Source organism: Hylobates moloch, unplaced genomic scaffold (genome assembly GCF_009828535.3).
Source record: "Hylobates moloch isolate HMO894 unplaced genomic scaffold, HMol_V3 SCAFFOLD_11, whole genome shotgun sequence".
Taxonomy (NCBI): Eukaryota; Metazoa; Chordata; class Mammalia; order Primates; family Hylobatidae; genus Hylobates; species Hylobates moloch.
Window position 1 is genome coordinate 75400750 of NW_026652286.1, and position 72089 is coordinate 75472838.

The following is a 72089-nucleotide window of genomic DNA, read 5'->3' on the forward strand; positions in this document are numbered from 1 at the left end:
GGATAGGAGAGGGCTGGTGTAGGTCATTCAAGACCGTCTTTCCTACCCTTTTCAGTGCCTCTTTCCTTAATATGATGTTAAAACCAGATAGTGTGATTGCTCACCCGATTTTGGGATCTTATGGAGGTGCTTTTTTGTGTTAATAGTTGTTCAATTTGGTGTTCTTGTGGGGGTGGGAGGACAGCTATTGGAAGCTTCTGTTCAACTATCTTGCTCTGCTTCCCCTGAAAGCACTATTTTTAATAGCCCCAAATTGGAAACTACTTATATGTCCTTCAACATAGACCGTAGAGATAAATTGTGGGAAATCATTCACTCAATGGAAACTCTACAGCAAAGAGAATAAATGATCAAAAATTACATAAAAATATATTGATGAGTCTCATAAATATAATGTTGAGTGACAGAAGTCAGATACAAAGGTATATAATGTATAATTCCATTTATTTTAAGTACTGAAAGAGATAAAGCTAATCTATGGTATTAGAAGTTAGGATAGTGGTTACTCTCAGAAAGCTTAGTACCTGGAGAAGGGATTTGGGGATACTGGCAATTTTCTTTTGTGTGCTGGTTACTTGGTTGTGTTGTGAAGAGTCATCAGCTATATGCTTATGATACATGGCTTTTCTGTATTCATATTATATGTTGATAAAAGTTACCTTTTTAAAATATATGTACTAAATCTCACTCTACTGCCCAGGCTGGAGTGCAGTGGCACTATCTTGGTTCACTACAACCTCCACCTCCTGGGTTCAAGTGATTCTTGTGACTCAGCCTCCCAAGTAGCTGGGATTACAGGTGCCTGCCACCACACCCGGCTAATTTGTGTATTTTATGTTAGTAGAGATGGGGTTTCATCATGTTGGCCAGGCTGGTCTTGAACTCCTGACCTCAAGTGATCTACCTGCCTCAGCTTCCCAAAGTGCTGGGATTACAGGCGTGAGGTACTGTGCCCAGCCACTTTATTTTTTATACTAAGTTTAAGTATCTGTTTTCTTTAATATGTTGCCATGTACATGTAAGGACGATACTGTTTTATGCTGTTTTTTCTTTGTTGAAACTGAGGGCTGTTATTGTCTTGGGTGGATTGAGATATGCATCCCATATGTGCAGCTGCTCAGGTTAAAGTCAGAGTCTTGGACTCTAGTAAAAAGCTTTTTTCTGTGAAAACCTAAGGATGATCTTGATTGACAACCCTTAGTACTTGCTTAAAGCTAAATTGTATTAAGTTCATGAAGCAATACATTCTAGCTAACATAGAATATGTTCAGATTGAAGTTAAATAAGATTGTATTTCTATGTCTCTGCCTTGTGTTACCAAGAGACTAAAATAAAATACTGAAATACCTGGTTTCTTGGAAAAGAACATATTTTGGGCTCATTAAAAATACTTTTTCTTTTCTGTTTGGTGATAGTCAACCATCAGTTATTTTTGCACTTGAACCAGATGTTAGTTTTCAGGAGAGTCAAAATTCGCTTCCTTTTAGTATTACATTCATACTGCCTTCTTCTACAAAAGAAATAGAAAAAACCTAGAAATAAAAGAAACTAGATAATGATTTTTCACAAGAACTCTTGAAAATATCATATTTTTGTGTACACAGTTTACTGTCTTATCTATATAACACTAAATATGTAATTTTATGATAGTGAAATGGGGAAATTGAATGGTCTTTACCTTTATTTTTCAAAACAGGTCAATTTTTTTACTAATTCCGGGGAGGTCATCAATGATTTTGGGATAACCTGCATCCATGGACTGCATATTTTCATCATACCTGGTAACAAAAAATAACTAAAAATATCACATTGTGGTTAATATAAAAACAATAAAAAACACTTAACTTTCATGTAGAACTTTCCATGTACTAATCACTGTCCTAAGTGCTTTTTATATGAAGATTCATTTAATTCTCACAACAAATCTGAGAGGTAGGTACTATCTGTGCCTCAATTTTGCAAAACCCCAATGGCTGCTTTTAAAAATTATGGATGGGTACATTGTTTGCATGAAACTATTAAGAAATTTCAACTGGAAGGGAGAGTGGGGCAAACTAGACAAACTCTAAGATATTTTCAACCATAAAAATCTGATTCAAATTTTCCCTTGGGCTCCATGTTCTGTCCTATCAAGGAGAAATGCTTCATTTTCTCCTTTTTGGATGCCTCTAGTTCCCTTTGTGTGTTCTGCTCTTTATCTGCTTTTCAAATGCAAGCCAACAAGTTCCTTGCCTTGCTAGGCAGCAGTGTGATAACAGGTAGGGGACTGAATGGCTCTGGGCCTGGCTGCATTCATTCCCAGAAAAAAGGAAAGTTTCAGTGAAATTTGAGAAAAATTTTAAAAGGCAACTCTCCTTCCACCAGAGTGATCTGATTTCCCAAGATTTCTGAGGGTAGGTCTTTACCTCCAATACTCATTGGCAACAAAGAACTGTGTCTTTCCAGTGTCCTCCTCATAAATGGCAGCATCAATTTTCTTCACCCTTTCAGGGAAGACAAAGGAGCTGTAGATGTACCTGGGGTAGCCACTCAGCAGTTGATCCTCCTGAACGACCCAGTACTTACTGCCTGTCAACAAAATATCGGCCACGAAAAGATTTGCCTGGAGTCTAGTAGATATTAGACAGAATTTCCTCCAGACATTTACTTCACAAGAAGTGGATGGAGAGTTTTTTCCAATGTAAGGTGCACTCGAGAAGACCTTTCTTCTTAGTATAATTGGGTCACTTCTCAAGCTGCACAGGTGTGTGTGTGTGTGTGGTGGGCACCCTGCAGGACTGCAGGGGTGGGAGGCAGATGGACACCTTCTACAGAAGACACATCTGAGCTTTTGACTAGGCTGACTCCAGATAAAGGATTCTGTATTTGTTCATTTGGTTATTCCAGAATGTCAGTTCATCTTACATCATGAAGCCAGAGTATCTCTGCACAAATAAAAGTTACTACCTCATAGAAAGGCAGTTTGAAACTTCATATATTTAAAAATCCTCCTTATTGGCAAGATATACACTTTATGCTAGTATGTTTCAAGATTCTTTGCTTATTTAAACTGGTTTTTAATTTTTTTTTTTAATTTTCTTGAGACAGAGTCTCACTCTATCCCCTAGGCTGGAGTGCAGTGGTGCGATCTTGGCGCACTGCAACCTCTGCCTCCTGGTTCAAGTGATTTTCGTGCCTCAGCCTCCCAAGTTGAGTAGCTGGGACCACAGGCACATGCCACCATGCCCAGCTAATTTTGTATTTTTAGTAGAGACAGGGTTTCACCATGTTGGCCAGGCTGGTCTTGAACTCCTGGCCTAAAAGTGCTCCACCCACCTCGGCCTCTCAAATAAACTCCTTTAAATTACTCATTTTGCATTGTGATAGGGTCAAGTGTCCTTACATTTTATGCATACAAAATCCAAAAACCTGAATATTTTCAAAGCACTGAATATTTGACAAACGTACATAATGATATGATATTAAACATCCTAGTAAAAATTTTAGAGTAATATATTTTTGTCAGTAAAATTACACAGCTTGAAGAAATAATATCTCTTACATTTTTATGAAATGAGACAAAATAGTTACCTTTATAAAGTGATTTATAGTATCAACAGTTTATATTTATTAAAGTATTTATACTAATAAAGGTAAAATTGGTTTATTTTACTGAAAGCATTCTTTTAGATAAAACAAAAAAAATTCTATAAGCTATGGGAAGGAACAATAAAAGAGGCAGTGAAGGAATTAGCTGACTCACTTCTGAAATCCTTGGTCCTTGTTTCATCATTATCAAAATGAACATCTCCTCCGATACCTGGTCCAGGTGGGAATGCATGAGCAAGACAACCATCATGTCCATAAAAGGGAGAATTGTCATGGAGATCTGCAAGAAAAAGAATTCAACAAAGACATATCCTTGTTTTATTCAGCCTTACCCAGGAGAGATAAAAGAGCTATAGCAAGGAGCCAAAAGACACTCTTCATCTGTGAGCCTTTCCTGCATCAGCAATTCTGATGAAGCAGATCCCAGGGTAGCAGGAGGGAATGTTCAGAATGGTTTTGGGAGGAAGAGCTTACCTCCTCACACAAAGGATAACATTATGTCCCCTTCACTCTCAAAGTCCGTGGTGAAGGTCAGGGCTGAGGCATTACTCTGGAGTTCAAAGGCTTTCCCAGTGGCACGGTCCACATCCTCTTGAGGCAGATTTGGCGTGTACTTTTGATCCTTAAAATGATAAAGGAGAGAACAGAGACACAGGGAACCTCATTTCTTCCCACTGTGGTGGGAAACAGCTCTCTCACTCTGGTGCACAGTCTGGTTACCTATAGGTCAGATGTGTTTGCTCCCAACAAGGGCTCTCTTAATTGAGGACGAGGGGGGCCACATCAGGCACCCCACATCTGGGCTGCTTCATCAAATTCGTATCTGGCTTCCCAGTTACCTTCAGCCCGAAGAAATTCTGCATTTGCTTCAGCTTCTCAAGCACTGGGCTACTGTCCCTCTGCCTTCCAAATTGATTGATTTCACTCTTCAAGTTGTAGCAGCAGTTTTCTAGGTATTTCTGATAAAGAAAAGAATACTAAAAGAGTAGAAGTAAAGTCTTTCTCAGTTTTCTGAAAAATTGCAGCATTTCACTATTGTAACAATATAGCCCTTTTCCTTACTAATTGAATGAGAAGAGGGAAAAAATCTGTCTGCTTCTGTAATGATCTCATAGTCCTTATTATGTTTAGCAGTGGTGCAGAAATGTTATTGTGGTAGAAGAACCCATGCCATTGTTAAGTCTAGCTTTACTCTTGGGGTCAGAATCACAATTAGTACAGCCAGTCTATGTGTTGCTCCTTTGGTTCCCTCTAGCTTTACCTTCTTTTTTTCTATTTTCTTTTCTTTTCTTTTTTCTTTTCTTTCTTTCTTTCTTTCTTTCTTTCTTTCTTTCTTTCTTTCTTTCTTTCTTTCCTTTTTTTTTTTTGATACAGTGTCTTGCTCAGTTGCCCAGGCTGGTGTGCAGGGGTGCAATCATAGCTCACTGCAACCTCAAACCCTGAACTCAAGCGATCCACCTCAGCCTTCCAAAGTGCTGCGATTACTGGCATAAGCCACTGCACCCAGCGATATATTTTTGTTTTTTTTTTAAATGAGGGGACCTGTTCCTGACAAACTACTTGTTTCCTAAATGAATCCCAAACTTGCTTGAATTCCTACCTCTTCACCTTTGAAAAATGGGAACACACTTGCATTACTGGCAGGTGTAATGCAGCATTTACCTGGACCATCTCTGCATCTTGTTCTTGTGTTTCTGGAGTCGCTGGGAAGCTCTGCAACCCCACACCCCAGAGCAGCACCAGCAGCAAAAAAAAAAAAAAAAAAAAAAAAAAAAAGTCTGGACACGCTGGCCTTTGTCTTCCTTCTCAGTGGAAGGCAAGTGATGGCTCCCTACCTGACTGCTGTTCCAGTGTCTCAGCCCACAGGCTCCCTCTTTATGTAGGGTCCTGCACTCCCAGAAAACAACAAAATGCTGTGTGATTCACCTAGGGCGACATCCTCTTCATTTGCAATGTGCAGTCTCAATATTCATCAGAAATTGTGACATATTGAAAGTCAACCAGTTGCCTTTGCAAACTCATGATTATCATCAATAAGGCCATCAACAATGAAACACACCCCATCCTACACAGTTAAGCAAAGCTGTAAAGCATGGCTAAGTCAGCCATAAAAATATCTGGGGGAAAAGCGCTCCTGTCCGAGGAAACGACCTGTGCAGAGTGTTGAGGAGTAAATGAGCACACATTCAAGAAATAGCACCAAGACCAGTGTGGCTGGAGCAGAGTGGGCAAAGGGAAGAGTAGTAGGGGACAAGGTGAGTGATTGCAAAGACAGAGGCAGATGAGAGGGAGAGCTTGTAGAGCATTGCAGGGATTCTAGTTTTTGCTAGGAGTGATATCGAGAGTTATTGACCTGATGTCCCCTGGTCTCTTGCTTCTTGTTAGGACTACTACCTTCCAGGACTGCCACGTAGACAGGGTCCTATGGCAACACAAGAGAGAGAAAAAGGGCACAAGTAAAATGTGCTTCCCAAAGCCCGTCGCCAGTCAAAGGAACCTGGGTCTCCTCCATATAGGATGTTATTTCCTGCCCCGCACTGGTTGGGTCTGCTAAAACACGCAATACACTACAATACTACAATATTTTCTTTGTTAAGATAATCTTGGCTTTTGCTAGTGTGCATCATAAAGCTAAATAAAATGAAACAAACTTGTTAGCTGAATCATTTTTCAGTGAAAATTAATGACTGTGAAAGTTCTACATGAGAAGCATATTTCTGAGAGGACATTGACAGCAATCAGTTGTTCTGTTATGAAGCTGGATCAGTACCTACTAATCTTTGTGACCACTGAACCCTTTGAAATGTGGCTAATACTGAGCTGTGCTGCAAGTGCAAAATATGCACCAAATTTTGAAGATTAAGCATTTTTTAAAAATGAAAAATATCTCATTTATGATTTTTAAATATTGGTAGCCCATGCTAAAATGATATTTTAAATCTATTGGGTTACATAAAATATTTTATTAAAATTTGTCTTGTTTTCTCTTTACTTTTAAAAACGTGGCAACTAGAAAATTTAAATTTCTACATGAGGCTCTTTCCTCCTCTCCTCTCCTCTCCTCTCCCCTCCCCTCCTCTCCCCTCCCCTCCCCTCCCCTCCCCTCCTCTCCTCTCCTCTCCTCTCCTTTCTGTCTCCCTCTGCCACCCAGCCTGGAATTAATGGCATGATCACAGCTCACCGTTGCCTTGAACTCCTGAGCTCAAGTGATCCTTCTGCCTCTGCCTCCCAAGTAGTTAGGATTATGGGTGCACACCACCATGCCCAGCTAACTTTTTTTTTGTAGAGATGGAGTCTCACTATGTTGCCCAGGCTAGTCTTGAACTCCTGGGCTCAAGTGATCCTCCAGCCTCAGCCTCCCAAAGGATTGGGATTACAGGCATGAGCCATTGCACTCAGTCTTTTTATTACATTTATATTGGACAGTGTTGACCTAATGATCTACATGATTAAAAGATGGGTCAGTTAGCCATAAATTTCATCAGTTATTGACTACTTAGAGCCTACTAATCGCAGAACACTATACTAGGCATTGCAAGTGATTAAAGCAACTATGTCCCACACAAGAACATGGCCTCTGCTGTCATCACAGCATCCTCTATGTGGGAAGATGAAACATACACATCCGGCAATTTAGCAGCAGATAACTCAAAGCAGAAGGTGTGGAGGTGAGTCTTTGTTCTGGTGCCTCCAAGAAAGAGATTTCCTTTTGATATTACTCTAAATTTTATTTTCCCTCTTTTTTTTTTTTTTTTTTTTTAAGTCAGAGTCTTGCTGTATTGTCAGGCTAGAGTGCAGTGGTGTGATCTTGGCTCATTGCAACCTCTACCTCCTGGATTCAAGCGATTCTCCTGCCTCAGCCTCCCGAGTAGCTGGGACTACAGGCGCACACCACCCCACCCAGCTAATTTTTGTATTTTTAGTAGAGATGGGGTTTCACCACTTTGGCCAGGATTTTCCCTCTTTTTGACTAGCTGCAATTGGTAACTGATACTAATATATCTGCAGGAAAAATGAATTATGTTGCCCTAAGTGACCCAATTGGTTTTTTCCATTATATTTTTTCTGTGTGTGTGTGAGTGCCATAATAAAGCTCTCTGCCATTCTTTCTGTTAAGGATGAGCTTCATTTTCCCAGAAGTCGTGGGAAAGGTCTTCCATGTAGATTCTAGGCATGGTATAGATCCTGCTTAGCCTTCTACCTTGTGGGATATTATTTGTTGTTTGCTTACTTGGTTGCCTCTCCTATATATATTTAGCTTATAACAAACCACTGCAGATTTAGTGTCTTAAAACAGTAACAATTAACTATCTGTCATGATTCTATGACTGGATCTCAACTGCACAGTTTGGTTGTTTGGAACTTTTTTTTTTTTGGCGGCAGTCAGATCGTGACTGGGGCTAGAACACCCAAGATGTTCTGGCTTCATCACAGGTCTGGTGCTTTGGTGGAGAAGATTGGAAGGCTGGGATCAGCAGGGACACCAGGGTCTCCCTCTCTCTCTCTCTCTGTTCATGAAGTCTCAGGGCTTCCTTCTCTTTAGCAGAGTAGCCAGATTTTTTTCTTTACTACATTTAGTAATACTTTCTCCATGAATGCTTGAACACATTTAATCCAGGGGGCTAGGCTGCATTTATTTATCCATTCATATGTGTCTTCCTCCATTCAACAAATATTTTCTTAATATTTCCAGTCACTTAGGCTGGAGAAAGGAAAAATAGGCCAGTAAATTATTCATGCATGATACCTTTAGTTTGTGCTGTAAGAGATTCATACAAAGTGCTGCAATTACACAGAAGACAGTGACCTTATGTACAATAGAGATGTGTGTATGAACTTCCAACACATGATGGTTAAGAACACATTCTCCTCTCTCAATTTAATGTTTAACCACAACTTCCCCATCTAAATGGAGTATCACGTGAATGCAAATAGAAAAGGGGAAGTCAATGAATTTCTCAGGAAAACCCAAGTTCTCTCTTTCCCACAGGACTTCTGTTGCTGCAGAGGCAAGGGAAATCAGGAAAGGAGGCATTTTCTAGGACAAATGGAATATAGGTCATCTTTTCCCAGCCAAAATGAGGGTGGAACTCCCCGCCCACCACAGGGCGCATGTACTAGCTGTGGAGAAGCCATCACCTCAGTGCTCCTGATGCTTCCTGCCAGGGATCCCCTAGTTCACTCAGTAGCCTCAGAAACAGGAAAGGGGAACTCCTGAAAAACTGAGGAAACCACCATTGTCATAACCGGGATTGAGCAAGAAATTACACATGATGTCATCTTCATGAAGACTCATACAATAAGAAATCTGGTGGTTATTCAGTATAGTGCTTGACAACAATTAATGTCATAATACTGAATGCTTTACTGAAGCAGCAGTCTGTGTGTGTGTCCAGCAAACAGATCAAATTTGCAAACAGATAAAAAAGCAAAGCATAATAGTTGTGCTTAAAGTAGAAGCATTGAACTCTAGAGACTCACCTTCATCCTGCTACCTCTCTCTATGTCCCCTCTAACATAACCCCCAAATACCGTGGAACAATGGAGCAAGTTTAAAAATCACCAATCTAATAGAAACCTCTTACTTGTCAAATGAGAAAACTTAGAGACATGGCCTTCCATCACTTGTTCCAGATCATGCATCTAGTGAAGAGCACTAGAATTAGAGCTGTTGCTTTCTATTTCCAAGTCTAAGCCTACTACACTAAGAATTTCATGTCAATGAATCTAACATGGATTAGATTTTGTTTTCTGTCAGACATCGTATTGTTTAACTTATTGGAATTCTGTGGTATTTTGTAGCTTTCTTAAAGGACTTCTTATATTTTGCCTTATGCTTGACTGTTTGTCTTCCTTTATGTATGAAATTTTTTTTTACAGGATAGAGATATACTGTTATAGACATGTGTTTTATAAATTGCACTAATACAACAGAAATCATTATTTCCCTGACATCAAAAATTTACACTGTGATCAGGTATTATATGGAATAAAAGGTAAACAGAGATACTCAGAGAAATGCAGCCCATGTCCTTGGTGTGTGAGAGGGGAGAATGTGTTCTTATCCATCATGTGTTGGAGGTCTATACACGCATCGCTATTGTACACAAGGTAATGTTTGGGTCACTGGTTGGAGAACAGAGACTTCTTGCTCTAAAAGAAAGAATGTAAAGAAAGGTATTAAAAATATAAGACAGCATGATACAAACTCCAAATGGCTGGCATTCTAAATTGCTACCCTGAAAATTCTGAAAACCTGTATAATCATGGGCTTATGGAATGTCGAATGGGAGACAGATTTTGGGTATGAGGTAGATAGAGATTTAGCAGGTAGAGATTGGAAATACAACCCTACTTCTAACTGGGTATGAAGACTCAAGTTAGTTCTGTTCTCTTGACTAGAAAATTATAATAATAGTAATAAAATTTCCCCCAATCCCAAAATGGTTTTCAGAAGAATTAAACAAAATTATATATATAACATATATCTACTTTGGTATTTGTTACAGAGTATTTCATGATTGCTATTTTTTTGTTAGAGTTAACAGATACCTTTAAAAATCTCTAATTATGGCCAGGCATGGTGGCTTACGCCTGTAATCCCAGCACTTTGGGAGGCTGAGGCAGGTGGATCACGAGGTCAGGAGATCAAGATCATCCTGGCTAATACGGTGAAACTCCGTCTCTACTAAAAAATAAAAAAATAAAATTAGCCAGGCATGGTGGTGTGCACCTGTAGTCCCAGCTACTCGGGAGGCTGAGGCAGGAGAATGGCGTGAACCCGGGAGGCAGAGCTGGCAGTGAGCCAAGATCGTGCCACTGCACTCCAGCCTGGGTGACAGAGCAAGACTTGGTCTCAAAAAAAAAAAAGTCTAATTATAATTGTTGTAAAGATACAGTTAGAAGGAATAAGATCTAGTTTTTGACAATACAGTAGGATGACTATGATTCACAATAATTTGTGGTATAGTTCAAAGTAGCTGGAAGAGAAGAATTAGAATGTTCACAACATAAAGAAGGGGTGAATGTTTGGAGTGATGAATTTCCCAGTTGCCCTGGTATAAACATTACACATTGTATCCATGTGCCAAAATATCACATATACCCCCAAAATATGGACCACTATTCTGTAACGGTAAAATAAACAAACAAATCACAAAACCTAATTAAACCCCCTTACATTGCAAATGAGGAAACTGAGATCTTGGAATTTTCAGTTGTTTTATTTCTTAGAAAGCAAAACAATATGACTATGATTCAAGGAACAGGGTTAGTTCATTTTAAGAGGATTTAAACTTACCACAGGAAATGACTCTTGAGGAAATTGTTGCTGTGCAGTTAAATAAAGCAAGGAAAAAACAAATAATATCTGCTGAATCTCCACAATAAACCAAGTTGAATCATCTGCTTTAGAGATTTGGGAGCATTGCTCAAGAAGCAGCTGTGTTACTAGGTATTGCATCATTGTATAATCATCATTGTTATCATCACCATTATCATATCTGTGAGCCAAATATGATTTTAAGAACAATTGTGGAGGTGGCAAATTTCCAAGCTAGATAACTTACGCTCTAAATTCACTTATCATGCTTTTGTCACCTTTTAGTTGTAGCTAATAATGATGCAGTGACGTTCCATTAAGTTGATTGGGAAGGTCTTACTAGTATGTATAATTATCAATCTGCTTCTAAATATAAGTAGGTCTATGATTCACTATGTCTTTTTTCTAGGGAAGAAATTAAAGGGTTGGATTTCCTACTGACTTTGCAGGGATTAAGAGGTTGTGTATATCTTCAACTACCGCCTTTGATTTAATCCTTAAGAAACAAAGCAGGCTGGGAGCAGTGGCTCTCGCCTGTAATCCCAACACTTTGGGTGGCGTAGGTGGGAGGATCGCTTGAGGCCAGGAGTTCGAGACCAGCCTGGCCAACATGGTGAAACCCCATCTCTACTAAAAAAAAAAAAAAAAAGAAAAAAATTAGCTGGGCATGGTGGTGGGCCAGCTACTTGGAAAGCTGAGGCATGAGAATTGCTTGAACCTGGGAGGCGAAGGTTGCAGTGAGCTGAGATCGTGCCACTGCATTCTAGCCTGGGTGACAGAACGAGACTCAGTCTCAAAAAAGAGAGAGAGAGAGAGAGAGAAAAAGAAACCAGGGCATTTCTTTAGTGCATGCTTGTTTAATTGATGAAGTAATTTTTCTTTCCTATTTTATTGCTGCTGAGATATACTACACATGTAGTGGTAACGTGTGTTACTTAGCTCAGTGAGTGGGCAATTTATTTCTTATTTATGTTTCCTACTTCAAAAACAGATTTGATGGATGCAATGGAATGATTATTAAATGAACAAATGTGCTAAATGAGTGACTAAATGAAAAACAATGACTTACAAACTTTGGGAAGAAATTTTACCCTACTGTTTCATTTGCTGAAATGTTTCATTAATTTTATACTTAATCACATGTTAGAAAGCTGATGCTTCATATATTTTCTCTAAAACATAAATTAATGTGACTCCCTTTCTTTTTTTTCTTTTTTTTATTATTATTATACTTTAAGTTTTAGGGTACCTGTGCACGATGTGCAGGTTTGTTACATATGTATCCATGTGCCATGTCGGTGTGCTGCACCCATTAACTCGTCATTTAGCATTAGGTATATCTCCTAATGCTGTCCCTCCCCCCTCTCCCCACCCCACAACAGTCACCGGAGTGTGATGTTCCCCTTCCTGTGTCCATGTGTTCTTACTGTTCAATTCCCACCTATGAGTGAGAACATGTGATGTTTGGTTTTTTGTCCTTGTGATAGTTTACTGAGAATGATGGTTTCCAGCTTCATCCATGTCCCTATAAAGGACATGAACTCATCATTTTTTATGGCTGCATAGTATTCCATGGTGTATATGTGCCACATTTTCTTAATCCAGTCTGTCGTTGTTGGACATTTGGGTTGGTTCCAAGTCTTTGCTATTGTGAATAGTGCCGCAATAAACATACGTGTGCATGTGTCTTTATAGCAGCATGATTTATAATCCTTTGGGTATATACCCAGTAATGGGATGCCTGGGCCAAATGGTATTTCTAGTTCTAGATCCCTGAGGAATCGCCACACTGACTTCCACAATGGTTGAACTAGTTGACAGTCCCACCAACAGTGTAAAAGTGTTCCTATTTCTCCACATCCTCTCCAGCACCTGTTGTTTCCTGACTTTCTAATGATGGCCATTCTAACTGGTGTGAGATGGTATCTCATTGTGGTTTTGATTTGCATTTCTCTGATGGCCAGTGATGATGAGCATTTTTTCATGTATTTTTTGGCTGCATAAATGTCTTCTTTTGAGAAGTGTCTGTTCATGTCCTTCACCCACTTTTTGATGGGGTTGTTTGTTTTTTTCTTGTAAATTTGTTTGAGTTCATTATAGATTCTGGATATTAGCCCTTTGGACTCCCTTTCTTGACTCTCTCAGATGTTCCCTTGAGATTCCTCAAACATTTCCTTTAATGTCTCCATGGCATTGTGCGTGCAGCTTGCTTCCCTTGGAATGCCCTTCCTCTCCAGATAACTCCAGATGCCTGTCAGTCTTCACATTCTAAAATTGACATTACTTTCTTCCTAGTTCAAGGGAGTTATGCATGCTTTCATTTAACAAACAGTGATTTACAGAGTAGCTACCATGTACCAATCTCTGAATTACAGTGGAATATAACTAAGGGAAGTTGCAGTCCAATGTAGGATGAACTTGAGGCGACAGTTAAATAAAGAGTGGTAAGTGCTGTGATTGGAGTGTATCTTGGGAATGTACAAGAGGTATGTGCAACACAGCTCAGGAGGGCCAGAGAGTGCATCTCAGCAAAGAAAACTTCTGCAGCCAGTCCTGAGAAACAAGGCTGTAGCCAGGCAAGCAGACGCAGATGGATGTGTGGGAAAGCTTTCGCTGTTGTGGAAGTTTTTTTGTTGTTTATTTGCTTGTTTGCTTGTTTTTTATTATTATCATTTCTTTGTTGTTGTTGTTTCTCCCCCCCTTTTAAACAGAAACCATTGAATTGGAAGGGGTGTTCATTTTAGAGTCAGAGGATTCTTATAAACTAACAAAAGCTTTGAAGCTGAAGTGGGAAGGGGAAGTTGATTATCCCTAATTCCTTCTTCAGCTTCCTCTAAAACCCTCTGTTTCACTGATTGTGTCCCAATTTCCACCTAATTAACTAGTGTTAGACATTGGGTGTGGTGAGAATTCAATGGTTGCAATTCAGACGGATGCATGATGACTCTCTGGCCACAGGTTTCTGCAGTCTGAATGCTACCTACACCCAGAAAAAGCTTCTGGTAACAGCTCACTGATTCTTCTTTTCCTTGTCTGTTTCATCAAGAATCCTCTAGACTGTAATTTTTCTCTTTTTCCTGTATGCTATGGGCAAGCGCTCCTTAAAGTGCAGTCTGTGAATCGGGGATGATTCATGAACTGTAATTGGTTTGTGATAAGCTCAGCAATCAAACATGCTTTTACAATAATTTGATAAAGTAATTTTATGTCTATTGGATCTAGTCTAATAATTTAAAAACTGAATATTTAAAAATGTCTTTGTCATCTCATTTTCATAGTAATTCCCTTTCACTGTATTTTACAAATTATCCATGATGAACTGGAAATGTAAGGAACTGGTCCTCCACTACGGATGGCTTGAGAACCACTGCTTTGGGCCAGAGAAGTAATCGACACTCTCCAGTACTCTTATCTCTCTCTGCCTGGACCACCTCCCTTCTTCTTACCTCTTAAGTTCTTGCCCTTTGACTCTCCATATAGATGTCTACTCCTCTTGGAAGCCTCCCTAATCTCTCAGCATTGGGGGCAGAGCCCCTCCTTGGTGATCCCACAGCTCTGTGTGCTTCCCCCATTATGGCCATCACGCTTGGTAGCGTATCACATAGACTGCTCACTTCTCCATCTCCCTCTGGAGAATATATGCTCTGTAAGAGTGTGGCCATGTTTGTGAAACTCTGTGCCCCATATGTTGCCCACTATACAGTAGACATTCAGTGGGTATCTGTTAAATGAGTAAATTAATCAATGAATGATGGAGTGGAGGAGGTAGAACTGCAATTCAACCTCCCAAAACCCACTTCATGCAAGCACTCCCTTCCCCACTTAGAGTGGTTAGGTGGACCAGCTTGAACTCTCTGTGCTCCTGGTCCTTGAGGCATGAAGGCCCACCTGCAAGGTTGTTTGCTACACCCCAGGACTTAGCATGAAACTGCTCTCCAGGTTACTCTACTCTCCCTGATCTCAAGATTTCCCCTTAGGTGGCTGGTCCCAGTGGAATTTCCTAATGCAGATTCACAGATTTTTGCTTCTCGGCCTTCTCATACCTGAATCATCTTCCTGCAATTCAAATACAGTTCATGTATTCCTCCCTACACTTGTCTTATCACCATCGTGTCACCCTTTCCCTCCTCTCTGTCTCTCTTTGTTTGTCTGCCTGTCTGTCTTTCTGTGTGTGTGTTTTGCTCTAACTCTACCACTTCTCTGTCTCTTAAAACATGCATATTTATCGTATGTCCTAATGTTAGTCAATAGCAAGAAAGGAACATTTATAACTCACACTCTAAACTTGTTATCATGCATTATTTTATTAATGACTGCAAATTCTGTGTTCTAGTGCTGCTTGGTGCCTGGAAAAAGAGGTGAGTAAAATACAGAAAGATAAGAGAAAGATACCCCAAATAAAGTGAGAGCATTAATGGCTATTTATTTCCACTTTAAAATTTTTCCTTAAAGCCCACCCTAGACACAGTTATCTGTCTCTCTGTGTCAGGGGTATCACTGCTGGTTACGAGCTCCAAAAGTGGGTGGCATATTTCTGCCTCCAGACTTTTTGTAGCAGAAATTGATTTTGGCCTGAATCATCTGGATAATTGCTATGTGGCTGTGGCTCCAAATAAGGCAATCACTCAACATATTAGATATCTATTGCTGAGTAGAAAACAACCACTAATTTTAAAACAACACACATTTATTATTTCACTTTCCGTGGGTCATGAGTCTGGGCAGCTTAAAACAACACACACGTATTATTTCAGTTTCTGTGGGTGATGAGTATGGGTATAGCTTAGCTGGGTCCTCTTCATAGGTTCTCGAGGTATTGGCTAGGTTGCATTATCATCTGGAGGATTGGTTGGGGAAAAAACGTGCTTCCAAGCTCATTCAGGTTATATTCACTTACTTTCTTTTCTGTCTGGTTACCACCATTCTGTGGCTACTTATTGGTAACTCCCAGCCTGTTCTCAGCAACCCTCTCAATCTCTGCAAAGCTGAAGTCACTTGTTCCCTTCCTGAAGGTGCAGGCATACTCCCAATTTTCTGAACAAAAACTGTTCAGAAGTAGGAAGCATTAAAACATTCACCTTATCTCTTTCTGGGAATCCTAGTGAATTTGCCATTAGTGCTGGTCTTGTCTTAATGTAGGGGTCTTTGAAATAATAAGAAATACATATGTTGGTTTCTGCTCTAGTTCCTGACACAGAGCTCCTAATCCGTTGGAATTTTCTGAATAATAGGGGTTCTAGGAGACACTTTTGTTCTAATGTTTGCTCTCTGCCCTGGTTTCTGAGACGGAGCTCCTAATAGCCTTATAGATAGGGGTGGTAGGCATATCTTTTGTTCCAATATTTGGTCTTTGACCCTGGTTCTTGACACAGAGCCCCTCGTCCTTTAGGATTTCCTGGGTGATGAGAACATCTTTTGTTCTAATGAGGGGACTCTTGGTGGGCTCTTGGAAGGAGGCTGGTCATCAGAAAGACCAAGCCATGATTAGAAGCTTGGAGCTTTCAGCCCAATAAATTTAAGTAAATGTTTCCCTGAGTTTTACAACCTGTTCTAGCAAATTATTGACCATGAGGAGTGGTTTGTAGAAAGCTCTCATTTATAGCTGGTCTGTGGGACGTTCAGGAGGCCCAGACATGTGATTAGCATTGGAAGTAAGCAGAGCGGTCTTATGGGATTGTGTCCTTAACCTGTGGGGTCTGCACTAACTTCAGGTATTTAGTGTGATAATTGAATTACATGACACCCAGTGTTGGGAAATTTAAAGAATTGGTTGGAGTGAAAAAAAACCCACATATCTGGTGTCAGAAGTGTTGTGGGTGCAGAGAAGAAAACAGTGAGTTTCCTATACAGATTCTAAGTCTGTTCTGGAGTGGAATTTCGGTGCTGCTGCTTACTAGTTGCTCATCATGAGAAAATTCATCCTTCTAAGCCTAAAAGTCTATAATCTAAAGACATTACTGTTTGCCATGGTTAACACGAGGACCGAAAGAATTGCACACATCTAGCACCTTTTACAGTGTCTATAAATTGAAGTTCCTTTTTTTCCTTACCATCCCCCAAATAAAGGCATTCACTGGAACCATTAATCAAATCTGTAAACACAAGAGAAAATATTTCCTGTAAGTACTTTCTTTGCCAACATTTTACCTAGATTGCCTCGGCATACTGTTTCTACTTTCTCATCTCACAGTTTTGGTGGAAAATATTGATGTCAATTCTTTCTTCACCCACTGATCAACATGATTAGGGTGAGATTAAGCACATCCCCCCACCTCCAGGAGTTTAAGCCAGTCACGGATGATCCGAACAATAGCAGTGTGGAATCAATGAATTGCTTTTCCAGTTCTTCCTCTACCTAGCCCTTAAGCAAGATAGTTTTTTAAGGGATTCACTCACATTTGTGAAGTAACATATGTAAAGGGTTATTAATTACAGTATTTCTTTGTGAAGTAACATGTAAAAGGTTAATTACATTATTTCTTTTAAAAAGCAAAATACCGAAAACAACCCAAATTTGCCCTAATAAGGGATTGTTAAATAAATGATGAATTCATATATTGGGTTACTATGTAGCTATTAATTAGAATAATGCAGCTCTTTGTCACTGATACAGAGCAGTCTCCCAGATATATTAAGTGAGCAAAAATGAATTGTGGAATAGGATATAAAGTATGTCACGCTTTGGGTTAGAAAGTAAAGGCTTAATAGACGTGCTCATTAATGCATAGAGTAGATTAAAGGATTCATAAGAAATTAGTAGCGTTGTTTACCTTTGGAAAAGACTCTGGTTGGCTGCGATGAGAAGAGAGGGAGAAAAACTTCTTGCCAATGAAAGTGGTATTTCCTTCCCTTTGGATTTTGGGTCATTTGTACATATTTCTCTGTCAAAAATCTACTGTAAAATAATGAAAATATAGGATTGTTACTTTTTTTTCTGTCTCCAGAAGTTCTATTGAATCTAAGATCAAAGTAGCATAAACTTTAGGGACAACAGTCATGAAAACAAATTCACTCCAGAAAGCTGCCAGGTCTTTCCACTTGCCCACATCTCTTCATTTTATGTTCCTGATGTTGTTATGAGGCCAGAGAACCCACTGATGTGAACTGGGAGGCCCGTTCTGCTTTCCCCACCCTGCAGTAAAGAAAACAAAATGCTATTCCTGAGACATCTGACATTGCTCCTTTTGCTTCACCGTCTCTGCTTGACAAAGACGTGGCTATTCCAATGACTGGGACAAATTTCAATTCATCCACTAAAGACTGAAGATTACTGCAAATCCCTTGGCCACCCACACCATTACACACCAATCAAGTGCCTTTTGTACATCCTCAGTACTCTTGTCTTCTAAAACTGACCCAATCATGGATAACTGCATAAATCCCTGCAATCTGGGACAACTCGCTGAAGAGAGGCTCTCATACCGGCATGGTATGTTATACAGTTGATGCCATTGCTTGGAGTCCTTTCACAATTGTTACTTAGAGCAGTTCCCAGGATCTTTATAGAATTCAGACGTTCACGTTTCAGTGCCGTCTAAAGAGAGTGCCCTTTAAGTCACTCTAAACAGCGGTTTCTCCCTTCCGTCCGCCTCTCGGACATTATAAGGAGACGTCCTGCACACTTTTTAGAAAGAGCAGCACTGTGTCTACATCTGCCCTAAAAGACGGACAGCTGGAGAATCTTCTGCTTACTGTAGAGGTTACTACTAAGCTGTCGAGGATGCAGGCGAAAAGGAAAAGGAAAAAATGTTTCTGGAAAATTGACATTTATAAATGTTTCCTTGGTGCTTCCAAAAATGCCGACAAACGGCAGAAATTGGTCAGAAAGTTCACGAATTTCAATGCTGTCATCTTTGACATTCCAACACTGGCCTCACTCATGTGGGCCAAAAAGTGTTTGATGAGGCTCAAACATCGCAATCCAGTCACCACTAAAGATACAAGGAACATCTCTACGGTAGCCAGACTTAAACTCAATTCCAAATCTTCCAACCTTCAAAGGCTCATACTTTGTCTTACTTCTTGCCATTTCTGAATGCCGTGCCAGTCCTCTGGGCTGAAAACCGTGTTGTACACGTGGAGATCTGCCCCCATCATTCACCGTAACTGCTTTAAAACCGCATTTAGAAGGCAGTGTCTGCTTCTGCCTGTTCCAAATGTCCATTAAGAAGGCCTTAATAATCTGTCCTCCTGGACGTCTTCCCAAAATGTCTTTGAGGAAATCAGTGGGTAGTGGAGTTGTTTAACCAAATCAACCAGTCCCCCGTCGCGGGTGTCGTTAGCCGCGGGGCTGGTGTGCGGCCCCAAAGCCAGCGTCTGGTCCCTGCCGCCCCTCGGCTCTGGGAGGCTCCCAGCAGCCGGAGGGCGGGATGCTCACTGCGCAGGCTCGAGCCTCGGCGGCAGCCCAGGTACACATGTTACTTTTTTTTTGTTTTTGTGAGAAAGCCCTTTGTGTTTATGATTAGCGCCCTCTACTAAACATTTCTGATTCTCCTCCCAGAGGTGTGACAGTATATTATTTTCCCATCTTTAGTGTCAGATGAGGCAATGTAATTTTCTTTGGCCAATGAAATACGGACAGAATGATGTTTATTGTATCCACACAGACTTCTAGGAGTCAGCGCGAAATTTACCAATAACTCTTTCCCTCCGCCGCAGTGAAGGCTGGCGTTCAAGGTGGTGCCTGTTCCATCAGCCTGGGTCTTGAAGTGAGGACAATTGGAGTAGAGACCTCAGTGGAATACTATGATGCACTTTTAGTTCTAAGCCACTGAAAATCGGGAAGTGCTCATTACCACAGCATATCCTGGCCTGGTCTGAGTGATACGGCATTTTACAAGGTTCAGTCCTGAACCATCTTCTTTTATCTCTGCAATCTTCCCATAAAAACTTATCTATTCCCATGGCTTGACTGATGCCGCCAAACACCCACAGTTTTATCTACTTTGTTTTGAGCTCCAGATTCCTCCATCTAATGGCCTACTAATGCCTTTAGTCGGTTAACTTACAAGAATTTCTATATTTAAAAGGTGAGGTGATTCCTACTGAATCTTAACTTTCTCCCACAAAACTGCTTCTCTTTCAGCCTTCCCCTGACTCTGCTGCTGTGATCCAAGAATTTGTTCAAGACGGTAATCTAGGAATTATTCTTAATACCTTCCTTTTTCTCAGAACTCTATCTAGTTTATCATGAAATCTGAATGATGTTGAAGTATATATCAGGGCTGGGTATGGTGGCTCAACCTGTAGTCCCAGCACATTGGGAGGTTGGGGTAGGTGGATTGCTTGAGCCCTGGAGTTCCCAACCAGCCTGGGCAACATGGCAAAAGCCTGTCTCTACCAAAAATACAAAAATTAGTTGGGAGTGATGGTGCACACCTGTAGTCCCAGCTACCCAGGAGGCTGAGGTGGGAGGATTTCCTAAGCCTGGGAGGTCAAGGCTGCAGTGAGCTGTGGTTGCACCACTGCACTCCAGCCTGGGTGACAGGGCCAAAAATAAAAAAAAATAAAAAATAAAAAAAATCCAGTCATGTCTCTCAATCTACCCAGAGGTCCCCTGTCCCTACCACCCTTCCCTGTCATTTTTAACCTGTTCCAACTTTTGTCATCACTTCCTTCCAACTCTCTCCAGCTAAAGTAATCATTCAAAAATATAATGGCTGGCATAACTTATCTGCTTAAGACTCACTCGATGAATCTACAATGCACTGAAAGTGAAATACAACTCTTTAGTATACTGTAAAGACATTGGATGATTTGATTGTGTCTACCTGTCTAATATCTTATTCCACCCCTATTCTCCAACATGCCAATAAGGCACTCATCTTTCAGTTCCTTGAACATGCCAGGGACTTTTATTTTTTTTAACCCACTGGGCCTCAACACTAATTTGCATTTTCTTTCCTTAGAGTAGTCTAAATCCTCCTACCTATTCACCCACCTGGCCATTTGGATTTAGATGCTTTGTTTTTAACATTATTTTCCCAGAGAGACTTTCTCTAGTAAGCAAACTTTAACAGATAACCCTTCCTCCAACAGTATTCTTCTTTACAGCTTTGTCGTTTCTCTAATAACAGCTTTATAATTTGTAGTTATACATTAATTTGTGTTCTTTCATTTGATTTCTTTCTCTCACCAGACAAAACTCAATGAAATTGAGTTAAATGTATTTTCTTCACTGTTTCATACTTTGCAACTATGACAATGTCTGGCATTTAAATTAGTCAATAAAAGAAGGAACAAGTTTCTATAGTGTTGTCGGTATGGTGTAAGCATGTAACTTCGTGATGGTAAATCTGTCACAAAATTGGCATGTGCACATGCACTCTTATCACCCAGGGGCTTCCATGTACAAAATGGTAGCAAGAGAGTATTCTAACAGGAGGGTAAGGGTCAGGGGGAGATGAGAAATTTAGTCTCTAGAGCAGGAAAGGAATCCCACTGAAGAAAGATTTGGGTTAAAACAAGAGGTGAGTGGATTCCAAACTAGTTTTATTTCCCTACCTGTAAAATTGAAAGTCTATTAAATAATATGCAGGGTCCCAGGCTCTAACATTCTGGAGTTCCATTTCTCCATTTTGCTTTGATCCTGCCTAGATACAAGACAACTGTTGATTTACCTCTTTCTTTGTTAGGTGTATAAGGAACACTTACAATATCTGTGAGATGAAAAGAAAGATCCTGTTGGTGCAGAGAATAGGAGAGAGCATGTGACAGCCACATGACTCATTATAGACTGTGTGATCCTACCACACCTACTGGCAGACTATCTGTCGAATAATCAGTCCCCAGTATGATCAGGGTATTGAAGATGAATTGTTCTAGAAAGTAAGGAACAGGCCCAAAATAAAACTTTTTATTGAGGAAGTAATAAAACATCTATGAAAATACATTCTCTCACCTATTGCACATGAGTATTTCTTAATTCTATTCAGTGCAATTCAAAAGCAAGTGAAGCATTCCAGAAACATTCTTCATGACACATGCAGATATCTGCAAGGCTCATCTTCTTCAGCCACAGAACATGCAGGAAAAATTAATCATTTTGGCTCATAATACATTAGATGAATAATTATTAGATTTATTAAAAACACCCATATCTGTCTTCCCCCTATCTCGCCTAGCAATGTAACCAGCTGTTACTCTTTAATATGTGTGTCACCATCCTGGCATTGGGGTCAAACTCAAACTGTGATGATCCACTGAAGAAATAGAAAAATCCTGTAAATATAGATAAGGAAAATGATGAGACATCTTCAAATATGTCGTCTTGCAACACATATAACTTAGATTAAGTACAAGTTAATAATGGAGGGCATTTATTAAGTGATTACTCTATGCCAGGCACTGAGCTAAGTGCTTTACAGGCTTTATCTCAATTACCCTTACAAAAAACTGTGATGTGTTATTAATGAGAACAAAACTAAAAATTAGGACGGTTTTGTAATTTTAACAAGGTAGCATCTGTAAGGAAGGATGGAGGGAGGACTCCATCTCATCTGACTCCAAAGGAAGTGCTCTAAAATATTATGTCATACTGGTTCTAAATAGATAAAATTCTATAATATTTTAAAACCTTGTTTTCCTTTCTTTCCAACCTCTCCTCTTCTGCTAGGTCCTAAATTACAGCTTGGGAGACAACTAGACCCAAGAGAATCAGACAAATGATAAATGAGCCAGAGGTCCATTTCCTGCTTTGCATCCATCATGGTTAAGTCATTTGAGTAACAAGATCATCAGCCTCATGAGCATTGGATTGTCAAGCACTGGCAGCTCCCTCCAGAATTCCTTCAGAGTAATCAAGAACAAGTTTTGTTTTCCTATTTACCCATTACCAGGAATCACATTTGACCTATTCTGAGCATATGGGAGGACTACTATTTTATTTACAAATGACTAATGCAGGCAATCACAGACTGCAACAGAAGCCCAGACAAAGCTCCCCTGGGGTGGGATAGAAGAAAAGGGACAACAGGATGGGATTGAATAGAATGACAACCAGCCATTAGTAAGCCTGGCTCACACAGATTGTATTTTTATACCAACATAGTGGCCTGAAAGATAATGGCTTCTGTGTGAGGAAGTATTCTTTGATTTTATGTGCAGGTATGAAACAGAGACTTGGAAGTTATCCAGGAAAACACACACACACACACACACACACACACACACACACACACACACATTTAAACCCACTTTGCATAAATTGGAAAGTTAAGATTTTAGGAATTTGGAGTAAAAAAGGTATCAGACTGAATGATTTAAAAACTGTTTTGATTCTGCACTTTATTTTGAAATCATAAAATGCCTGGAGATTCCTGCATTGACAATGAAATAAGGGTCTTCTTACCAAATGCCTGTAATACAGCATCAACCTTAGGCTCAACTCCTGGAAAGTCATCAGCTGTTAGTCTAGGGAAGCCTTGCTCCATGGACTGGCTATTTTCATCAAATCTAAACCAAATGAAAGAAATACAGTTCAATGATGTGCAGTAGTCCCATTACACACAATAGTATAATGTGATGTTAATTTTCCAGTGTGGAATTCTAGACAAACTTTTTAAGTTGTGTAAAAAAGTGTTAAACATTTTTAGAGCTACAGGAATAGGTTACTTTCCTGGGCTTACAAGTTTAATACATAAAACAATATTTTCCCAGAAACAAGAACATTTGCCATTTTACAGAGGTTCCATACATATGTCTGAGGTAAGTTTTCTAAGCCTGGCACACAGAAACCAAATTTCTATGTGTCTACTATAAATGCATAAAGACTGTGTAGACATAATATGCAAAATGAATTAAATCACTTAGCTAAAAATAAACCTCTGGTTCTCAGTCACACTGGGACCCTGTAGATCTTGTCTCCAAAGCCTGCCACACCTGGACTTCCTATGGCAGCCATGTGGTGACTGGAAATGGAATAAGAAGTGAATGCCTTTGGACCTCAGCTGGCCTCTCTTGATGTCTTTTGGTGTCTAAGTATATGGCCCAGTGATCACTGTTCTGAGAGCCCTTTGTATCCGGAAGGTAGAACAATAAGCTGTCTTCCTCATAATCATAAATTTTGAAGTTAGAGAAAGTTAGAGGGTGGGTGTAGGGTAGGGAAATATCCTTAAAGAAAGAAAATAATTTTCTTAATCAGGCTTCATAGAAAGTCATTTCTCTTGCGTCTCACCTCCAGTATTTGTCCTCTACAAAGAAGTACGTTTTCTTCTTTTCCTTGTCAGAAACAGCTGCATCAATTTTCCTTATGGTTGGAGGAAAACCCAGGGTATGGATGCCTCTTGGATAACCCGCTTGTACCTCATTTCCTCTGATGGCCCAGAACTCATTTCCTGTCGAACAATAAATCCAAGACATTTTACATGAAGCCATTGATTTTAAAAATAATTATAGTGCATTGTTGTGGTAAAGAGGAAGTCTTGGTTTTAATTCCAACCTAATAATGCCCAGTTCACAGCCAGCCCTTAATAAATACTCCCTGAATGAGTGAGTGAATGAATGAATGAATAAATGAGCAGATAACTCTGATTCACTGCCCTTTCTGTGTCTTATATTATTTGTATCTATACGTTACAGTTTATTTATAGATCAGTTTTAGTTATTTCTTATAATTGTTGGTAACTTTTTAACATGAATTTCTCACCTAGACCTCTCTCTCTTAAGTTTCATACCAATAGATCAGTTGCTTATGGACACTTCCTTTGAGATATTTCACAGTCACCAATTCCAATCTGTGCTTCTTCTGAACACTATCGGAATTCATTCAAATTCTAGTGAGTTAGGACAACAAAATCCCATCAATCTCTCTGCGTTTACTTTGTTACATCACTCTCCCGGACCCCAAGCCTGAATTCCTTCTTTACACTTACTGCCAGATTCACTAATCTAAAATGTCCATCTGTTGTTTATCTCTCTTGCTTCGTCTGAACTGAATGACTTGTATCTGTCTGAGCAGTCCCAGATATGCTCTTACTTGGTAAAACCAATTTCTTCTTTCTTAAGGACCTTTCTACTTTCTGTACACCCAGCCCATCTCTGCACAACAAAAGAGAACTTTAAGACCCATCCTAACATCACCTCCTCTAAGGGATCTTTGCTGAGCCCTGGGTATGAGTCAGGTGCTCCCATGACACCCTTCCTTCTCTCAGTCCCAGCACTTGGCATATGTAGGCTGCCAAAGGCTTCATCTCTGCTGCCCCTTCTAGAATATGAGCGCTTTTCAGTCCTGACCTCCATTAATGAGTATGGTGTCTGACACAGTGCAAGTGATATGTAAATGTGAGATACATTACTGGATAACAATACGTTAGACTTATGTAATCCTTTACAATTTCTGTTGCAATTTCACATTCATTTGATATTCACAAAAGTGAGATTGCCAGAAATAAACATTTTTAAAATCTCCATAAAGCTTGACATTTAAAAATATTCCATTATCACCTATGAGTCTAGGGAAAAAATAAAAATGAGAAATTAAAGAATTAAAATTGAACAAAATGAAAATACTGCATATCAAAATTTGCTGGATGAAACAGAAGAAATGGTTATTTATAGGTATAAATGCTTGTCTTAGAAAAGAAAAAAGTTACAAGTTAATAAGGTAAGTATCAAACTTAAGCTATAACAATAATAACAGGATCAATTCAAAGTAAACAAAGATTAAGGCAACAATAAAGATATGAACAGAAACTAATTAAATGAGAAACAAAAATATAATATAGAGAGTAAATAAAGCCAAAAGTCAGTCCTTTGAAAAGATTAGTAAAATTATTACATATGTTATGAGAGTTGAAGAAAAAAGAGAAAGGCAAAAGGATTCAGTATTAAGAATGAAAAAGAGAACAAAACTTCAGCAATAATTCAAATTACAACAAAATAATTTTCCAAAAACTTTTTACTGATGGATTTGAAAACAGACAAAACTGGCAAATTTTTAGAAAAACATGTTAACAAACCCGACTCAAGAAGTCATAGAAACTCAGATAGCATATTACCAATAAAACAAATTGAAACAGTAGTTTAAAAGTCTGATAAAGAAGCCACCAGACCTGAATATATCCATTAGTTAATTTATCTCTCCCTGCACTGATACTACATCTTACCGATTACAGTTTTATAACACAGGGCTTTTCTCCTCATCTAATAAGATGGGTTCACCAGGAGCATCCTGGCTATTCCTGGCCTTTCCTTTCCCGTATAAATTGTAAAACTAATCTGTCAAGTTCCATGAAAAATCTTTTGGCATTTGGCATTTGAAATGAAAATGTCTTGTATCTATAGATAAATTGACATTTTTACTATCTTGCATTTTTTATCCATGAATATGGAATACCTTCTATTTTCTTAAGAGGTCTCTAAAATAAAGTTTATAATGTTCTTTGTACAAATTTTATTTAAGTGTTAGCACAAGGTCTTTCAGTAATCTGAACTTTAATATAATGGAGAAAACTCATGTCGATAAAATTTTTGCAATAGGATTTATTCCAACAAGTTGAAAATTCTTTATATAGTATTCACCTTTAAAAATAAAAACGGTGTCCCTGCTATTAACTTCATATGCAGCATCCAAATATGACGGGAGAGAGGGCCACAATGCAGAAATCAAATGCAATTCAGGTTCAGGTTTCCAGTGGGATCTTCGCCAAAAATATCTGTAACACATAAAATTACTTGCAATTGTCTTTCTCCTTTAGATATGTGAAAAAAAAAAAACATATTCTTTTTTTTAAAATCCATGCTAATTCACCCATTCATAGAAGTCTGTATTAAACCATCCTCCTGCATGTGATTCCAGGGTAATGAAATCGATGGTAATGAAATCGACGGACTTGTGACTGGTTCCAGTAAAATTATTTAGCTTGGTTCCATTCTAAAAGTCCATAAACAGTGCGCATATTATGTCCTAATATTTTAAAAAAAATTATGTGTATATTGATGCTTGTATATATGAATACAACATTTTTATAAAGAGTCAAAGGAAATTGGTAGCAGTGGTCGCACATATGAAGGGAGCTGGAGGACTGTAGGCCAAAGACTGGAGAGAGATTTTTTAGCTCTGTATCTTTTGGTAGTGTTTAAATATTGTGCCACAAAATATATCACTTTTTTTCCAAAAGTAATTAATTTAAATAGTAGCATTTGTTAGCAAATGGAAAGATACTACCCTGCTTCTAAGGATCCACCAGTGCTTTTTGAAGAAGTTCCATGATTTATGATATTTTTAAAAAATGAACAAAACAGATATAACTCCCTGCCTTAACCAAACTTACAGTCTAGGGACCAAGAATCATCCCTTATAAGCCTGTAAAAAATGACCTGGACAATTCTAAAAAGATGTTAAAAATTCAACAAGAACTAGATCTGAATGATTTTAAAACGTAGGAAATTTTGTATTTAAAAAAATCTCTATCAAGCAGAAAAAGTAACTACTGGGTACTAGGATTAGTACTGGGGTGACAAAATTATCTGTACAGCAAACTCCCGTGACACGAGTTTATCTATATAACAAACCTGCACATGTACCCCTGAACCTAAAATAAAAGTTAAAAAAAAAAGCTCTGTCAAGTTTCTGTTTTTCTTTCTAAGCACTGTACATCAAAAGAATAGACAGAAAAATATAATATTCTGGTCTGACCTGTCTTTAAAGAACAGATATTCTCCCCTCAGAGTGCTGATGGCATCGAAGGACAAAGCAGGATCACACTTCGCTGGCATCCCAGATCCTGAAGGAATGGATTTTGTGGGCACCAGGGATTCCTCAGGAGAGGAAGGGGGAGGTCCTAAAGGAAACAGATTTGGGGATGCAAACATTAAAAAATATGTGATGCATCTGTCAATTTGTGTGCCTTTCAAACATTCTCAAAGTGCTTCAGGCTAAATCAGAAATACTTTATGTAGCGCTGGAAAGCTTTCTTGAGGACTGTCATTGTAGAGCTGCAATGCCTAATTTTTCCAGCGTCACTCACCATAGAGAGACTGAATGCCATTCACATCATCTTGCGAAAGGCGGAACCGGGCGAGCTCTGTGAATGAGTGGTAGAGTGGGTACATCAAAGCTTCAGTGTTGGCTGAGTGAAAGAGCCCCAGGGAGTGGCCAAGTTCATGAGCAGCAACGAGGAATAAATTGGTGCCTGTATGAAAATCATAAATGTTCAGAGTCCACCAGCTCTTTATTCCGTAAATACACATACAGAACATATGCCAGCTATACAGGACATCCTTGATGCCACAATGTCTTTTCAGTATTTGTGGATTGGTTCATTGATTGGCATATTCCATACTTTATAGAAATTAATGTGTTTTTCAAGGTTGACTTTAAGTCAATATATAAGACAGTTTTTCACCATATCCCTCCCTAGATCCCTCCTTGGTCAGGAAAACTAAGACACTTTTCCTATATTGACAAATGAGAAGCATTATTTTCAAAAGATTTTTTTTTGAAAGGACAAGACTAATAGCATGTCAGTAAATATAACTCTTCATTGTCTAAAAATAAAAAGTCATTTTTCAAATTTAGGAACACTTGCCAGTTGCAAACTCGGTTAAAATTAATCATATAACATTTACGTTCAAACTTTTAAGCCAGAAGACTGTGGTTATTTCTTGTGGGGTTTAGTCTGATTTTCTCTTCCTCTTCTTCATCATATTCAAGTAATTTTTTTTTTTGAGACAACGTCTCGCTCTGTCGCCCAGGCTGGAGTACGGGTTCAAGTGATTCTCGTGCCTCAGCCTCCTGAGTAGCTGGGATTACAGACATGTGCCACCATGCCTGGCTAATTTTTGTATTTTTGTTGAGATAGGGTTTCACCATGTTGGCTAGGCTGGTCTCAAACTCCTGGCCTCAAGTGATTCACCCACTTTGGCCTCTCAAAATGCTGGGATTACAGGCATTAGCCACCAGTGCCTGGCCATAATCAAATAATTTTTGATTGTCAAAAATCTTCCCAGTAATAGGTGCCATTGGATGTGTACAATCTTTAGTTTAAAACAGAAACATCCCCAATAACAGTTTTCTGCAGCACAAACACAGCTAGATTCAGCTTTTAAAAAAATATTATAAAAAGAGTTTTATTGAATTTAGTAGTAGATATTATTTAACCAAGGCTCCAAGAATTGTGCAGAAAAGAACAGTTGTTCAAATAAAAGGCAATCATTTCATGCAACACAAACTTCAGTCTTGTGAGACAGTCTCACTCTGTTGCCCAGGCTGGAGTACAGTGGTGCAATCTCGGCTCACTGCAGCCTCCATCTCCTGGGTTCAAGTGATTCTCATGCCTCGGCCTCCTGAGTCTTGTACTCAGGAAAGATGTTCTTTGCATTTACATTAAAAATCCCAGGCACTGTCAGAAATAGTGATTATTTCAACAGTGTGTTTCTAAACTTCAGAAGCCATTTTAAAAATTAAATAGCATAGAGTTAATTTTAGTCATTATGTTTAGATGTAAAGTGTTTCAAAGCCAATTTAGGGGGAAAAAAACCCCATCTAAGCTAGAGACAGTGACATGTTTATTTAAAAAGATGACCTAACAATTTTTTTTCAATTCCTGGCATTTTCTCCTGATCTCTATTTTTAAGTAAAAAGGAGGCCAATGAGAAGAAAGAAAGAAAACCTGAGGGCAAATGTTAGGATTGGAACTGATTTAATGGAATTCATTCTACCCTAATCAGCTATCATTAAAGTGATGAAAAACATTATTAATTATGCTGATCCTCAAACCCCCACAAGATCCTGAGTTGTGGAGATAAGATTGAATGGTTTTTACAATATTGTACTTGGTGGGGGCAAACATGAAAATACAGACATTTTATAAAATTCTTCAATAATTATTGAAACAAACAGTACTTCTGTTTAAAACTCAGGTAATAAAAAAATTCAGTTACTACTATATTCCATTTATTGCTCATTCTAGATAATCCAGTTATTTTTGGATAGAATTAGACATTATTCCTGAAATGTTCCTGAGAGGTTTACGACCCACCTGATGCATCTTCTGTCCATTTTTCATCATCATCAAAGTGAATATCTCCATAAAGCCCAGGTCCAGGTGGATAGGCATGAGCCAAACTCTGTCCTGGGCCATCAAAAGAGTAAAAGTCTCCATGTTCTGATAGGGAACAAATTAATGGAAATATGTGTTCAGAGTTTGTTTTTACGCTGTTCCAATAGAACAACAGTAGATTCTATAGTCTGAATGTGGGTGTCTGCTGCAAATTCATATGTTGAAACTCAATGCCCAGTGTGATATAGTATTAAGAGGTTAGGTCTTTAGGAAGTGATTATGTCATAAGTGCTCTGCCCTCATGAATCAGATTAGTGCTTTTATGAAAGAGGCTTGAGGGAACCTCCTGGCCCTTTCTATCATGTGAGGACACAGAAGGTACCATCTATGAGGAATAGGCTCTCACCAGACACTAAATCTGCTGGCACCTTAATCTTGGACTTCCCAGCCTCCAAAATTGTGAGCAATAAATTTCTGTTGTTTATAAGTTATCCAGTCTAAGGTATCTTGCTATAGCAGTGTCAACAGACTAATACACCAGATAAATGGATGTTTTATTTGATTACCTTTAACTGCAAAAGAGATCATTATATCAGCCTCTCCTTCATACAGCCTGGAGAATGTGAGTGGAGTCACCTCTTCCCAGACTTTCAGAGCTTTCTCAATGGCAGAATCAACAGCATCTCTTGGCAAATCTGGTGTATAATTCACAATCCTGGAGGAGAAAAATTGAAGAGGATATTATTTTCTCCTGCCATTATGAAAAATTGTTAAAGAAAACTTTATGTTACTTATCCAAATATGACGAATAACTTATAAAGTTTCAATATTATGCGAAAACTACTCTGAACCATTACCTGTATGTAAGGTGGGTTTTCCTCCATTTCGGGATGCCAGGAAAGGTGCTGAAGTGACCAACGTCAGGAACTCCACACCTGGGCTTGCGCATCACCTCCAGAGTGTCAGAGTCCAGCTTCCCTGTCACCTCTAACCCAAGGAGCTTCTGCATTTCTCGGATTTTTTTAACAACGAGATTACTGTCCTTTCTTCTAAACTGTTTCACATCTTTTTCAAGGTTGTAGTACTTTTCTAGGTATTGCTAATGGAAAATATAATTTTTAGGTCATTTTTATGATTTTCCATCATTTATCCAACTTTTATAATCCATCTTAATTTTCCTCTAGTTTCTTAAAACAAAAGAGGATATCACATTTAATTTGATTTTTCATTAAGACTCCCCATTTCATACAAATTTTTAAATTTTATTGCAGTGTTAGTTTGCTAGTCAAGTAAGGAATTTGGGATTGAAAATTCAGGTCTAGCGTTATTTTTGTTAGTTTTTAAAGAAACCCACTTTTAACATAGTTTTGTGAAAAGTTAGAGTACTAACCTTTTCTACTTACATTATTATTATAGACCTGGTTTAAGACTGAAGTATGGTAAACTCTTTTGTCCAAATATGACAAGTAAAAATATAAAAACTATTACCTGATCCGATTTAAAGATCAAACTTAGCATGCTCCCCTCCCCAATAATTTTAACTAAAGAAATTCTAAAGCCAGAGGAGTTTCATATATTCTCCATATGTTCTTTTCACTTAGCCACAAATATACTGCTACTATTTTATTGTAACCTTGAGCAGTTATATTCCCTTTCTGAACCTTTCTTTTCTTCTCTGTTAACATAAAAATAATTTCCACCTCCAGCCTGTTAATTATTCTCTGATGCTACAGTTTTCTAACAAAGTGATCTCTAGTCTTATCATTCTGCTGTGTGTTGGAAGACCAAGTAGACACACTTGAGCTGGCCAGTAGCTGCAACAGATGCCACCATTAATTACCTGGGCAAGATCCCTGTTGGAGTCCTCCTCTTTTGCTGCCCCACTCAGAGGATAGGCAGAGCAGACTGGCAGACACAACAGCACAAGGAATGCAAGATGCATCATTCTCGCTGCCCTTACCGTCTTCGTCTACTGGGCTTCTAGCTCTACCCCCAGTGGCCTTTCTTTTATACAGAGACAATGCTGAGATCACCAACAGTATGATTCATGCATGTGTTTTTTAAGCCTGAATGTTCACAAACATTTAATGTAATGGTGAAACAGCCTACATCAGTATTTTCCTTCAACTTTCTAAACTTGAAAGAATGATTAATCCCCAGGAAATGATTTCTGTGTTTGTAAAGACGAAAAAGAATTGGCTAGATAATTCACGTCTCTGTATTTACTTAAAGAGAGCTGACAAGCTTGGTAAAATGCCAAATGTTTAGACATTTTAAAATCAGTGCAATTTTCTTTTAAGAAGACTATGTTTTAAACTTTAATATAAGCAGATAAGAATTAAGTAGGTCAACAGAAATAAATTCCAAATATAGTTGTGGTCTAAATGTAGGAGTTGCTATCTACAAAGATATTAAAACAAGTTTTTCACTTCTTGAGTCCTTGTTTACAACAGCTATTACTGATTTTCAGATGGATTTACTGGCCATGGAGTAGGGGTACTGTGAGAAGGACATGGAGCATGTAGAGAAAAGAATCCAAAGAGAGAAGCTTTGGTGTTCACTCATTCTCCATTTCCCAGTGTATAATTATGTTCAAAGTAACTGCTCCATAAAACTTGTTAAATGGAAAAAATTAAATTGCATGTTAGACTGAAATGGTCCTCCTACCCTCTTCCTCTTCTTTTCTTTTAAAAATTCTTTTTATCCTTTCTTTCTCCCCTTAATGTACAAAGGAGGAGATGGATTGAGATCTGTAATGGGAAATGATTTCAAATCCTCCGTTTCTTTCACATGTCTAACGAGCCACCCCTGCCCGTGAATAGTATTTTCTTTCTTGTTTCCTCAGCCAAATAAAGGGCTTTTTACACAGTAACACAGTAAGTCTGAAATAACTGTTTTGTCAAATTAACCTGTTAATAGAAAGAACCCTGAAATTCTTATAGTAAATAACTGTATTTTTCTCTCACTAAAGATAAATTAACTCTACCATGTCTGAAGTATATAATTGCAAAGTGATGAGAGATTAAAATAATGTGTGTAGGAATGATCTTTTCCGTATCACCCACCATCCCCACCCTACTTAGGGTAGCCTGGACAGGTGAGACTTCCAGGAACCAAGAGGCTCTGAGACTTCCAAGCCAGAGTTGGAGAGAAACTGGGATATACACTGAGCCAGCCAAGTCAACTTGTGACTTACTCTTGCCCAAGAGTTTGTTCTACAGTGTGGTGACATCAGCTTGAATATCAGAGGGAGAAGGATTGACAACTGGACTCAAATAAAGTCAGCTGGACATTGAGCAAGTACGGTCAGGCACTGTATAATGTTTCAGTCAACGATGGACCACATATATGATGGTGGTCCCATATGATTATAATGGAGCTTGATATGGTTTCGATCTGTGTCCCTGCCCAAATCTCATGGTGAATTGTCATTCCCGGTGTTGGAGGTGAAGCCTGGTGGGAGGTGATTGGTTCACGGGGGCGGATTTCTCATGCCCATTTAGCACCATCCCATCGATGATGTTCTTGTCATAGTGAGTGAGTGAGTTATCATGAGATCTGGATGTTTAAAAGTGTGTAGCACCTCCCCCCTCTCTTTCTTCCTCCTGCTCTGGCCATGTAAAGCGCAGGCTCCTCTTTTGCCTTCTGCCATGATTGTAAGTTTCCGAGGCCTCCCCAGAAGAAGGTGCCACCATGGTTTCTATATAGCCTGCAGAACTGTGAGCCAATTAAATCTCTTTTCTTTATAAGTTACCCAGTCTCAGGTATTTTTGATAGCAATGCAAGAACAAACTAATACAGACCTGATAAGCACCCATCAGCTATTGTCATTGTAGCCATCATAATGTCATAGTACAATGCATTACCCATGGGTTTGTGATGATGCTGGTGTAAACAAACCTACTGTGCTGCCATATAAAAGTCTAGCACATGCAATTGTGTACAGTAGATAATTCTTGATAATAGTAATAAATGACTGTTTATGCATTTACTATACATTTTATCATTTATTTTAGAGTGTACTTCTTTTTTTTTAAGTTAACTGTGAAACTGCTTCAGGCAGGTCCTTCAGAAGGTATTCCATGGTTACTGCCCTATACAGGCATTATTATCATAGGAAATGACAGCTGCATCAGTGTTATTGCCCTGAAAGACCTTCTAGTGGAACACGATGTGAAGGTAGAAAACAGTGATATTGATGATCCTGATCCTGTGTAGGCCTGGGCTAATGTGTGTTTTGTGTCTTCATTCTCAACAAAAAAGTTTAAAAAATAAAAAAAAAATTAAAGATAGTAGAAAGCTTACAGGATAAGGATATCAAGAAAAAAATATTTTTGTACCTCTGTGAAATGTTTGTGTTTTAACCTAAGTGTTATTACAAAAGAGTCAAAAAAATTTTAAAATTAAAAAGTTTATAAAGTAAAAATGTTACTACAGTAAGCTAAGGTTAATTTATATTGAAGAAAGAAAAATGCTTTTATAAATTTAGTGTAGTCTAGGTATACAATGTTCATAAAGTCTGCATAGTGTACAGATTCACTCACCACTCACTCACTGACTCACTTAGAGCAACTTCCAGTCTGGCAAGCTTCATTCATGGTTAATGCCCTATATAGTTGTACCATTTTTTATCTTTAATACCATCTTTTTGTTGTATTTTTCTATGTTAAAATACGTGTAGATACAGTAATGCTTATTATTATGTTACAATTGCCTCCAGCATTCAGTAGAATTTCATGCTGTATAGGTTCGTAGCCTAGGAGTAATAGGCTTGCTGGGCATGGTGGCTGACACCTCTACTCTCAGCTACTTGGAAGGCTGAGATGTGAGGATCACTTTCCCCAAAAAATTTTTAAAAGGCTATACCACATAGTCTAGGCATGTAGTAGGCTGTACCATAGAGGTTTGTGTAAGTTTAATCCATGGTGTTTACACAAATGGAGAAATTGCCTAAGGACATGTTTCTTAGAACGTGTCCCCATTGGTAAGTCACACGTGACTGTGTATAATTAATTCAGGCCATTATTTTGTCATCTGTAAAATGGGGTGGATGTAACCACACTCACAAGGTTATTTTGTATGCTTTATGCTGAGGAACAAATCTCTTCTTATTTCACTCCAACACCTTTAACAGACAAAGCTTTTTGTCCTGACAAATCTATGACAATGCCCCTAGGCACTGATTTGACAAGCTTTGAGATGCCCATTTTAGCTTGAGTCATAACTTTATTAGTGTTGACACATCCTGTTAATGGATTTTATTATGTGGCAATGATACAATGAAAGTTTACATTGTAGTAACAGCTACAACTATAATTGGGAGCCTGTAGGGTAGCACAGGCCTCACAGAAATGATGTTAGTGTTTAAACTTGTCCTGCATTAAACCATGACACCTGGAAGAAATTAATGACCTGGAGCAGGTGAGTCCTATGTTTGTCTTTAAATAATTCATTACTTGTTAAACCTGCTGAAGTACGTATAGGGTCAGGCAAGGAAGCATACAGAGCTCGTACTTAAAGAAAGGTGAAACTCCTGGTATTGAGCTTCCACTGTAGCCATTTCTTAAATGTGAGTTATTTTTAAACTTCAGAACAACCCAACAATGTTGAGATTAGAAAAATTGAATAATAAGCTCACAATCAAAAGCTAACAAGTGGGAAGAGATTCAGAACTGCCAGAAGAAACCTTCATGACTACAACTTGGATGTTTATCAAAAACTTCTTGGCTTCGTTCCATATCTTTGCTATTGTGGATAGTGCTGCGATAAACATATGAGTACAGGTATCTTTTTGACATAATGATTTCTTTTCCTCTGGGTAGATATCCAGTAGTGGGATTGCTGGGTTGAATGGTAGTTCTATTTTTTTGGTCTTTGAGAAATCTCCATACTGTTTGGAATACTATGCAGCCATAAAAAAGAATGACATAATGTCTTTAGCAGTAACATGAATGGAAGTGGAGGCCATTATGTTATGTGAAATAATTTAGAAACAGAAAGTCAAATACTGCGTGTTCTGATTTACAAGTGGGAGCTAAATAATGTGTACACATGGATATACTGTGTGGAATAATAGACACTGGACACTAGGGAGGGTGGAAGGGTGGGAGGGAAAAGAGGGATGAGAAATTATCCAATGGGGGCACAATGTCTTCTATTCCAGTGAGAGTTACACTAAAAGCTCAGACTTCAACACTGTGCAATATATCCATGTAACAAAACTGCACTCGTACCCCCCAAACATATTTAAAATAATAGTAATAACAAAAGTTTTAAAACAACCTCTTGGCATGGACCTTGGTTCTTCCCCAACTTTTTTTCTTTTATGTCTTGACACTGTTCTTTATCTCTCATTCTTTTTTTTTTTTTTGAGATGGAGTCTCGCTCTGTCGCCCAGCCTGGAGTGCAGTGGCACGATTTCAGCTCACTGCAAGCTCCACCTCCTGGGTTCACACCATTCTCCTGCCTCAGCCTCCCGAGTAGCTGGGACTACAGGCACCCGCCAGCACGCCCGGCTAATTTTTTGTATTTTTAGTAGAGACAGGGTTTCACCGTGTTAGCCAGGATGGTCTCGGTCTCCTGATCTCGTGATCCACTAGCCTCGGCCTCCCAAAGTGCTGGGATTACAGGCGTGAGCCACCGCACCCAGCCTATCTCTCATTCTTGAACTCACGCCTGAACATGCCTTCAATTTATCTCCTTAGCGTCTGTTCTTTTCTCCCAACTCTCTGATCATCCCGCTAACACAGCTACTTCATTTATCTATGTTTACCTGTTCTGTCACTGGCAGTTCCTCTTGGCCTGTGCTGCACTGATGTGATCCAGACAGAACGCAGGTCTACAATCCATTGCAATTTCAGTAACTAAGACTGAGAAATGCATAATGGTTTTTCACTTCCAGTTTATCCAATTCTTGGGAAAACTGGTTAGCTATTAATTTTCAATACCCAAAGACCTCTGATTTTAAGGTTGTACACATATACATATAATCCTGCATCAACCATGGCATGACACTGACTTCAGTATTTTGCAACTACTTCTTTCGTTGGAAATTACTGGTTTTTACACAGACTCATAACAAGTGAGAAGTTCACCTCTTTCCCATGCTTTTATTTCCAATTTGACTGCTTCACAATGGGAACACAGTTTATTGTTAGATTTATATTCATTTTTTTCTCTATTCTGATAGTATAGTCAAATATTGCAGGTCACTTATGCTTGCTATAGAAAATACTATCAATGGAAGGAGGCAAAGTATCAGAGTAGGGGTTAGACAGACCTCAGAATCATGACTTCAGTGTTGTGAATATTAGAAAGCATAATTTTATGTTGTGTCCTATAATACCCATTATTATTTTAACAATACCTAAACACATAAAATAGTGGTCTATGAATGTAGTTACTGTATTTCCAATGTGTAGGAAATACAGTATTTCCAATGTGTAGGAAATGCAGTGTTTCCAATGTGTAGGAAATGCAGTGTTTCCAATGTGTAGGAAATACAGTGTTTCCAATGTGTAGGAAATACAGTGTTTCCAATGTGTAGGAAATACAGTAACAATGTGTTATGTTAGTTGCTCTGTTGATTCCTTGGTGCAGTGGGCTTTTCTGGTGGGATGACCCTCACTGGGGAGGAAAAAAGCACTGAAGAAAAATTCTGGCTTTAGGGGAATATGCGAAAGAAAAGAGCAATTATCATTTGTTGAATATTTTCCACATGACAGGCACTGTGCTAGGTGATCTAACCTCTTCTATCTTTACGACAATCCTGGAAGTTAGTATTATTTTCCCTTTACCACAGAAAGGAAACGAAGATTCAGAATGGTCAAGATCACAAAGAGTTGAACGTAGCAGAGCAGATCTTGCAGCTTTGCACTGTAATTCATTGGCCAGAACACTGCCTCTTTAAGACATATGGGATAGGTCTGGAAAAAAGCTACTACTTCCCCTTAGAGTGGTGTTTGGGGTTAAATTCTCCAAAAGGATTCAAACTGGAAGGCTAGAGCCTCGTTTAAAACCCAAACAAAACCCAAACAAGCAAATCTCCTACTTTCTAGTGCATTTCTGGGCTCAAAGACAATAGGGGAAATCTCTAAACACTCCTGTTGAATCACTCTGTATCATGTTTCTGAAGCTGTGTTAATTTGCTCTAGTAAAGAAATCGTGTCTGAAATAGTAGCTGTAATGGTAATTACCCACTAGGTAAGTTACCTACTAGGTAGTTACCCACTAGGTAAGTCCACCATCATGATGTATTTGGTTTATGCAAGGGCTCCAAGGATTAATTGAGTGAGTTTGTGAGAGGATTACCCTCCTTGTTGCTTTTAAATCTCTGATAGTGTAACCAGTCTGCGCAGTCCTCCCAGGATGTGACGTTGGTTTTTTTGCTGCTTTTCGTTTACTATTTTGGCCAGAGTTTAGGAAGAGCAGTTTCAGGGGCTACTAGTTGGCCCTTCCTACCATAAGGATCTTATTCCAGAAGTCAGCGAACTACCACAAGATTGTTTGTGGGCCCACTGGGCCCACTGTGAGATGACCTTGAGTCAGAACCCTATTTATCACTTTCCCTCATATGCCTATTTTCTAAACTGGAAGGCCATAATACCATTTTGGGACCTCTGATACCAGGTCAGTTCAGATCTGGTATCCACCTGTCCTTGCAAAATCTGAGTACTCTTCTTCCCCAGTGCACACTTACCCTGGTGGATGGCCATAGGTACCTTTAGGAGGATAATTTAAAAGACATATGTAATCCTTGGTATATAGTGGCATCACAGTTACTAAGATGTGTGTGTGAGAGACAGAGACAAAGAGAGAGACTAGGTCCCCTTGAAGGAGGATTTCTCTCTCCATATATATACACACACATATATATATATATATATATATATACACAAACATACATACATATATGTATGTTTTGTATGATTTTTGTATACATATGATAACGTATACATATTATGCATGTTTTGTATTATTTGTACATACATATAAGTATGATTTGTATATACATATGTATATGTATATATAGTATATGTATGTGTATAAATGGAGATATATGTATATGTATATGGATGTGTATGTATATACATGTATATACATATACTTCCTTATGTATGCACTTTTGCCATTCTGCTATCCCATCATCTTTAATGATACTAGAGAGGCCAATTCCCCAGAAACACCTCATAATCTTAACCCACCCCACAGAGAACAACCACCACCAGGTATCTCTGAGATGCCAGAGTGTACCCTCACTAGTGTGGTCCTTATGGCTTCAATGAAAGCCAATGAAAGGAGGGCCCTCTGGGCCTTCCCAGGCAACAGAGTATGCTGGTGGGTTCTTCAATCTCATGTAATAGCTTCATTTTAAGGTTCAATTCTCTCTGTGACTTCTTCCTCAAAATCATGCCACAGAAATTCTGGCATCTCCACCTCATATACCACAGGACATCATTGTGTCCAAGATTTGAGAATCCATGTCAGCAGAGTATTAGACAAGCTCCTGGTTTCCTTTCCAGAAAATTGATTCCCAAGTCAAGAATATGTGTATCGATGTCAATAAATTCTTCCCTCTCCAGCCTTACATCCCCCAACTTAATCCGATGCCTTTCAGATTTACTCCCATATGTGTTTCCTTGATTTCTGATGATACTTAATGCCCAGGTCCTATAATTCTTTTGGTTAGTAACCTATTTCCTACCAAAGCTAGGATCTGAACTATGCCGAGACCTGATCTTAGTCATTTGCCTGAAAATAATGAGCAGAGGGAAGAGCAATTTGGGAGGAGGGCAAGCATTATCTTGTGAGGTTTTTGTCTCAAATGAGGTCTTTATCAATTCTCCATGCAAGCGTAGTTTGTGCTCCCCTGGCAAGAGGGAGGTACTACTTCTGCCTATGTAAAGCTACTTGCAAGACTTTTGCCAGCATAAACTTGCCTCCCAAATTAGTCACGATAAACTAGTGGTTATCTTGACAAACTATATTATGCAGCATTAACCAAATATAAAATCTTAGTGGCTTAGGAAATAAAAGTTGTATATATGTTTAGAGACAGAATCTCATTCTGTAGCCCAGGCTGGAGTGCAGTGGTGATATGGTTTGGCTCTGTGTCCCTACACAAATCTTGTTTGGAATTGTAATTCCTCAGCGTTGGAGGAGGGACCTGGTGGGAGGTAACTGAATCATGTGAGTGGATTTCCGTTTTGCTGTTCTTGTGATAGTGAGTGAGTTCTTACAAGATCTGGTTGTTTGAAAGTGTGTAGCACGTCCCCTTGCTCTCTCTCTTCCTCTTGCTTCAGCCATGTAGGATATGCCGGCTTCTCTTTCACCTTCTGTCATGATTATAAGTTTCCTGAGGTCTTCCCAGCCATGCTCCCTGTACAGCGTGTGAAACCATGAGCCAATTAAATCTCTTTTCTTTGTAAATTACCCAGTCTGAGGTAATTCTTTATAGCAATGTGAGAACGGACTAATAAAGTGGTGCAATTATGACTCACTGCAGCCTCCAACTCCTGGGCTCAAGTGATCCTCCCATCTCAGCCCTCTGAATAGCTGGGACTACAGGTGTGTACCACTATACTCATTTAAAAATTTTTTTTTTTTGTAGAGGTGGAGCCTTACTATGTTGCCCAGGCTGGTCTCGAACTCCTAGTCTCAAGCAATCCTCCTGTCTCAGCCACCCAAAATGCTAGGATTATAGGTGTGAGTCACCATGGCCAGCCTAAAATTTGATTTCCTACTTAAGCAAAGTCTACTGAGGTTTGTGTAACTATTTGGAACAGTTACCTCCAGCAATTCAGCTTGTTCTGTCTTGTGGAAATTCTCTCATGATGTACTTCTACCACAGAAGGACAGAAGGGGTAGACTACTGGAGAAATTTCCACCAGCGATTAAATGTTCCAGTCTGAAAATGATATTTGTCACTTCTTCACTCAACCCTCTGGCTAGAAGTAGTCAGATGCCCCACTGCCCACCACCCAACTCTGCAAAGAGTTGGACTGTGGGAAAATGGAACCCTCCCATATGTTCAGAAGAGAGAAAATGACATACACCTAGAACGCTCTACCATGATGTCACTGATTTTACCTAAAACCACTTTTGGAATCCATACATGGGGCAAGGGAAATGGATTTCCCTCCCCCACCCCAGTTTATATAGTATAAATTCCATGTGAATAGAGAATATTTGAGTTTTTTGTATATCCTCATTTCCCACGTGAATATTTTTTATATTGTCTACTACCCATTTCAAATTTGAAAAGCAGTCTCTGTAAGTGTGGCTTTGTCATCAGAAAACAACAATAATAAATATCGTAGAAAGTATATAAAACAGTAGAAACAAGGTTGATTTTATTCCAAACATAAAACACTTTATTTTGTGTTAGAAGAGTTATCCCTTGCCTATCCAGGGTGACACCAGTGACTGCACATGTGTTCTTGAGCTGCTTTTCCTCCGGCGAAGACTCATGTCTCCTGTCTCTTTCTGTCTTGTTTTGTCTATGTTTGTCACTGAAGCTGCTCTCTGGGGTCAATGTCAGAGTTGCATACTCTGGAAAAGATCTTTGTAACTCTGGCCTATATGAATCCATAAGCCATGAACTTGACTTTTCGTACCCACCATTTGTGGAACTAAATTATATTAGTACAAATAGGGCTACATTCTAAATAGTAAATAAATATGCAGGATGAGGTATAAATAAGATAATATTCTGTGCATCAGTGATTCTAGAGGTTAAAAATGACTAAGAAAATAGACAGTTCTTCAGGAAAACACCTTCTTTGGACTCACACAATGTGTTTTCCATTCAAATTAGTAATGTTCAATTTTTCCTGCAGTTGAACCAGCTATTAGCTTTCTGGAGAGTCAAAATTCTCTTCGTTTTAGGATCAAATTTGTATTGCCTTGTTCCATGAAAGAAATAGAAAAATCCTAGAAATAAAACAAAAGAGACTTGCTGCATTATACAAGTAGTTTCTAGGTTTAACTTGAATTCTTGAGAAACCAATTCATCTGTGAGCACAGATATTTTTGGCATTTGCTGTTCCAACTAACAATAATGATGTTATTACTATGGCAATGAAATGGAGGAAATACATGCATATTCGCTCACCATCTTTCATGAAAACTGCATCAACTTTGTGGCCAATTCCAGGAAAGTCATGTGCTATCATTTTGGGATAACCTGGATCCATAGATCGTTTATATTCATCATACCTGGTCAGAAAAGAGTTAAGAGTGTCAGACCTTTTGCTAAACATGTACACTCTCAAAATCATTACAGAAAATACACCATGAGGAATTTAACCAGACTATTTCATTTTATAGATCATTTGTGAAATGGGGAGTGGATGGGGTAAGGTGGAATGTTGGGTGAACTAAAAGGTCTTTAAGGCCCCTCTGAAATCCAACATCGAATTCTCCAGTAGGTTCTACGCTATGTCCTATTGAGGTAACATACTATGGAAGATAAGTAATTTTGGCAGAAGTAGCTCTGTTAAGATGAATGTCCTCAATTCTACATCCTTTTAAAATTCATCCCCCTACATTCTCTGGATTCTCAGTGCAGGCATTGTGTGATGATTACTGGTCAACAGACTAAGTAGATGATAGATTGGCACCAGCCATCTGAAGAAAAGGATGCTGGCCAACGCAGTTTGAGACTCACTTTGAAATGGGCTGTTCTAGAACTTTTTATGTAGAAGGAACTGAGGCCCTAACATTCTCTGCAATTAAACTTACCTCCAGTATTTTTTAGCAACAAAGAAGTAGGTTTTTCCAGTGTTTTCCTCAGAAAGAGCAGCATCGATACGCTTCACAGTTCTAGGGAAGCCAAAGGAGCTGTAGATGTCCTTGGGGTATCCGTGTAGCACATTCTGTCCCTGAACAGCCCAGTACTTATTCCCTGCCAATCAAGAAAGAGTGATTGCCTAAGACTTCAATTGGCAGTAAGTGAATTTCCAGCTAAGTTCTTAGTTTCACATGCTAGTGCAGTGCCCTGGCTGCAGATTAGAATCATCTAGGGAGATTTTTGAAAATACTGATGCCAGGACCCTATCCCAGACCAATTAAATGTGTCTATCTTTGGAAGCTTCTTAGTTGATTCTAATCTGCAACAAGCTTTGAGAATGACTCGCTTATGGGGTTGGGGGCTTCTTTCCAAAGTCAGATGTTCAAATGACTAAAGAGTTAGTTATGCCACCTTGGTGATATAAACTTCGGTTCTCCAGGTTTTCTCATGGACTGTGGAAGTTCAAACCATTTGTATCATAAAGGGTGAAGTGCTGTAGTGACTCACAACCTGTAAGGATTTGCAATCCTGGATTCAAATCACTGCATTTGACTAGAAGATAGTTCCAAATACTTGAATTAATGCTGTGTCCAGATTCCGTGTTTATAGTAAGCCCCTCATCACATAAAGCTGGTCTCATATACTAAAGCCAAGATTTCTCTTATTGTACGTACGTGCTATTTACCCCTCACAAAAAAGGAATTTGAAACTTTCTGTCTCTAACATCCATTTAGTTCCATAATTTAAAGCCTAGAAATCCTGTTTCAAAGCATTTGGCCCATCTGACCTGCATTTAACTCTTTGCCTTGGGTGTATGGCTGAGTCAAATGTCTTACTCATTGTACTACGCTAAACACGTTTGCAAAAATACTGGTGCATGGCATAGTGTCTTCAAAGTCCAGGAGCTGATCATTGGATTTTGTTTCATTCTGACAGAATTGAAGAAGTTTCTCCCATTCAATTCACAGTATTCAGAACTTCTCATAATTTGATGTGCATATGAATTGCCCAGGAAACTTGTCAAAATTCAGATTCTATCAAAGAAGATCTGAAGCGGGACCTCAGATTCTGAGTTTGTAACAGACTGTCAGGTGATGCCAATGCTGCTGGTCTGAGGACCGCACTCTTACAGCAGGGCAGCGGCATCCCCTATCTTGGCTGTGGCATCCCCTGTCTTAGCTGCCTACTGGAGCCTCTCCCATTCTCAAGAGGGTAGTTTGTATTGAAATAGAGTCTAGGAAATTATACAAACAAAATCTTTCTGTTCCATCCTCTGTAAGATTGGCCCAAGTCTCGAGTTTTACTTTGAGTATTCCCAGGAATATGGAGGGGGTTCTAAATACATAGTTTGTGCAGAAAACATTTTTGTAAATCTAGATTCTTTAAAAAGGCCAGAACATTCTATCTCCAGTTATTTGCCTTTTGTTTAAAATGACTCCAAAATGCTCTATGCACTGTTTAGTTAAGTTGATGGACTTTCATTGATTTCGTTGGTGAGACTGAGATTTTCAAAAGTCCCTGGAGAGAATGTAGCTAGTACCCTTGTATCTCAGCCCCAAAGGGAATGAAAAAGTGATTTATTAAAACAGTGAAAAATAATTAGAAAGATTACCTTTGAAAAACCGGACTTCATCTCTGTCGGCAAATTCGTAAGCAGCTTGAAGCCCATTTGGCAGTTGTGGCCAGAAAACAGAAATGAAATTGAGCTCAACTTCCGGGTAGAAGGGATTTGTGCGCATGTAAAATCTGATTAGAAAAAAAGCAAGAAAAGTTTCCATCTAATTTCTGGTAATCTCTGGCTGACATCCAGCTCTAGCTCCTTCTTGTTGCTGGCACTAGTGGTGTGCTGGTAAATGTATAACATTCAGCTCTGCAAAGGAGGGTTGGTTCATAGCATTTGCTGATTTCACTAGCTTGAAATACTCCCATTATGATGAATTTCAAGAGTCTCAGTGGAGCACCATTGTATAGCATACAAATAAAATAGGCATAAGTAACTTTAAAAACATAAATAAGTAGAAAAATGCAGTAAAAATTATGACAAACTGATGAATTTTGATTATTTTTATTACCTTTTGTTTTAATGTAATTTAATTTTGTTTATATAATTTAAGTTTTATCTATTTATTTTTTATTTATTTACTTTTTTGAGACAGAGTCTCACTCTGTCGCCCAGGCTGGAGTGTAGTGGTACAATCTTGGCTCACTGCAACCTCTTCCTCCCAGGTTCAAGGATTCCCCTGCCTCAGCTTCCTGAGTAGCTGGGATTACAGGTGCAGGCCAACACGCCCAGCTAATTTTTGTACTTTTAGTAGAGACAGGGTTTCACCATGTTGGCCAGGCTGGTCTTGAACTCCTGATCTCAAATGATTCCCCCACCTCAGCCTCCCAAAGTGCTGCGATTACAAGTGTGAGCCACTGCACCTGGCCTATAATTTAATTTTTAATAATGGCTATGGTTCACAGCTAGCTTGCAAAATTCTTCAAAATTTAACAGTCAGCTTTGGTGAGCCATTAGGGATCGGCTGTGCACATTACCAGCTGGACTATGACTCTAATATCCTATTATTTAGTGATTACTTACAACACACCAGGCCCATTCCTTACATCAGACCTTATCACAAGGACACTACAAGAGAGTATTTAAGGATGAGAAATTGAGGTCGGGGAGACTAAGGGAGGTGTCTAAGGCCACCCAGCTGGTAAGAGGCTAAGGTTGATTTTTACACTCAGCTCTGGCAGCCACTCCCTTTGTTGTCCCTTGGTTAGTAGTACTTACACAAAGTGGATTATAGAGTTTATAGGGACTAGGGTAACAGCACAGCATAGACTGTCATGTGGGCTGACACAGAAGAGCTCCAGATTACAAGCCACAGGCAAGCCTATGGCCTTGGCTGTCAGAAACCTGACTTCTAGGTCCAGTCCTGCCTCTGCCTGGCTGTGATGCCTTAGGCAAATCAGTTACTATCTCTATCTCTAGCCTTTCATGTCTCCTCGACGTGGCGACATTTAAATGATCTCTGTGTCCTTTCAATTCTGGCAAATCTTCAAATTGGTCCTGTTCCACCTAGTAATATTTGGTTTGATAGATGTGTCCTGCTGTACTGAGAGGTTTCCTTTAAAACCATGTGTTTTCTTAACTTGTCCCAGCATTGAACCACACGCTGTATAGTTTACCTCCAGCCTTATCTTTTACACTTAAAAAGTAAAGAGAGGGCAGAAAGAATTATGAGCCAGTGCCCTGAATTCCAGGAGAGATGCGACTACAGAGTAGTAAAACAGTGCCACAGCACTTGAGAGGCTGCAGAGAATGAGCCTTTCAGACCACCCTGAATTTCTATGTGTTGATCTTTCTGTGGACTGCGTCATTCACCAAATGCAGTGTGCAATAACACACCAAAAGAGTGTGTTATTATTTTGCCTGATCCTTTAGGAATCACTGTGGTACAGAGAGCAGGCCTCCTCCTTGCATGTGAGATGACCCCAACCATTTTGAGTCCACATGCTGCAGAGGGAGTTCTAGGATTCTTCTTTGAAGAGGGAAGCACCACGTTGTGGCTGCCCATATCTGTCCCAGGAGGGATTTCATCAGTTCTTGGGGACTTTCCCAGCATTGGCTCCCTCCCTCCTCTTCTCTGGACCTCCAGGGGGCAACAGAGACCCTTCAAGATAATCGGCTTTGGGAGGGCCGTTTTTCCAGGATGGCAGGGGAGATAATTAAAGGATGGCTATGCAACCCTCATCAGTGAGATGTTGCTATGGAAAGGACCACTTTCTCCTAAGAAAGTCCTATGATACTTATCACCATAAAGAGTGGCATAATGAAAAGAGACCTGAAGTAGGGGACAGAAGACCACTAACTGCTCTGCTACCAATGAGATCTATGCCCCCAAAAGATATCTTTCCTTCTCTCTGACTTACTTTGCTAATCTGTAAAAAAAGATCATACATACTGATTTTCTAAATCAACTATATTTTCTGAGAATCAGATGACCTAATACATGTAGAAAAACAAAGTTGTTACAAGTACATTATGTTGTACAAATGCATGCGGTTGCTACCATATGATTATAGATGTAAATCAGCGTGAAATAAGTAACATGTGAAGCTTAATATTTAACTATAGTGGTGAATGTTGTTATTATTACAAATGCAGATCACAAAGAAGAACTGACATCTTACCTGTCTTTAAAGAACATCACTTCTCCCCGAATCGTAGTTATAGCATCAAAGGTTAGCTTACTGTCACACACTTTTGGGGTTTGTGGGCCGATGGGCTGGACAGGATTTTGGGAACGTCCTAAGGAAAATAACATACCTGGTGTTAGTTTTGCCTAGTATTAGAAAACTACAAAAACAATGAAGACAGCTTCTTCAAAAATATCAGTAATGGCTGTTTTATTTGAAATACGTATAAAGACCACCAGGCCCTTGTCCGTAATGTTTTTCTCCATACTCACCATATATGGCTTGGATGCCATCAATGTCATCCTGAGCTAGCTGAACATCACCACTGAAGGTGTAGCTAGGGTACATCAAAGCCCCGATATCAGTAGAATGGGAGAGTCCAAGAGAATGGCCGAGTTCATGAGCCGCAACACGATATAAGTTGTACTCTAAAAAGGCCAATAAATCAATTTGTAATTATTTGAAAGGTATTCAGTTTTGAGGCATTTAACTAATAAATAATTTACAACTACAAGGACTAATGTTACTATTTTATCAGCGACTTTTGAAATATATGCATGTATATCTTTTTTCCGAAGGCAGAAGGCATGCATTTTTTAATAACGAAGAGACATGTTGAAACCTAAACTCTATGATTACACTGATACAATTAAAAGACAAACTCAGCTGACTGAAAGTGCGCCACAGATTAATCAATATTATCAATGATTAAATGACACGTATTATTTTACAGAGAAGCAAAATGTTCTATTAACATTTAATATTTTTCTTTTTCTTTTTTTTTTTCTTGAGACGGAGTCTCGCTCTGTCACCTAGGCTGGAGTGCAGTGGCATGATCTCGGCTCACTGCAACCTCCGCCTCCTGGGTTCAAGCAATTCTCCTGCCTCAGCCTCCTGAGTAGCTGAGATTACAGGTATGTGCCACCATGCCTGTCTAATTTTTGTATTTTTAGAAGAGACGGGGTTTCACCATATTGCTCAGGCTGGTCTTGAACTCTTAACCTTATGATCTGCCTGCCTTGGCCTCCCAAAGATCTAGGATTACAGGCATGAGCCACTGCACCCAGCCTAATATTTAATATTTTTCTTATTTACAAAACTGATAAATGTTGACTGCTGAAAATTTTGGAAAACACAAAAAGCCTTCCTTTTCTTTAATTTCCACATAAGTTTATGACCACTGTTAAATTTCGCTGTTTTCTTCTAATGAAAAAGTTTCAATGTTGATGCCCATAATTAAAACATTAAAGTTTTCAACATTTTCTTAATAAAAATTTTAGAGTGGTCTAGTTGTCACTGCTAAGATGTTGTTAGCTAGCAGAAAATACCTCTCTTTCACTTTTCTAAGTGTGTCACTAATTTTCTGAGTGGTAATAGAAAAATATATACTTCTACAAATGAATTCTTTCAACTAAATCAACCAATATTACAATGAAACAGGAAGGGGTGGGAGAATTGAGAGAGGCAAATTTGATTGGCTTACCTCTGAAATTGTTGGTCCACCTTTCATCTTCATCAAAATGAGCATCCCCTCCAATACCTGGGCCTGGTTGAAAAGCATGAGCAAGATTTCCTCCAGGTCCATCAAAGGGAGAATTGTCCCGATGATCTGAAAGAAACAATTCAACAAAGATTCCTTGTGGTTCTTATGTAAGCTAAGCCAGAAAGGCAAGCATTAGCTTTGTTAAGAGGCCAATAGACTTCCATCAAATGTGATGTAGTTTCCATCTTTGAGCCCATAAAATCAACATTCCTCTTAAACAAGCAATTCCAGTTGCAAAGCTACGAGATTTAGAGGAAAGGTGAGGTTAAGGTGCTATAAGAAGAACTTACCTCCCCTGACAAAAGATATCATGATGTCTGCTTGACCCTCAGAGACCTTGGTGAATGTCAGAGGTGTGACATCACTCCAGAGTTTGAAAGCTTTCTCAATGGCATGGTCCACATCTGCTCTTGGCAAATCTGGCGTGTAATTTTCAATCCTTAGAATGAAACAAAATAGAGACACATTGGACATGACTTCTTACCACCGTCATGGGAAATAGCTCTCTCACTCTGGCCCTGAGTCTGCCTACCTGTAGGTCAGATGTGTTTGCTCCCAGCGAGGGTTCCCCGCAGTGAGGACAAACTGAGCCACATCAGGCACTCCACATCTGGGCTGCTTCATCACCTTCAGGGTTTCAGCATCTGGTTTCCCAGTCACTTTTAGCCCAAAGAATTCCTGCATTTGCTTCAATTTTTCAACCACTAGGCCACTGTTTCTCTGCTTTTCAACTTGCCTCCCATCATTCTTCAGGTTGTAGTATTTTTCCAGGTATTTCTGACAAAAGAAAATTATCGAAACACTGCATAGGAAATCTTTCTCATTATTCTAAAAATTCATGGCATTAAGTTTTAGCCAAAACAGAGAACTGCTTTTAAAGCTTGTGTTTAGATTTTGCAATTGCTTTTATCCTTATTTTTGGTGAGAAATGAAATTTCAGAGTAGAAATGTCCCTACTATTAGTTTTTGTGAAGTAAGAACTTCATAGCAGATCAATTTTTGTAGAGCAAGATTTGCATACTGTTACAAGTCTACAATTTGTGGAGAGAGGTTTGGATGCTGTTCCTTTAGTTCACTCTCACCTCCAACTGGAAAAGGAGAGCCTATGCATGGATAGATACATTTTGGGGGGAGGGTGCTGTTTCTAGCAAAAAAAAAAAAATCTCTTTATAGGAAACCTATCCTTAAAAAACTCTATTACATTACTGCGGAAAAATACAAACTAAAGATTTGCATTATTGTCACATGCAATGAAGCATTTACCTGGACTAAGTCCACATCTTGCTCTTGTGTTTCTAGAGTCGCTGGGAAGCTGTGAGTCACCACACTCCAGAACAGCAGCAGCAGCAGCAGTGGAGGAAAGCTGTGCATCCTGGCCTCTGTCTTGTTTCTCAGTGCAAGGTAAGTGATGGCTTCCCAGATCTCTGCTGCTCCAATATCCCAGCTAGGCAGCTCTCTCTGTATATATAGAGTCCTTGCCCTTCTAGAAAGCCGGAGGTTGTCTGACTCATGTTTTATAACATCCTCTTGATTACCTATGAATACATCAGGCAATCATTAGAAATGGTGACTCCTAGCAGATTATTTGAAATCACTTGGTGTTGCAACACGTCATGATTAACTTCAAATAAGAAGTGTGTGAAGGAGACACACTCTGCCATGTAAACAGTGGTTTTCTCCAATTCATTTCTTTCCTATCTGAGAAACGCTCTTGTTATATACACAGGTCAGAGTACTCCATGGTCTTTTTGAAAAAGACTTGGTTCTGATGGTCATAAAGTGCTACAGGTTTCTCCACACACCTTGCTCCCAGGGCAGAGGGTGGAATTACTAACACTGTGTACCTTATGGCTGTTCAGCATCTCTACTGACTAAAGTTCAGCTCCTCCAGCACTCACTTTATGGTGACTCTTTGGGGTTCTCTGAGATTCCCTTCTGCCTTTGTTAAGCTGCCTGGTACCCTATTGCGATAGCACCGTGGCTTCCCTTAATCTTTACTCAGAGCCAGGCATGGTGGCTCAAGCCTATAATCCCAGAATTTTGGGAGGCCGAGGCAGGGGAATCACTTGAGCCCAGGAGTTCAAGATCAGCCTGGGCAATATGGTGAAACCCCATCTCTACAAAAAACAAACAAACAAACAAACAAACAAACAAACAAACAAACAAACATTTTTTAAAGTTAGCCAAGCATGGAGGCATGCACCTGTAGTCCTAGTCACTGAAGAGTCTGAGGTGGGAGGATCACTTGGGCCTGGGAGGTTGAGGCTGCAGTGAGCCGTGATCATGCCACTGCACTCCAGCCTAGGCAACAGAGAGACCCTGTCTAAAATAAAATTTGAAAAAATTTACTCAGGCCTAGGATTTAAGAGCCTTACCTGAGAAGACCCCTCATCCACAGGTGGAGTATGAGATAACTCCCCACCCTCTGTAGGCTTTGCCCATCATTATCATGGGACAAATAGGATCCTTCCCTGAAACTTGTCTGAATGTACCCGATGATGAAAAGGCTGGAAAGAGACTGAGTGTGACTCTGGGGTCTTATTTTTAATCATACTTGTTTCCCTTGATATGAGTCTATCTTTTCTCCTTGGTGGTAGGCAGCGTTTATTTATTCTTTCATGTATGCATTCATTCATATATTTATGCATTCCTCCATTCAAAAGATCTTATTTTGCATCTCCTGCCCATAAAAATAAATACATGGCTCTGTAATGAAAGATGTGTATTCCTGTACTTATGTTCCATGTTAAATTGTCTTGGATACTACCAGTGCTATCTGTAGCATTCCTGGTGAGAAAAGTTTGTCTATCTCTGTAGCTCCCCTACTCATGCCCCACTCTCCTTCCTTGGAAGCATTTATTGAAAACATACAGTGGAGAAACACTGGCCTCTGTTTTATCACTTCAGCACTTTTTGGTGTCTCCCACCTTTCCCACTGTATCAGGTTTGCTTTTCAAGACTTTCCTCACCTTATGGATTCCTGTTTCCTTTCTGCGCCAAGACTGATATCTTACTCATAAACAACACTTCAGTATATCTTGGATTGATTTGAAATAAGTCATATCCTCTCTAATTATTTATCTACAACTTCCTCATCTAAGTGGAGTAACATGTGAGCTCAAGAGGGTAAGAGGAATGGGAAGAAGTTCTCAAGAAAATGAAATCCTCTTCTCACAATCATCAGAGGGAGGGTGGGGACAGAGAACAAAGAACACTTGCCACTGAAGTGACTCCAGCACAGACAAAGAAAATAGTGAAAGGGGCTCTTCATATTAGAGGGTGAACATAGACTACGTTTTAAAAGGCAAGGAGTGGCAGATATACTCGATTGTGAGGGAATCTAGTCAGTGTGAAGAGGTGACAACCCTAGCTCCACTGAGGCCTGGGAAACAAGGGTCAGTTAATAGGTTGACTCAGGAAAGCAGCATCGTGACCATCTGTGATTGGACAGGAAATTGTCTAAGACGTCACCCTGGAAGAGTCTCATACACAGTCCCATCTGGCAAGAGACTGCACATCCTACAATCTAGAAGTTTTCAAACTTTTATAAACTTCTGTATCCTTTACTTAAACAAAATCCCTTTTGGAAAGCAAATTTGAAAACCAGGTGAAAACAGAAGTTCTCTGATGGAAGTTGGAAATAGAGCCTTAGAGTCCCCCACAACCCGCCACATCATGCCTGCTTTGTCCTCCCTTCTCTAGCAAAGCTCCCTGCATCTGAGTCCAGAGCTCTCATGCTAAATGCACACGGTGTTTCATTAAATGTCATAGTTGCTGACGTGGATAGGAAACTGGTTGCTTGAAACAGCTTTTTGTTAATTTCTTTTTCCTAAAATAAACAAAAAAAAAAATTAAGTTTCGGTTAAGCAGCCAGCCTAGATTCACATGGCCCTGAATCTTGGAATTTCCAGTTAGGTATTCATGGAAGATCTTCTAATGCAACGTATGTAACTTTGCAGCTAGTGCTAGCATGTGATTTATTTGAGAGTAAAAAAGAAAACAAAAATTTAGAACAGAAAGCTGGGGATTAAATCATACCAAATCCTAGCAATGCCTAGACTTAGCATAGTTTCCAAGAAGCTCAAAACATGTTAAATTTGTATTTGCTCTTCACATCCATATTATTTGTTTCCTCTGGGAGCATCTTCTTCCCCCATAATTCTCTTTTAAATGTAATTTTCTGAAATTATTCCTCTACCCCTTATGACAAGCATAAGAGGGCTCTCGTGTGGCTGTGTCAGCTGACTCCAGACTGTTTCCAGGCAGGCAAATTATTTCCATGGTTTTCTTGGTTGCTTCATGCTGGCTGCTCTGTGAAAGGCCTCAAATATATTTGTATTTTTCCATATTAAACTTAGTCTTGAAATTTCAGTCTTGCTTCATATTTTTTAATGCTTGGGAATTCTGTCTTTTTAATTTTGTAACTCCATTTGAGTGTCAGATATTTTTCTATTTTTTGTCCTGCAAGTCTTGAAATGGTCTTTAGCCAGAAGCATTAAATATTTAATGCTATTTTGTTGTGAGAGTTACACGTGGGAAAAATTTGCACCACCGTCTATATTCTTCCTACATATGGCCATGCAGTAGCTTTATGGATAACCATTGACCAGACACTTAACAGACACTTGGTACACACTGGTTCCATCAGTCCTCATGGTTACCTTCTGGGTAGAAATGATTGATGAATTAACCCCAAGTCCCAGGGCACACAGCAGAGTGGTAGTCACTCGTTGAACACAGCTCTGTGCCACTGCAGTCCAGACATGACACATACATACTCTGGGGATAGAAATCTTGCTTCCCTAACAGAGAGAAAGTGTCTGGAGACACGAGGACTGTCACATTAACTCCCTCAAGTCCACAATAATGTCTCCATGCCACCACCCGGTCCCACAGGCCTGAAAGAATCTTCGCCTTCAAGCTGTCACTCAATCTCTCTTATTTCCCTTATCAAACTTGTTGAATTTGTAGTTTATACTACCTCAACATAGTAAGTGTCTGCAAATGATTGTTACATGGGTTAACAAATGAATAGATCAATGAAGAAATAGATACTTAAATGACACTTAAATAAAGGGTCTATTTCTCATTAGGCTGAGTTGTTTATAAGAAGTCTTATGCCCATGACTTTTACTCTCCTAAGATTAAAGTTTTTAAAATTACCATGGGAAGAATTTGGATATATCAACTAACTGGAAATTCAATTAACTAATTTATTTATTTAGAGACAAGGTCTCCCTTTGTCCCTTAGGCTGGAATGTAGGGACCTCAAACTCCTGGGCTGGGCACCTCAAACTCCTGGGCTTAAGCAATCCTCCTGCCTCAGACTCCCAAGTAGCTAGAACTACAGATGTGCACCACCATGTCCCACTGATTTTTAAATTTTTTTGTAGAGATAAGGTCTCACTATGTTGGCCAGGCTAGTCTCAAACTCCTGGCCTCAAGTAGTTCTCTCACCTCGGCCTCCCAGAGTGTTGGGATTATAGGCGTGAGCCACCACACCCAGCCTTACTGGAAATTTTACATGAAGCATAGCACATTTATTTTTGGTGATTCGCATGCCATGCTACAAGCATTTAGTATCAGATTATTTTGAGCATTTTATTAATTTGTCAATAATATTTTCTTATCTGCATAGTTTGTTAAACACTGTGGAAAATGCTTATAGTTAGCACATCTGTGAAACAGATTTTTGCAGCTGTAGCTCCTTTTAAAGGAAATTCAAACCAAGAGCCTTTCTGGGGATGAGTGTTACTTGTACCACAGCTCAGGTCAGCCCTGTCAAAACCATCCTTTCTCAGCTCTTACATCTGTGAATATGACTTTGAGATGGATTTGAAACATGTGAGGAAGCTTCCTGTGAGATTTTGATCATGTGCCCAGACTATGACTTGCTTGTTGGGAGTCTGTGACATACACACGTGTGTGGCCTGCAGAGCTTTTAGTCCATTGTTCAGAATTCAAACTATATTCCATTGTTGCAGAATTTTTCTGTTTTTCACAAAGTGAAATGTTCTGTAAGCCTACTACCCAGTTCTTTTTAATTACTCTTAACTACTCATGCCTCAGCCATAATTCTTTCTTTATTTTTTTAATTATTATACTTTTTGAGACAGAGCCTTGCTCTGTTGCCCAGGCTGGAATGCAGTGGCATAACCATGGCTCGTTGCAGCCTCCACCTTCTGGGCTCAAGTGATCCTCCCACATCAGCCTCTCAAGTAGCTGGGACTACAGCTCTCATACAGCAACTGGGGGACTACAGGTGTATGCCACCACACCTAGCTAATTATTATTATTAGTATGTTTGTAGAGACAGGGTCTTGCCTGTCAAACTCCTAGCCTCAAGTGACCCTCCCTCCTCAGCCTCCTAAAGTTATAATCATTTATGATGACCATTGGGCTGGTCAGCTGGTTTTCCTTGAATCAGTCAATCCTTTTTTTTTTTTTTCTATTGAGACAGAGCCTCACTCTGTCGCCCAGGCTAGAGTGCAGTGGCATGATCTTGGCTCATTGCAACCTCCACTTCCCAGGCTCAAGCAATTCTCGTGCCTCAGCCTCCCAAGTGGCTGGGATTACAGGCATGCGCCACCATGCCTGTCTAAGAATCAGTCAATTCTTATGAGTTCTCACTGAAAGAAATAACATTTAACCTTTACTGGGCTCTCTATACCTTTAACATACAAAACTGTTTTATCCTCACAATAATCCAGTTAGGGTGGATACTATTATTTTTATTTCATAGATGAAGAAACTGGGACAACTTTCCATGACTAAATCTTTTGTCCAAGACGTTTCCTCTAGCAAATAGTAGAGACAGAAACTTGAAAAAGGTCTTTGGCTGCAAAACCAGGTAATTCAGCTCTGAATACAAAAGATTAATCCCTTCAGACATCTTTCGATACTTGACACTGAGATGCATTTTTTAGTTCTAATAGAAAATTATTGATGAAACCACCAGTAAGACTGCACAGTCCCTTTTTGCTTAAACCGACATCTTCTCCTGTGAATTGTACCCTTCTCTCTCAAGGGTGTTTCTTGCTTTTGGCACAGATTCTTTCCCTCATCCTGTGAACGTGGCTGCTCTGTGAAATACATGAAGGAGCACAACCCTAACAATTGTCACAACCCGTAACTCCTTGAGCATCACTTTTCTCTTTATCATCAGCCTTATTACTTAACTTGGATCTTGACCTTGACCTCACCCCCTTGTAGTACATTTTCAAACATTACTATTAACATCCACCATTTTTAAAAAGTCAGATGGCTTTTCTTCAGTTCACATTTTCATCAGTCCTTTTTAGCGTTCAATGCTCAGTCTTGGAAACCCTTAGCTTGGAGTTTCTGCACTTTATTTTTCTCCCTGTACCTTTCTGATTATTTCCCCTCCTTTGCTGGTGTCTCCTTCCTTCCCTTCCTCCTGAATTTAGCCATTCACCAATGTACTGTTTTGAGTCTTCACTTTTAATCTCTGACCACTATTTCTCCAGGACAGTCTCATCTATTCCCATAACTTCACCCAACATCCCCACAAAAATGCCAAACTCGAGCCCTACTGTTTTCCTGAACTCCTGTCGCATAGCTTTCACTGCCACCAGGACACTTCCATCTGGATAGATCTGGTTTCATTTTCTTTTAAACCAAGACTCCTATTCCTCCTTATATACTTCTTACCTAGCACAGCTTGCTAAATCACAGACCTGTGTTCAAATGCCAGCTCTGCCAATTACTAGCTAAATGACCAATTATTCAACCTTTTTATTTTCTTATCTCAAAAATGGAAATAATAACAGCACCTGCCTTAGATGGTTGTTTGGAGACTAAAATAATACATATAAAATATATTAGTACAATGACTGGCACACAGTGAACACACACAAAATATTTGTAATTATTTTTATGAATAAAATGCTTCAGCGGTGTCCATTGTCTAGCATGGCAAAAGGAACAACCAGCAGAGTAAACAGACAACTCACAGCGTGGGAGAAAATCCTCACAATTGATATATCTGACAAAAGACTAATATCCAGAATCTACAACAAACTCAAATAAATTAGCAAGAAAAAAACAAACAATGTCATCAAAAAGTGGGCTAAGGACATGAACAGACAATTCTCAAGGTATATAAATAGCCAAAAAACATATGAAAATATGCTCAACATCACTTATGATCAAGGAAATGCAAATCAAAACTACAATGCGATACCATCTTAATCATGCAAGAATGGCCATAATCAAAAAATAAAAAAACAGTAGATGTTGGCATGGATGCGGTGAACAGGGAACACTTCTACACTGCTGGTGGGAATGTAAACTAGTACAGCCGCTATGGAAAACAGTGTGGAGCTTCCTTAAATAACTAAAAGTAGAACTACCATTTGATCCAGCAATCCCACTACTGGGTATCTATCCAGAGGAAAAGAAGTAAATTACACGAAAAAGATACTTGCATATGCATGTTTATACCAGCACAATTTGCAATTGCAAAAATGTGGAACCAACACACATGCCCATAAATCAACAAGTGGATAAAGAAACTGTGAGATATATATATATGATGGAATACTATTTATATGATATCTATAATAACTGTATATACTATACTATATACTATATATATAGTATATATATTATATATGATAGAATACTATTATATATGACGGAATACTACTCAGCCATAAAAAGGAATGAATTAATGGCATTTGCAGCAACCTGGATGAGATTAGAGACTGTTCTTCTAAGTGAAGTAACTCAGGAATGGAAAATCAAACATCATATCTTCTCACTCATAAGTGGGAGCTAAGCTGTCAAGATGCAAAGGCATAAAAATGACACAATGGACTTTGGGGACTCAGGAGGAAAGGGTGGGAAGGGGGTGAGGGATAAAAGACTACAAGTTGAGTATATACTGCTCAGGTAATGGGTGCACTAAAATCTCACAAATCACCACTAAAGAACTTACACTTGTAACCAAACACCACCTGTTCCCCAATAGCCTATAGAAATAAAAAATTAATTTTTAAAAAGCAAAACAGATATAAACTAACTTTAGCACTTAAGACCTTCCATGCTCAGGTCTAAAAAGGACTTACCGGTCCCACTTCCCTCTCATCCTACCCCCTTATAAGCAAAGTGAATTACATTGTTTCCTAAATGTGCCTTGCACCTATCCTGCTTTTTTATATTTTTTATTCTCCTCTATTTCCACTTAATGGAAGTCTACCCATTCTGCAAGGCTCAGTCTAAATATTACTTCACTGATAATTTCCTCCATTACCTTTCTCCCTTTGTGAGATAGTTTTTTTTTTTTACAGAAAGTTTTTAGCTTTCAATGAACTTGTAAACAAAAAAAAGTTCCCATTTCAAAATAAAAACAAAATCCCAGATCATATAGATGTTTATAGTGATTACATTTATCTAAGCAACATACATATATGTTTAGTTGTAAGATGTTAACTAAATTTCTGTGACAAATATGCTTTTTTAAATAACAAGAACTTTATAAAATTAATGCAGAGTCCTGAGAATAACCTAGTAGTCACTTAGTTTTTCTTACATCTTCACTTTGGATGCTGTTATTTCTAGCACGAGTGAGCAGGCAGAGTCTTTCATATGCTCAAACAATGGAATATTTGGTTGCTACCATATCAATTGGCTTTCAAGCAACAAGACAACCATTTTAAGAATGTTTTAAGTGAAGAACTTGCAAACCCCAGGGATGGAAAGATGCTAAGAATGCAAAATTGTGAGCACTTACAACCATCACAACTGTGGCTGAAGATTTTATCTCCTTCTTCTTAAATGAGATCTCAAAGTAGTATAGTTCAAAACAAAAGGTTTTAACAAAAAAATTGACATATGCCTAATTTCTCCACTAATTTGTGTGAGTCAAACATTTAATTTTTCTATTTGAAAAAGATGCAGTAGAAAACTGGACACCATGTTTCACTATCTCAGTTAATATTCACAATTACAGCAGCTGCAATTCAGGATGCAGCATTACCTGTGCTGCCCAGAGTCAGTTCATACGAAATTAAGTTCCTAACACCAAGTAGATGGTTGCAACTACCATTGGCTAGTGTACGTATGAAATAAAATTTCTAGCAGCAACAAATGCCAGATCAAAAGCAAGAGATCATCTGCTCTGCTTCTTCTGTTCCTCAGCTCATGCTTAGAAACCTGTGGGGGTTTGGGACTGCTGACCCTGCCCACTGGAAGAGGCTGTCTGCTGCACTACTTTCAGCTTTAACATTGTCCAATAAAACGTTTAGTCGTATTGGTGATTCAGGGTCCTCGAAAGAATGCGGAATAGCTGTCTGAGATACACCTCATCCGGGACTTCCTCAAAGTGTAGTCCGCGATTATAGTTTAAGCACATGGCAAATTCTGCAGGAAACTCCTTACATAAAACTTCAACAGGAGTGGGCATCTTCTTTTCACTAATCTTTTCATATTTTGTTTCTTTGTTGCGGACCTTAGTCCTTGCCATGGCAAGCTCGTTCTGTTAAAACACATCAAAACAGCCTAAGGATTCCACGTCATCTCTGTGACTCTGCTCAGTACCAAGATGTGCATTGATGCTGGCACATCGGGCAGTGCTAGTGAGATTTTTATGTTACCTGCACAGTATGTGTTGCCTTGTCCTGCTGTTGTTGTATTTTTTGACCAAACCAGAATCAATAAGGAATAACTTACTACAGTGATGCCCAATACCTTTAGGGAGTTATCTGGTTTAATGTCTCTGTGTATAAAATTGTTCGTATGCACATACTCAATTTTATTGATCGTCTGCTCAGCTAACATAAGTACAGTTTTCATTGTGAACCTTCTTGAAGAGAAATTGAAGAGGTCTTCGAGGCTAGGTCCCAGAAGGTCTATGACTGGTACATTGCAGTCTTTTTCCTGATCATACCACGGTATGTGGGGGATGCCAACCCTACCTTGAAGAATCTTACAGAGTTTGCTTTCCTACAGTAACTGGGGATGCCTGGCCTTTTGAGATTCTAGCTTCACTGCCACTTCCTCGCCATTGGTGATGTTGATGGCCAGATAAAGGTCCCGGAAGGAGCCAGACCTGATCTTCCTTACTAGTTTATATTTCCCTCAAACAATAAATTTGGCCTTGGATCCGCTGCTGCTCGCCATCCTGAGAGATGAAGACGGAGGCTGAGGCCAAGTCCAGACGCCTCTGAGAGGAGGACGGAGGCCTCTGGGGCTCCTCCACGGCGGAAGGTGGCAGGAAACGGGACATGGAACACAGAGGCCTCCCTCATATTCGCGGCCCAGAATCAGCTGAGGGAGAACCTGATCACCGCTGCTCAGTCAGGTTTCTTGTTGCCAGGCTGCAGTTTGTGAAAGGGTTCTTGCAGTTACAAGGCTGGGCCACTTGTTTCTGGGCGGCGCCACTGCCTTGCTGTCTCTGCTATGTGCAGGCTGGAAAAAGGGGTGCGGTGAGCTAGGGCAGGGATACCGTTGCCACCACTGCCAGCGGTCCCAGCCCGGAAGGACCCCTGTCCCTCTGCCGAAGCCGCCGTCTTGTTACTCCAGCTCCAGCCCAATAGTTTCACTCTGAATTTTCTTAGCGCATTACACTTTCTTAAAGCCCTTTTCATATTTTCCTTATCTTCACCTCATTCTCTTAATGGAAGGTAATTCGTTGAAAAAAGGCTGATGTTTTCATTGTGTCCCTGCCCATTCTCCAAGGCTTACCAGCTGCTTTGTAGAAACTTGCTCCACAGGGGAAATGTTAGGTTACATGCAATAGAATAGAAAAAGTGGCACTTAGTACTTTTGAGGGTAAGTGTCCCTTCTTTCAGTAAGAGTTCTTTCACTTTGCAAGTCTGAGGGAAAGCATAGTGACTATGTATGCTGAAGTGGTTTGATACGGTTTGGCTGTGTCCCCACCCAAATCTCATCTTGAATTGTAGGTCCCATAATTCTCACATGTCTTGGGAGTGGTCCTGTGGGAAGTAATTGAATCATGTGGGCGGGTCTTTCCCGTGCTATTCTTCTGATAGTGAATCAGTCTCACAAGATGTGATGGTTTTAAAAAGGGGGAGTTCCCCTGCACATGCTCTCTTACCTAGCACCATGTAAGACCCTGACTTTGCTCCTCATTCGCCTTCTGCCAGGATTATGAGGCCTCCTCAGCCATGTGGAACTGTGAATCAATTAAATCTCTTTCCTTTTTAAATTACCCGGTCTCGGGTATGTCTTTATTAGCAGCGTGAGAACAGACTAATACATGGTTAAACCCAAGAAACCATAGTGAACTCTCAAAGAAAATATATTTATCAGACTGTCTCAGTATATGTGGACAACATGGTAGTTAAGTATCCCCTGGACTTTTGTATGAACAAATTGAAAGACTGAACTCACTCCCACTTAGTAAGCACGTCTGATCTACAAGGCTAGAAATTGCAAAAATAATCAGACACCAATTTAGCTCTTAGAAATTAATTCGCTCATGAAATGGATGCAGCCTAATTATTGCATAAATTATTATTTCTTCAAGTAGCTGTTAAAATCTTAGGTGTAAATTCCCATTATGCCAATGAATATTTATGTGGTATATATCTCCAAAAATATTATGGAAGACAGGGAAAATAAGATTCAAAATGCAAGTATGTGCTTCCTAGGCAATTTATCCAGAAATCTATTAATGGCCAAAACAAATTTAATCAAAGTCGTTTTTTACTACTCTTTTAGTTCTGGCACTTCTTCCTACTGATAATAGATCTTGTCATATTGGCATAGCTAATATCTGTTGGGCATTCTTGGAGAGGTAATTGGAGAGGGACTTAAAGGATCTGTGTGGTTAGACAGCTGTCTGGACTATTTCAATAAGCCCTGCCTGCGAGGGTCCTTTGTTGAGTCTTGGGGAGCTGATAAAATTGAATGATTCTTAAGCCATTTTATACACCAAAACATGAGTAGGTATTTGTTGGGATTTGGCTTAAGGCTGAGGACACACAACTAGTCAGTTTCAGAATCACATAATGCATTGTGGAGAATTTTGGAGATTCATTCTATTTCAGAAAGGAGACCAAATTACCTACTCTCCGAATTGTCTCATAAAAAAATTTAATCCTAGAGATCAATTGAAAAGGAAATCAACTTCTGTTTCCCTATTTCGTATTAGTGGTCCTTGAAGTTAGGGTAATATAAATGTATTATTTCCCATTTAAATCACACGCAATGAAAAGTGTTTCTGACACAGAATAGCAGAATACATGCCAAATAAGAGTTAGATTTATTATTTTTATCTTTGTGTGTGCTTTCTCAACTAAATTCAATTTCAGGTAAAATGCAGAGATAGCCTCAGCCTATCACCCTGCAACTAGACTCTGTGGGTTCTGCAGCGAAGCTGATAGAAAACAGTGCCCTATCTTTAGGCACAGCCTAGTTCTCCTCTGGGGTCTTGGGAAAGAAAACTAGGTTTCCAGGCCACACAGCTTTCAAAAATAGAATGCCTATGGTGGAGTGGAAGAATGTGTATAGATAGAATGCATGGGACAAAATAGTTTTTATAGAAATCTTCTCTCAGGATTATAGCCAGAACCCCTCAGAAAACTCTATCTTAAAAGCTACACAACTAGAGCTTCTGTTTGTTTTCTTCCCTGGCTTTAAGGCTCAGCTTGAGGTCATAAGCCCCCATGAGGTCCCCCAGTGTCTTCTGCTACCGAGCTCTCCTAGTGCCCTGCTGTCTATGTTACAAGAGCAAATCTACATACTATTTACATGGAAGGTTAGTGCAGTCTTTCTATAAAAAGGTACCAGTGCATGTTACATATTTTACTTACACACATTTGGGTCTTTATGACTCATTATCTGTAAATATACCTGTCTATGTAACTATACATATATAAGTGTATTTAACACAGTCCCAGCAAAATAATATATACATATAATTCTATAGACAGAGTATGTCATAGGATAATATACTGAGATATAAAATTATATTTTCCTCTATATTTTTCCCTGAATTTGCCAAGAATTATGTATCTCCTAGTCTCAGAGGTGTCTTCAGGACTTCAGCTGAAACCTACATGAAGGCAATATCTCTTTTCAACTTTTGGAAAAGCCTGAGCTCATAGGAAGAGGTTGTCAGATGTCTTCAACTAAGAGGGGAAAGGAAAAAGGTTTCAGGGAGGCATGAGAGAGGGAGAGGTTTCCTTAAACTGGAAAGAGGAATATCTGGGCTGTTTCCACCAGGCATAAAGACCCTTGCTGTACTTCTAGGTCCTTGGAAACTCCTGGGGGTAGTTGTGAGGCGGGCCTAAGGAGGCAGGATCCCGCAGATCTGGATCCTTAGAGTGTGTGAGTGAGGAAAAATGGAAACTCATACGTTGTCTTCTGCAAAACTCCAGTAGGTGGCAGAATGGAAATTTAAACCCGGGGCTCATTCCAAAGTCAATGCACGTTCCAATCTCAGTGCTTTTTAGTTGTAGTGAGTGAAGATAGTTATCTCGTATGTGGAAGGGGGATGCCTAGGGGATTTATTTTTCAAGTATTCTCCAAAGGATGTGACAGACAAAGTGCAGAATTTGGAATTAAATGATACAGGTTTGAATCACAGCAGAGCAATCTTGGGTGTTATCTGCAAAAAGGAAATAATAATACTTATACCATTTACTTATGATGTAATTGAACTGATAAGTACTTTGCAAATTGAATGACTACATATGTTGTTTTTACTACCTTCTGACCTTTAAGACTGTTTCCCATGATCAGGTACTACACAGCAATAAAAGGTAAACAGGAATTCACAGACATATAACTCATTTCCTTAGTCTATGGCATTTTCTTGAACTAAAAAAAGAAATTTGTCTCTAGAATATTAATCAAAATACTACCTGTATACATGTATTACAAATTCTATGTACTCCCATTCACTAGTACTCCAAGCAGCTTGATTACAAATGTTGAATTACCAGATGTACACAGAAACAGAACGTAGAACTGGAAACAGCATTCTTGAGTGAAAAAAAAAATTGATTTTTGTATAGGGCAGATTTGGATTCAAAACTTGAGTTTGCAACTTTTGAGACTTTATTCTTGGGTATGTTAACCTCTCTAATACTGTTTTCTCACCTATACAGTGGAAATAATAATATTAATATCCAGCATGACAGTTTTGAGGATAATTAAATCCCCAAATGCAAACGTACATCATGCTTGTCACATAATAGCAGCTCAATAAATATTAATTTCTCTTAGAGTGGAAAGACACCTAAAATCACCTACTTTATTCCTCTTACATTGCAGATGAGGAAATTGAGCCCCTAAAGTTTCATTTGTTTTTATTTCATTGGGAGCATAATTTTTGGAACTATGGCTCAAGTGTCTTGGTTAGAATATTTCAACACACTAAATATTGATAACTAAATGATTTTCTAAAATGTAAATTAAGTATGATTCTTGAGGAAATTGTTATAATGCAATAAGGTAAAGCAAGTCCATTGGAATATAATTTTCTGTTAAATGTACATCATGAACCAACACAATGAGTTACCTTCTTTAATAATTTTGGAATCTTGCCTGAGAGGCAGCCATATGATAAAGTGTTATATTATCATCATCACTTTCATTGCCATGAGCTAAATGTGATTCTAAGAATAAATGCAAAGGCAGCAGATTCCTTAGTTGCATAAATCATCGCCAGGAAGTCATGTATCATAATTCCCACCTTTAGTTTTATCTTAGGAAAGTGAAAATATCCCCCTTAATCATGAGGATTATTGATGAATATAGTTATATTAAGAATCAGCTTCCTGTTATGCTGTGATCTGTCACTTACGAGGACCGTACCCCAGGGTGGAATCTTCCCCAGAGCAGCTCTTTTTTCTACTGACCTACAGGGATTACGTGACCTATGTGGATCCTCACGTACCTCTCTTTGGTAAATTCTTGAAAGGCCAGGGTGTTTATAGCCATATATTTTTTGCCCCTTTATGAAGCACCTTTAATCTATTTCAGAAATGCTTTAGACATTTACTTTTTGTGCAGGGTAAATTAGCAAGGTGTGTTAACAGTTTAATTTTGTGTTGATAGCCTGACTACTTTCAAAATAGATTTGCTGCTGCAACTGAATAATTATTCACTGACAGAACTAATTGATTAATGGGCTTTGAGGATAATTTTCACAATTGTTACATTTAAGAAATTTAATATTCATAATTAGAAAATTACTTCATATTCTTCCCTCTACACTATAATTCAGAAAAGACCATATTTCCTACTGTAGTCAAACCCTGTAATTTCCTAGATATGACATGTTCTGTCATATCTTAATGCCATTGCCTATGCTCTTCCTTTCCTCTTCACACTTGGCCTGACAGACTTCTACTACTTCTTCACACCCAGGATCAAGCATTGCTGCCTTGCCAAACTTATTCATTCATTCAACAAAAGTTTAATGAGCATCGACTAAGTCAGGGGCTTGATGCTGGGCATGGTCCAATGTGCCCATGTGGGGTGCATTTGAGTAGGCAGCTACAGTGTGCTGTGTGTGAATGGAGGCACATAAGAGGAGGAATGAACACAGCCAGTGGGCAGAGTTGGCAAGGTCTCAGAATGTCCCCAAAGATGGTAACCCCTGAGCTGTGTCTTCAAGTGCAAGACAAATAGGAGAACAGTGTGATCATTTTCATCAGGAACCATTTGATTGGAAGGCAATCCTTCCATTTGGTTGGAACACCAAACTGAATTAAAGGGAGGATTGTTTTAAAGAATCAGAGGAATCCGATGGAATCCATTAATGAGAAGCACTTTGAAGGGAGGCATTGGGCAAGTGGAGTTAGATTTCTTAGAACCCTCCACCAGCTTTCCTCACTGGTCTCTAACTCATTTCTCACCACTCAGAACACTATCATTCCTGTTACCATCTGGGTGGGGCAGAGCATTCAATTGTTGCAATTCAGCCAGGTACATGACTAATTTCTAGACACATCTTGGGTAGTCTGAATGTGAATAACAGATTGTAGGCCTTTCTTTTCTTTTCTCTTTTCTTTTCTTTTCCCTCCCTCCCTCCTTCTCTCTCTCTTTCTCTCTTTCTCTCTCTTTCTCTCTTTCTTCTTTCCTTTCTTTCTTTCCTCCCTTCCTTCCTTCCTTCTTTCTACCTTTCTAATTATACTTTAAGTTCTAAGATACATGTGCAGAACATGCAGGTTTGTTACATAGGTATACATGTGCCATGGTGGTTTGCTGCACCCATCAACCCATCATCTACATTAGATATTTCTCTTAATGTTATCCCTTACCTTGCCTCCCACCCCCCAACAGGCCCTGGTGTGTGATGTCCCCCTCCCTGTGCTCTGATATGTTCTCATTGTTTAACTCCCACTTATGAATGAGAACACGAGGTGTTTGGTTTTCTGTTCCTGTGTTAGTCTATGGAAAACGATGGCTTCCAGCTTCATCCATGTCCATGCAAAGGACATGAACTCATTCTTTTTTATGACTGCATAGTATTCCATGGTGTATATGTGTCACATTTTCTTCATCTAGTCTATCATTGGTGGGCATTTGGGTTGGTTCCAAGTCTTTGCTATTGTGAATAGTGCTGCAGTATACATACTTGTGCATGTGTCTTTATAGCAGAATGATTTATAATCCTTTGGGTGTATACCCAGCAATGGGATTGCTGGGTCAGATGGTATTTCTGGTTCTGAAACCCTGAGGATTGCCACACTGTCTTCCACAATGGTTGAACTAATTTACACTCCCACCAACAGTGTAAAAGTGTTCCCATTACTCCACATCCTCTCCAGCATCTGTTGTTTCCTGACTTTTTAATGATCACCATTCTAACTGATGTGAGATGGTATCTCATTGTGGTTTTGATTTGCATTTCTCTAATGACCAATGATGATGAGCTTTTTTTCATATGTTCATTGGCCACATAAATGTCTTCTTTTGAGAAATGTCTGTTCATATCCTTTGCCCACTTTTTGATGGGGTTTTTTTTTTTTTTTTCTTGTAAATTTAAGTTCCTTGTAGATGCTGGATATTAGCCCTTTGTCCCTTTGTTAGATGGATAGATTGCAAAAACTTTCTCCCATTCTGTAGGTTGCCTGTTCACTCTGATGATAGTTTCTTTAGCTGTGCAGAAGCTCTTTAGTTTAATTGGATCCCATTTGTCAATTTTGGCTTTTGTTGCCATTGTTTTTGGTGTTTTAGTCATGAAGTCTTTGTCCACGCCTATGTCCTGAATGGTATTGCCTAGGTTTTCTTCTAGGGTTTTTTTATGGTTTTAGGTCTTACATTTAAGTCTTTAATCCATCTTGAGTTAATTTTTGTATAAGGTGAAGGAAGGGGTCTAGTTTCAGTTTTCTGCATATGGCTAGCCAGTTTTCCCAACATCATTTATTAAATAGGGAATTCTTTCCCCATTGCTTGTTTTTGTCAGGTTTGTCAAAGATCAGATGGTGGTAGATGTGTGATGTTACTTCTGAGGCCTCTGTTCTGTTCCATTGGTCTATATATCTGTTTTGGTATCAGTACCAAGCTGTTTTGGTTACTGTAGCCTTGTAGTATAGTTTGAAGTCAGGTAACATGATGCCTCTAGCTTTGTCTTTTTGCTTAGGATTGTCTTGGCTATTTTTGGTTCCATATGAAATTTAAAGTAGTTTTTTTCTAATTCTGTTAAGAAAGTCAATGGTAGCTTGATGTGGATGGCATTGAATCTATATATTACTTTGGGCAATATGGCCCTTTTCATGGTATTAACTCTTCTTATCCATGAGCATGGAATGTTTTTCCATTTGTTTGTGTCCTCTCTTATTTCCTTGAGCAGTGGTTTGTAGTTCTCCTTGAAGAGGTCCTTCGCATCCCTTGTAAGGTGGATTCCTAGGTATTTTATTCTCTTTGTAGCAATTGTGAATGGGCGTTCACTCATGATTTGGCTCTCTGTTTGTCTATTATTGGTGTATAGGAATGCTCCTGATTTTTGCACATTCATTTAGTATCCTGAAACTTTGCTGAAATTTCTTATCAGCTTAAGGAGTTTTTGGGCTGAGATGATGGGGTTCTCTAAATATACAATCACGTCATTTGCAAACAGACAATTTGACTTCCTCTCTTCCTATTTGAATATGCTTTATTTCTTTCTCTTGCCTGATTGCCCTGCTATCTTTCAATATTGCACTGCAATAACTTTCAACACTGTGTTGAATAGGAGTGGTGAGAGAGGGTATCCTTTGTCTTGTGCTGGTTTTCAAAGGGAATGCTTCCAGCTTTTGCCCATTCAGTATGATATTGGCTGTGGGTTTGTCATAAATAGCTCTTATTATTTTGAGATACATCCCATCAATACCTAGTTTATTTAGTGTTTTTAGCATGAAATGGTGTTGAATTTTATCGAAAGTCTTTTCTGCATCTATTGAAATAATCATGTGGTTTATGCCTTTGGTTCTGTTTATGTGATGGATTACATTTACTGATTTGCATATGTTGAACCAGCCTTGCATCCCAGGGATGAAGCTGACTTGATCGTCATGGATAAGGTTTTTAATGTGCTGCTGGATTTGGTTTGCCAGTATTTTATTGAAGATTTTTGCGTCGATGTTCATCATGGATATTGGCCTAAAATTTTCTTTTTCTGTTGTGTCTCTGCCAGGTTTTGGTATCAGAGTGATGCTGGCCTCATAAAATGAGTTAGGGAGGAGTCCCTCTTTTTCTACTGTTTGGAATAGTTTCAGAAGGAATGGTACCAGTTCCTTTTTGTACCTCTGGTAGAATTCGGCTGTGAATTTGTCTGATCCTGGGCTTTTTATGGTTGGTAGGCTGTTAATTACTGCTTCAATTTCAGAGCTTGTTATTGGTCTATTCAGGGATTTGACTTCTTCCCGGTTTAGTCTTGGGAGGGTGTATGTGTCCAGGAATTTATCCATTTCTTCTAGATTTTCTAGTTTATTTGCATAGAGGTATTCATAGTATTCTCTGATGGTAGTTTGCATTTCTGTGGGATCAGTGGTATTTCTCCTTTATCATTTTTTATTGTGCCTATTTGATTCTTCTCTTTTCTTCTTTATTAGTCTGGCTAGTGGTCTATCTCTTTTGTTAATCTTTTCAAAAAAGCAGCTCCTGGATTCTTTGATTTTTTGAAGGGTTTTTTGTGTCTCTATCTCCTGCAGGTCTGCTCTGATCTTAGTTATTTATTGTCTTCTGCTAACTTTTGAATTTCTTTGCTCTTTCTTCTCTAGTTCTTTTAATTGAGATGTTAGGGTGTTGATTTTAGATCTTTCTGGTTTTCTCATGTGGGCACTTAATGCTATAAATTTCCCTCTTAACACTGCTTTAGCTGTGTCCCAGAGATTCTGGTACATTGTGTCTTTTTTTCTCATTCGTTTCAAAGAACTTATTTATTCTTGCCTTAATTTCGTTATTTACCCTGTAGTCATTCAGGAACAGGTTGTTCAGTTTCCATGTAGTTGTGTGGTTTTGAGTGAGTTTCTTAATCCTGAATTCTAATTTGATTGCACTGTGGTCTGAGAGACTGTTTTTTATTATTTCCATTATTTTGCATCTGCTGAGGAGTGTTTTACGTCTAATTATGTGGTCAATTTTAGAAAAAGTGCTATGTGGTGCTGAGAAGAATGTATATTCTGTTGATTTGGGGTGGAAAGTTCTGTATATGTCTATTAGGTCCACTTGGTCCAGAGCTGAGTTCAAGTCCTAAATATCCTTGTTAATTTTCTGTCTCATTGATCTAATATTGACAGGGGGTTGTTAAATTTTCCCACTATTATTGTGTGGGAGTCTAAATCTCTTTGTAGGTCTCTAAGAATTTGCTTTATGAATCTGGGTGCTCCTGTATTGGGTGCATATATATTTAGGATAGTTAGCTCTTCGTGTTGTATTGATCCCTTTACCATTATGTAATGCCCTTGTTTGTCTTTTTTGATCTTTGTTAGTTTAAAGTCTGTTTTATCAGAGACTAGGATTGCAACCCCTGCTTTTTTTTTTTTTTGCTTTCAATTTACTTCGTAAATATTCCTCTATCACTTTATTTTGAGCCTATGTGTGTATTTGCATGTGAGATGGGTTTCCTGAATACAGCACACCAATGGGTCTTGACTCTTTATCTAATTTGCCAGTCTGTGTCTTTTAATTGGGGCATTTAGCCCATTTACATTTAAGGTTAATATTGTTATGTGTGAATTTGATCCTGTCATTATGATGCTAGCTGGTTATTTTGCCCATTAGTTGATGCAGTTTCTTCATAGTGTTGATGGTCTTTACATTTTGGTATGCTTTTGCAGTGGCTAGTACTGGTTTTTCCTTTCCATATTTAGTACTTGCTTCAGGAGCTCTTGTAAGGCAGGCCTGGTGATGACAAAATCTCTCAGCATTTGCTTGTCTGTAAAGGATTTTATTTCTCCTTCACTTGTGAAGCTTAGTTTGGCTGGATATGAAATTTTGGGTTGAAAATTCTTTTCTTTATGAATGTTGAATATTGGCCCCCATTCTCTTCTAGCTTGTCGGGTTTCTGCAGAGAGATCCACTGTTAGTGTAATCAGCTTCCCTTTGTGGGTAACCCGACCTTTCTTTCTGGCTGCCCTTAACATTTTTTCCCCCATTTCAACCTTGGTGAATCTGATGATTATGTGTCTTGGGGTTGCTCTTCTCAGGGAGTATCTTTGTAGTGTTCTCTGTATTTCCTGAATTTGAATGTTGGCCTGTCTTACTAGGTTGAGGAAGTTCTCCTGGATAATATCGTGAAGTATGTTTTCCAACTTGATTCCATTCCCCTCGTCACTTTCAGGTACACCAGTCAAACGTAGGTTTGGTCTTTTCACATAGTCCCTTATTTCTTGGAGGCTTTGCTCATTCCTTTTCATTCTTTTTTCTCTAATCTTATCATCATGTTTTATTTCATTAAGTTGATCTTCAATCTCTGATATCCTTTCTTCCACTTGATTGATTCAGCTATTGATACTTGTGTATGCTTCACGAAGTTCTTGTGCTGTGTTTTTCAGCTCTATCAGGTCATTTATGTTCTGCTCTAAACTGGTTATTCTAGTTAGCAGTTACTGTAACCTTTTATCAAGGTTCTTAGCTTCCTTGCATCGGGTTGGAACATGCTCCTTTAGCTCAGAGGAGTCTGTTGTTATCCACCTTCTGAAGCCTACTTCTGTCAGTTCATCAAACTCATTCTTCGTCCAGTTTTGTTCCCTTGCTGGTGAGGAGTTGTGATCCTTTGGAGGAGAAGAGGCATTCTGGTTTTTGGAATTTTCAGCCTTTTTGTGCTGTTTTTTCCTCATCTTCGTGGATTTATCTACCTTTGGTCTTTGATGTTGGTGACCTTTGGATGCGGTTTTTACGTGGGTGTCCTTTTGGTTGATGTTGATGCTATTGCTTTCTGTTTGTTAGTTTTTCATCTGACGTTTAGGGCTCTCTTCTACAGGTCTGCTGAAGTTTGCTGGAGGTCCACTCCAGACCCTGTTTGCCTGGCTATCACCAGCAGATGCTGCAGAACAGCAAAGATTGCTGTCTGCTCCTTCCTCTGGAAGCTTCGTCACAGAGGGGCATCTGCCAGATGCCAGCCAGAGCTCTCCTGTATGAGGTGTCTGTTGACCCCTGCTAGGAGATATTTCCCAGTCAGGAGGCATGAGGGTCAGGGACCCACTTGAGGAGGCAGTTTGTCCCTTAGCAGAGCTCAAGCACTGTCCTGGGAGATATGCTGCTCTCTTCAGAGCTGACAGGCAGGAATGTTTAAGTTTGCTGAAGCTGTGCCCACAGCTGCTCCTTCCCCAAGGTGCTCTGTTCCAGGGAGATGGGAGTTTTAATCTATAAGCCCCTGACTGGGGCTTCTGCCTTTCTTTCAGAGATGCCCTGCCCAGAGAGGAGGAATCTAGAGAGGCAATCTGGCTACAGTGGCTTTGCCGCACTGGTTTCACACCCAGTTCGAACTTCCTGGTGGCTTTGTTTATACTGTGAGGGGAAAACCGCCTACTGGAGCCTCAGTAATGGTGGATGCCCCTCCCTGCACCAAGCTTGAGCGTCCCAGGTCGACTTCGGACTACTGTGCTGGCAGTGAGAATTTCAAACCAGTGGGTCTTAGCTAGTTGGGCTCTATGAGGGTGGGATGCTCTGTGAAGACCACTCGGCTCTCTGGCTTCAGCCCCCTTTTCAGGGGAGGGCATGGTTCTGTCTCGCTGATGTGCCAGGCACCACTGGGGTACAAAAACAAAAAACAAACAAACAAACAAAACAAAACAAAAAAACTCCTGCAGCTAGCTTTGTGTCTGCTCAAATGGCCACCTAGTTTTGTGCTTGAAACCTAGGGCCCTGGTGGTGTAGGCACCTGAGGAATCTCTTAGTCTGTGGTTTACAAAGACCATGGAAAAGTGTAGTATCTGCTCTGGAGTGCACTGTCCCTCATAGTACAGTCCCTCACGGCACAGTCCCTCATGGCTTCCCTTGGCTAGGAGAGAGAGTTCCCCAACCCCTTGTGCTTCCCAGGTGAGGTGATGCCCCACCCTGCTTCTGCTTACCCTCCGTGGGCTGCACACATTGTCTAACCAGTCCCAATGAGATGAACCATGTACCTCGGTTGGAAATGCAGAAGTCACCCAGCTTCTGCATTGGTCTCACTAGGAGCTGCAGACCAGAGCTGTTCTTATTTGGCCATCTTGCCTCTAAGTCTCAGGCCTTCTT

At 39.3% G+C, this 72089-nt stretch overlaps 2 protein-coding genes and 2 pseudogenes across 3 annotated transcripts; all 4 read right to left on the minus strand.

The window, feature by feature from the left end:
• Positions 1-1687: 1687 nt before the first annotated feature.
• LOC116476192 (sacsin-like) lies at positions 1688-19003 on the minus strand (annotated as a pseudogene).
• A 2734-nt stretch (positions 19004-21737) lies between these two features.
• MMP10 (matrix metallopeptidase 10) lies at positions 21738-31892 on the minus strand. The gene is made up of 10 exons (XM_032168119.1): positions 31751-31892; positions 30768-31009; positions 30477-30625; positions 29890-30015; positions 27877-28041; positions 27546-27690; positions 26429-26562; positions 24084-24243; positions 23259-23362; positions 21738-22129 (listed from the first exon to the last, which is right to left on the minus strand). Exons 1-10 carry the CDS (start codon positions 31853-31855, stop codon positions 22029-22031), a joined length of 1431 nt encoding a protein of 476 aa, XP_032024010.1. The 5' UTR covers positions 31856-31892; the 3' UTR covers positions 21738-22028.
• Positions 31893-41236: 9344 nt separating this feature from the next.
• On the minus strand, positions 41237-49870 carry MMP1 (matrix metallopeptidase 1). 2 transcript variants are annotated; one of them, XM_032167252.2, is made up of 10 exons: positions 49809-49870; positions 48964-49167; positions 48722-48870; positions 48372-48497; positions 47161-47316; positions 46883-47000; positions 44313-44446; positions 42652-42814; positions 42023-42126; positions 41237-41841 (listed from the first exon to the last, which is right to left on the minus strand). In XM_032167252.2, exons 2-10 carry the CDS (start codon positions 49113-49115, stop codon positions 41732-41734), a joined length of 1212 nt encoding a protein of 403 aa, XP_032023143.1. In that variant the 5' UTR covers positions 49116-49167; positions 49809-49870; the 3' UTR covers positions 41237-41731. The 2 variants fall into 2 exon arrangements, with proteins under 2 accessions (XP_032023143.1, XP_032023142.1); XM_032167251.2 differs by having other exon boundaries at positions 48964-49208; positions 49695-49870.
• Positions 49871-58599: 8729 nt separating this feature from the next.
• On the minus strand, positions 58600-59573 carry LOC116477420 (casein kinase I-like; annotated as a pseudogene).
• Positions 59574-72089: the final 12516 nt, after the last annotated feature.

Bases quoted from the DNA above. Each gene is read 5' to 3' on its own strand.
- MMP10 (XM_032168119.1), bottom strand. From the start codon at position 31,855: ATGATGCATCTTGCATTCCTTGTGCTGTTGTGTCTGCCAGTCTGCTCT. The intron at 24,244-26,428 runs GTGAATACTATA...ATTGTTCGACAG, and splicing joins CACCGTTTTTATTTTTAAAG to GAAATGAGTTCTGGGCCATC. The intron at 23,363-24,083 runs GTGAGACGCAAG...CATTTGGTTTAG, and splicing joins GTAGAGGACAAATACTGGAG to ATTTGATGAAAATAGCCAGT.
- MMP1 (XM_032167251.2), bottom strand. From the start codon at position 49,802: ATGCACAGCTTTCCTCCACTGCTGCTGCTGCTGCTGTTCTGGAGTGTG. The intron at 42,815-44,312 runs GTAATCTTTCTA...CTTGATTGGCAG, and splicing joins TGAAGTCCGGTTTTTCAAAG to GGAATAAGTACTGGGCTGTT. The intron at 41,842-42,022 runs GTGAGCGAATAT...TTTTATTTCTAG, and splicing joins TGCAGTTTTCATGAAAGATG to GATTTTTCTATTTCTTTCAT.